Consider the following 72,089-nt stretch of genomic DNA (forward strand, 5'->3'; position numbering starts at 1 on the left):
TCTTCCTTTCTTCTTCCACAGCGTTGGCTGCAGGGCTTGGGTACTGGGCACATTTGCTTCCGCTGAGCGGCACCTCCAGCCTTGCCCTGGAGTTTCCAGTTGCCATCTTTGTCTTTTTTCCCTTGTTTTCATCTTTATAAATTCCCATTTTTATCACCTTTGCCCAGTCTATGTATTCAGCTACCAATGTAAAGTCTTTGGACTTTTCTCTGTTGCTTCATTGGACCAATCTTGCTGTCTCTTTGATTCTCTGTGTTCCTCTTTATCCTCTCTACCTCTAGGCCCTCCTCAAATAACACCCTGATACAGTGCGTGTGGGCAGGGGGACAGCCATTGGGGTCTTTCCATGAACTGTTTTCCTCCCATGCTTTCCACTCTGGTCTTGCACCCATGTCCTCAAGCACTCCTTTGTCTCAGCCTCTGAGTACCCAGAATGACGGAAAAGGTCCCCATACCTGGCTTAGGCCTTCCATTCTGAAGAAGTCTGTATTTTACCCACTTCTTTTGGTTGAATGGTGGGAATAGGATTCTGAGTTGAAAGCCTGGTTGTCTTAGGGGGTCTCTGGCCTCGCTGGTCCTGAGGAGAGGGCTGTTTTACATGATTCTGTCTTCCTCTCCACAAAGGCAGATTCCTCTTCAACTGTGACATTATAGGGGTCACTGTAGTGTACTCAAGACTGGTGCAAGTGTGCATTGGTCTCTGCTCACAGTAGTCATGTGGGAGCACTTTGTATCTGGAGAGAATCTCTGGAATTTTTTTCTTGCATGAATTATTCCAGTTTCTTCTCTTCTGCTTCCTGTCTGCCTTGAAATAGCCAAATGAACAGTCTCCTGGACTGATTCTCCATGCCCACTGTCTGTTACTTCAGCCTTATACTGTCTTTTAGATCTCAGATATAGGTGGAGTCCTAATTGGCCTTTCTCTGTTGTTTTCATAAAACACTGACTAAAAGCAACTTGGGAGAGGAAAGGGTTTATTTGGCTTACAGGCGAAGTCCATCATTGGGGAAAGCCAAAGCAGGAGCCTGGAGATGGGAACTGAGGCAGGGTTCACAAAGGAACAGTGCTTACTGGCTTGCTTGGTCCTTGAAGCTGGGTGCCTCCTCAGTCAGAACAGTCCCACCCCCTCTCTCACTCTGGAGAGGCAACAGCCATTAGTTTTCCAGTCCACAAGGCTGGGAACCCACGCATTCCCAGTTTGAGGCTGAAAACCTGGTAGGTTCCTGGAGAGCCACTGGTTCTAAGTCAACCATTCAAGTCTGAAGATGCTGATTCCGATGTCAGCAAAGGCATCATTATCAGCAGCAACAGGGGTGAATTGGATCTTGGCAGCAGAGGGAAGAGGGAAGGCCAAGGGAGCAAAAGGCAAGGCATCTTCCCTTTGCCACGTGTACCCCTTTAATGTGCTCTGCTCTCTGAAGGGGCAGCCCACGTATGGGGTGGGTCTTCCCACATCCATCAAGACAACCACAATTCCCCCGTGAGGCTCCATACACAGATGATTCTGATTTTGGGCAAGTTGACATTAAAACCGAGCACCACAGGTAGTTTGCCTAGTTAGTCTCCCAAACCTTGTATTAATTTGTCGTGCTTTTTAACCTCTAAAATTTCCTCCTCGTCTTGGGTTTCTTTTCATCCATAGCATCCTGTTCTGACATTATGGACGCAGTTATCACTCCAGTGAGTATATCATTTGGGATCTTTAAATTATGTCTGGGGTTGCAGGTCAGTGGAGGCACATTTGCCGTGCTGGCTAGTGTTATGTCAACTTGACCCAGGCGAGGGTCGCTGGGAAGGAGGAAGCACCAACTGAGAAAACGCCTCCATAAGATTGGGCTGTAGGCAAGTCTATAGGGCATTTTCTTAATTAGTTATTGATGTGGGAGTGGCCAGCCCATTGTGGGAGGGGCCACTCCTGGGCAAGTGGTCCTGGGTTCTATAAGAAAGCCGACTGAACAAGCCACAGAGGAGCAAGCCAGTAAGCAGCAGCTCTCTGTGGCCTCGGCATCAACTCCTGCCTCCAGGTTCCTACCTTGCTTGAGTTCCTGTCCTCACTTTCTTCACCAATGAACGGTGATATGGAAGTGTAAGCCAAATAAACTCTTTCTTCCCCAGCTTGCTTTGGTCATGGTGTTTCATCACAGCAATAGTAAACCTGACAGAGACACTTGCCTAGCATGCAGGGGGCCCTGTGTTCAGTACTCAGGACTGACAAAAAATTTAGTTTTGAATCCCCATTACTTGTTTCCATTTATTTGCCCTGGTTCTCTGCCCCCCCCCCCATTAATGGAGGCTTATTTGCTGGTAATTCTTGAGAAGGCAAGGCACTAGAGCCTTTGTGGTCAGCTCTTTGTATCTGAATGTATTTAGGAGCTGAAGGCATTTGTCTTAGGGTAAGACAGAACTGTTTTACCAGGGGCTCCTAACTGCTAGATCAAGTGTTCGTTCTTCTGCAGGGCCCAGGTGTACAGAGGTGAAGTTGTGGATTATTGATTTGTTTAGGAAGATTTTTCTGGTTCGGTATTGAAGTATGAGCGACTAACTGAAGCTGAAAAGTCCAGGAGTCTCGTCTGCTGCTTGTACCATCAGCCCCGCCTGCTCTACTCACAAGAGAGATTACAGCTATGCACAGAACTTGCAGGAAAAGCCTTTATGGCCCCTAATGCCTCCATGAAAAGCAAAGCACTTTGCTGTGCCTCTAGCTCTCTCTCCCTCCTCCAATTGCCCTGCAGAGGGTGATGATACTTCCCAGCAATTGCAGAGGATTTAATGTATGGATTGGGATAGTAGTTCACTAGCCTCATAGCGGGCCTAGGACAGAAATGGCTGTAAGATTTGGAAATGTGTGAACTGTGACTACATTTGTGGTGCTCCATTTATGGAAAAAGGAGACTACATGGGTCCATTGAATACTGTAGAAAAAGAAATGAAGTTAGAGGAATTTATTGGTGAATTGAGAAACTGTCCAGCAGCTAGCAGCAAGGCATGTATATATAATTTTTAACTTTTTAAACAACAAACACTTGTTGGGAACCAACTTATTGTCAGGTAGTCTACAAAACCTTCACTGACATCACCATTTGACATGGCTGCCCTTATCTCCCCATCACAAAGAAGGAAACTGAAGCAGAAAGTAGCCACAGCAGGAGGCAGAGCCAGTATTTGATTCTGTTTGATGTGAGAGCCCAGGCTTTCCCCCACCCACCTTGGTGGCCTCTTTCTCTGTCTCTGAATGCAAGCTTTTGGTTTGCTCCTTTTTATTTATTGAAATTCAGTCTTAGAGTAAGGTCTGCTATTAGTATCACCCAGCAGTGCCCTGGCTGAGAGGATGTCAGTCAGTGTTAGTTTTCAGGTTTTCCATGAAAACTTACCTGGCTCCCATCTCCCGAGTTCCTATTTTATGCTATTTCTAATTCACCATTGTTCCCAAGCAAGTTGGTCTCTTGTTTTAGAAAATAAGCTTGATGAGGTCAGTGTTGTGGAATATTATTTTAAAGTGTGTTACTTTTGTTTATGTTGCATTTGTTTAACTCTGTGAAGCTGTGTTATTTTGCCTGTCTAAAACATCTGATGGTCTAATAAAGAGCCGAATGGCCAATAGTGAGGCAGGAGAGAGAAATGACAGGGCTGGCAGGCAGAGAGGATAAATAGAAGGAGAAATCTTGGAGAAAGACAAAGAAGTAGCCAGAGAAGGAGGAGGACTCCAGGGGCCAGCCACCCAGCTACACAGCAAGCCATGGAGTAAGAGTAAGATTTACAGAAGTAAGAGAATGGGGGAAAGCCCAGAGGCAAAAGGTAGATGGGATAATTTAAGATAAGGAAAGCTGGCAAGAAACAAGCCAAGCTAAGGCCAGGCATTTATACAGAAGAATAAGGCTCCATGAATGATTTATTTGGGAGCTGGGTGGTGCACCCCCCCAAAAGAGCAAAAACAAACAACAGGTCAGTTTGATGACTGAGCTTCCTTGTAGCTCATCCCTCAGGCTGTCACAGTATCTTCTCAGATACGTGACCCTACGGTTTTGAAGTGGATTGAAATGGCTCTGGTGAAGTGGGATTGGTTTTATGATGCTGTAGGTGCTGTTTCTTTTCTGCGGTAATTTCTGGGCAGGATGGAAGACTCCATAATAAGCACCAAACAGCCCAGAGAACAAATAGACACATGATTGTTTTCTATGTTCGAGGATATTTGAGAGTGGAAACTATTTGCCATTCCTTTTAATGACCCACTCAGGAGCTCTTCTTTGCTTTGCGTACACAGACAAGTTTGGGCCGTTTAAAGTATGTTCACTGAAGGACCACCAACAAAGACAGCTTCTAAATGAAGGTATGATGTTCAGCATTTTCTAAAACAAATCACATTCTATCAATACCACACTATGCTGGCCTTCAGCTTGTGTGCAATTCCTAAGAGATCTCCTCATCCCCTTTTATTGAACATAGCTTTTTTTCTCACACAATATATTCTGACTTTGGTTTCCCCTCCCTCTACTCCTCCTGGTTCCTTCCTACCTCCCCTCCCACCTGGGTCCACCTTCATTCTGTCTCATTAAAAAACAGACAGGCTGCTAAGGGATAACAATATAATATAAAAGGTAAAAACTAATATATCAGAATAGGACAAACAAACAGAAGGAAAAGAGCCCAAGAAAAGGCACATGAGACAAACATAGATGCAGAGACCCACTTTTTTACACACTCAGGAATCACATTAAAGCACTGAAGTGGAAGCCATGATATATAAGCAAAGGACACTCTTTCCACCTCCTCTTCTGCAGGGTTCCCTGAGCTCTGAGAAGAGGGATCTGATAGAGACATCTCATTTAGGGTTGAGTATTCCAGACTCTCACTGTCTGTGTAATATTTGGCTGTGGGTCTGTGCATTTGTTCCCATCTGCTGCAGGAGGAAGCTTCTCTGATGACGGCTGAGCAAGGCTCTGATCTACGAATAGAGCAGAATGTCATTAGGAGTTATTTTATTGCTACATTTGTTCATTTGATTTTTTTTTTCCTCTAGGACAGTGGTATTTGGTTTTCCCCTAGGTCCCTGGTCTGTCTAGTCTCAGGTTCTTGGCCATTCAGTATCAGGTATAGATTCCATCTCCTGGAGTGGGCCTTAAGTCAAATCAGATATTAGTTGGTTACTCCCACAAAATTGTGCCACCAATACTTTAGCATATCTTGCAGGCAGGATACCATTGTTGATCCAAGGTTTTGAGGCTGGCTTGGTGTTTACGTTTTTCCTTTAATAGCATTCAGAGTGCCTTCCTGTACCGAAGATACTAGCACATAGGGATGACGTCTCTATGTAGGTACCAGCTAGACTTCTCCATGTTCAATGAGTTGTGTAGGTGTTGTCTCCAGCACTGGGGCTCTTGCCATCAGTTCATGGAGAGCAACCTGTATAGTCTTGGCAACAGCCTGGGTTGTTTGGGGATTCCCATGGCACCCCCTCTGGCCAACAACTTAATTAGATGTAATCCAATCTTGGTCCTGGAAGCTTTATTTGATGACAAGAGATGGCCAGTCGGGATTCTGTCTCCCCCATTATTTGGCAGTTTTATTTAGATCCCCTTCATACATGTATGTATTTTACAAAGCTTCTGCTGTATTATGTTTTCATACTACCTCTCAAATGACCCTTAACTTTAGCTTTCTCTCTCTGCATTCCCTCCCTCATCCCTGTATTCCTTCCCCTCCCCATTTGATCCTCTAGTTGCAATTCCCCCAATTCTATTTCCCTTTCCTAGAGAGATCCATCTGTTCCTCATGCCTTTCCCAGTCCCTGCAGATTATAACTTGGCTATCATTAGCTTAACTGCTGATATCTACATGTAAGTGACTATATATTATATCTGTCTTTCTAAGTCTGGGTTACCTCACTGATGATGATATTTTTCTGGTTCTATTCATTTACCTGCAAATTTCATTTTCTTAAAAAAGCTGAGTAATACTCCATCGTGTACCACAGTTTCTTATCCACTCATCTGTTGTGGGACATCTAGGTTGTTTCCAATATCTGGCTATTATTAACATAGCAGCAATGAACAAAGTCGAACAGTGTCTCTGTGGCAGGATGAAGTACCCTTTGGGTATATGCCTAAGAGTAGTATAGCTGGATCTTGGGAAAGATCGAGTCATATCTTCCTGAGGAACTGCCATACTGATTGCCATAGTGGCTGTATGAGTTTGCACTTCCACCAGCAATGGGAGAGTGTTCTCCTTACTCCATATCCTCACCAGCATGTTTTATTAATCTTAGCCATTTTGACACGTGTAAGATGAAATCTCAAAGTAGTTTTGATTTGCATTTCCCTGATGACTAAGGATGGTGAACACTTCCTTAAATGTTTCTAAGTCATTTGAGTTTCTTCTTTTGAGAATTTTCTGTTTAGATCTGTGTTGGGGAACATTATTTTAAGGTGTGTTACTTTTGTTTATGTTGCATTTGTTTAACTCTGTGAAGCTGTGTTACTTTGCCTGTCTAAAACACCTGATGGTCTAATAAAGAGCTGAATGGCCAATGGTGAGGCAGGAGAAAGGATCGGTGGGGCTGGCGGGCAGAGAGAATATATAGAAGGAGAAATCTGGGAGGGAAAGAAGGAAGAAGGAGCTAGAGAAGGAGATGTCAGGACCCAACTACCCAGCTACACAGCAAGCCTTGGAGTAAGAAACATGAAAAGTATACAGAAATGAAGAATGGTAAAAGCACAGAGGCAAAAGGTAGATGGGATAATTTTGTTTTGTTTTGTTTTTTTGTTTTTCGAGACAGGGTTTCTCTGTGTAGCTTTGCGCCTTTCCTGGAGCTCACTTGGTAGCCCAGGCTGGCCTCGAACTCACAGAGATCCGCCTGGCTCTGCCTCCCGAGTGCTGGGATTAAAGGCGTGCGCCACCACCGCCCGGCGGTAGATGGGATAATTTAAGTTAAGTAAAGCTGACTAGCAATAAGCCAAGCTAAGGCTGGACATTTATAATTAAGAATAAGCCTTTGTGTGTGATTTATTTGGGAGCTGGGTGGCAGGCCCCCCAAAAGAGCAGAAACAAACAACAACAGATTTGTACCTCATTTTTAAATTGGGCTATTTGTTTTCATGATATCTAGTTTTTGAATTGTTTATATATTTTGGATATTAGCCCTCTATTGGAGATGTAATTGGTAAAAATGTTTTCCTATTCTGTAGGCTGCTACTTTGTCTGAATGATGGTGTCCTTTGCCATACAGAAGCTTTTCCATTTCATGAGGTCCTCTTTATTAATTGTCATTCTTAGTGCCTGTGTTAACAGGGCTCTGTTCAGAAAGTCTTTTCCTGTGCCAGTGAATTCAAGGTTATTCACTGTTTTCTCTTCTATCATATTCAGTGTACCTGATTTTCTATGAAGGTCTTTTGATCCATTTGGGGTTGAGTTTTGTGCAGAGTGATTAGTATGAATCTATTTGCATTCTTCTACATGCAGCCACCCAAGTTGACCAGCACCACTTGTTGAGAATGATATCTTGTTTTCTAGTTTGTATTTTGGGTTTCTTTATTAAAAATTAGGTGTTCATTGATGATGGGTTTATGTCTGGGTCTTCAATTCTGATTCCACTGATTGATGTGTCTGTTTTTGTGCCAATACCATGCTGTTTTAATTCCTATAGCACTGTAGTACAGTTTAAGGTGAGGGATGGTGATAGCAGTTCTCTTATCAATCAGGGTTGTTTTATCTATTTTTTTTTTTTGAGTTTTTGTATGAAGCTGAAAATTGTCCTTTCAAGATCCGTGAAAAATTAAGTTGAAATTTTTATGGGGATTACATTGGATTGGTTGATTGCTTTTGGTAGAATAGCCATTTTTTATTATCTCAATCCTACTGATCCATGAGCATGGGAGATTTTTCTGTATTCCAATATCTTCTTTGATTTCTTTCTTCAATGTCTTAAAGTTTTTATTATACAAATCTGTCACTTGCTTGGTTAGAGTTACCCCAAGATATTTTATATTATTTGAGGCTATTGTGAAAGGTGTTGTCTCCCTGATTTCTTTCTCAGTCCAGTTGTTGTGTGTATACTGATTTTTTGAGTTAATTTTGTATTCAGCTTCTTTGCTGAAAGCATCTATCAGCTATAGGAGTTTCCCAGTGGAATTTTCCAGGTCACTTAGGTATACTATCATATCATCTGCAAATAAAGATACTTTGACTTCTTCTCTTCCTATTTGCATCCCCTTGAGCTCCTTCAGTTGATGTTTTGCTCTAGCTAAGGCTTCAAGTACTATATTGAATAGGTATGGAGAGAGTGGACAACCTTGTCTTTTTCCTGATTTTACTAGAATTGCTTTGAGTTTCTCTCCATTTAAGTTGATGTTGGTTATGGGCTTGCTGCAAATTGCCTTAATTATGTTGAGGTGTGTCTCAACAAAATCTCTCCAGGACTTTTACTGTAAAGGGGTGTTGGATTTTGTCAAAAGCCTTTTCTGCATCTAGTGAGATTATCATGTGGTTTTTGTCTTTCAGTTTGTTTATATGCTGAATTACATGATGCATGTTGAACCATCCCTGCATGCCTGGGATAAAGCCTGCTTGATGATGGTGCATCATCTTTTTGATGTCTTCTTGGATTTGGTTCATAAGTATTTTATTGAGAATTTCTGCATCTATGTTCATAAGGGAAATTGGTCTGTAATTCCCTTTCTTTTTTGGGTCTTCATGTGGTTTGGGTACCAGGGTAACTGTGGTCTTATAAAATGAGTTGAGTAATGTTCCTTCTGTTTCCATTTTGTGGAATATTTGGGGAATATTGATATTAACTCTTCTTTGAAAGTGTAGTAGAATTCTGGGCTAGAATCACTACTTCTATTTCACTAGGAGTTATAGGTCTATTTAAGTTGCTTATTTGATCTTTAACTTTGCTAAATGGTATATATATTGAGAAACTTATTTTTTTTCAGATTTTCAAATTTAGTGGAGTACAGGTTTTTAAATTATGTCCTTATGATTCTCTGGATTTCCTTGGTGTCTGTTGTTTATGTCCCCCTTTTCATTTCTAATTTTGTCACTTTGGATATTCTTTCTCTGCCTTTTAGTTAATTTGGGAAAAAGGTTTGTCAATCTTACTGATTTTCTCAAAGAACCAACTCTTAGTTTTATTGATTATATTTTTTGTTTCTATTTTATTGATTTCAGGCCTGAGTTTGATTATTTCTTGCTGTCTCTACTCATTTTGAGAGTAATTTCTTCCTTTTATTTTGGAGCCCTCAGTTGTGGTGTTAAGTTACTAGAATGAGATCTCTCCAATTTTTTTTTTAATGTAGGCACTTAGTGCTATGAATTTGCCTCTTAAAACAGCCTTCATTGTGTCCTATAAGTTTGGACATGCTATGTATTCATTTTCATTTAATTCTAGAAAGTCTTTCATTTCTTAATTTCTGTTTTCATTCAGTAGAGTTGGGGAATTTCCATGTGTTTGTAAGCTTTCTGTTGTTGTTAACATCCAGCTTTAATCTATGGTGGTCATATGGGATGCAGGATATTATTTCAATTTTCGGTATATGCTGAAATTTGCTTTGTGCTTGAGTATGTGGTCAGTTTTGGAGAAAGTTCCATGAAGTGCTGAGAAAGAAGGTATATTCTCTTGTGTTTGGGTGAAGTGTTCCAGAAATATCTGTTAGGTCCATTTGGTTTATAATGTCAGTTAGCTCCAGCATTTTTTTTTTTGTTTAGTTTTTGTTTGGATGACCTGTCTATTGGGAGAGTGGGGTATTAAGGTCTTCCACTATCAGTGTGTGAGGGTCAATGTGTGATTTAATTTGTAGTAGTATTTCTTTTATGAACTTGGGTGCCCTTGTGTTTGGTGCAATTTTAGTGGATTTTTCTTTTGATGAGTATGTAGTATCCTTCTCTAGCTCTTCTGATTAGGTTTGATTTGAAGTCTATTTTGTCAGATATTAAAATGGCTATACTTGCTTGTTTCTTAGGTCCATTTGCTTGGGATATCTTTTTCTATCAATTTGTCATGAGGGGATATCTATCCTTGATGTTAAGGTGTGTTTCTTGGATGCAACAAAAAGACATCCTTTTATTGCATCCATTCTCCTAGTCTATGTCTTTTTATTGGGGAATTGAGACCATTGATGCTGAGAGATGTCAATAAATAGTGTTTGTTGATTCTTGTTACTTTGCTATTGTGGTGTGTGTGTGTGTGTGTGTGTGTGTGTGTGTGTGTGTGTGTGTGTTTCCCCTTTTTTGATGTGCTGGTTTGGGATTATTTAGTCCTTGTTTATTCTTGAGTGTGATTAATTTCTTTAGCTTGGAGTTTTTCTTCTAGTGCCTTCTGTAAGGCTATATTTGTTGATAAGTTTTGCTTAAATTTGGTTTTATAATGCAATATCTTTTGTTTTCTCTATCTATTGTGATTGAAAGTTTTGTTGGTCATAGTAGTTTTGGCTAGCATCTATGGTCTCTTAGAATCCATAGAACATCTGTCCAGGCCCTTCTGGCATTTAGAGTCTCCATTGGGAAGTCTAATAGGCCTGCCTTTATATATACTTGGTCTTTTTCCATTGCAGCTTTTAATATTCTTTCTTTTTTCTGTATGTTTAGTGTTTTGGTTGTTGTGTACTGAAGGATTTTGTTTTCTGGCTTAGTCTATTTGGTGGTCTGTAAGATTCTTGTACCATTATAGGCATCTCCTCCTTTAGGTTAGAAAAGTTTTCTTCTATGATTTTGTTGAAAAATATTCTTTTGCCTTTGACCTGATTTCCTCCTCCTTCTTCTATTCCTAGTATTCTTAGATTGAGTCTTTTATAGTGTCCCAGATTTCCTATATGTGTTGTGCCAGGATTTTTTTTTTTAAAGATTTAACATGTTCTTTGACAGAGTATTCATTTCTTCTGTTGTGTCTTCAATGCTTGAGATTCTGTCTTCCATTTTTCATACTGTGTTGGTGAAGCATGCCTCTGAGGTTTCTAAATTTTCCATTTTTAGATTTCCCTCAGTTTGGGTTTTTCTATTTCCACATTCTGGTTGTGAACTATTTTATTCATTTCCTTCCATTGTTTGTGCTTTTGTAGATTTCTTTAAGGACTTCATTCATTTCCTCTTTAAGGACCTCCATCATATCCCTAAAGGCTGTTTTAAGGTCTTTATCTTATGCTTCAGCCATGTTGCAATACTCTGGGCCTGCTGTGGTAGGGTTGCTGGGCCCTCGTGGAGATGTATTGCCCTGGCTATTATTGATTGTGTTTTTATGCCGGCATCTAGGCATCTGTTTGGGAAGATTGTACTTCTAGGTGCTGGTATCTGGTCTTGTCTTTATTGTGTGGGTGTATCCTTCCTTGATTTCTGTGCTCTCTCTGGTTCTTTGGAGGGTGTGGTGGTGGTGTATTGCATGATAAGGAATTCTTCTGGGATCTGGCTAGGTGTGGCCTCTGGGGTTCTCAGTAAAATGATTTTCTAGGTACTTGGTACTTAAACTGAGGAATGGGGATGGGGTTGGAGGGGGCCGAGGAGGTCCATAGGTGGGAGGAAAGCAGGGTGTTCCACAGGATCTGCTCACAGTGTCCTGGGAATGGGGGGGGGGAGTGAGTAAGGCTAGACCCCAGCAGGTGGTCTGGATGGAGCCAGGGACTGGATCTGGAGGAGAGGAGGGAGTGGGAAGCCTCCATCCCCGCTTCACTGGCCTGTTTGCTTCTCTGGCAATTCTCAGGGACTGCTTGCTTGAACTGGGGCCTGGGGTAGCAGGATGAGTGGAGAAAGAAGGTTGGAGAAGATCTGCATTGGGGCGGTCACAGCAGGTGGAGCTAGAGGAGAGAAGGGAGGGAGAGAAGAAGATCTGCAGTCAGTCTACCTGCTTCCCTGCCTGGAGTGGCCTGTGTGTTCCCAGGAAATGTCTGCTGGAGCTGGGGGCTGGGATGAGCTGGGGGCTGGGATGAGCTGGGAGCTGGGAGCTGGGATGAGCTGGGGGCTGGGATGTGTTGGAGGGAAGGAAGTTTGGAGGGGAAGATCTCTGGGGGCAGAGAGGAAGAGAAGGCCACAGCATGTGGTCTGCTACAGAGCTGGAGATGAGGCTGGGATTGGCTTTGGAGGCAAGGAGGGAGAGAGGAAGATTTGCAGTTAGGCTACCTGCTTCCCTGGCCAGAGTGTCTCCCAAGAGACCTAGCTTAACTAGCATTCTTTTTAGAACATTTTTAAATGTTTGTATGAATTTTCTCCAGCCCTTCACCTTCCTCCCAGCAGTACAGTTCCATCTTTTTCCCGTGTGGTAATTGCCAGGTATTGAAAGGCTTCGTGAACGTGTTATGAAACAAGACTGTATTGTATGACTATTCTTATCTCGGATTTTCTTTTCTGCAGTGCTTTGAGAAATCTCTTTTTTACCTCCTGTCAAGTCTCTGAAGGGATTTTCGCAGCTAATTTGGGATAATAAGGCATTCTCGCTGTACTGCAGCTATTCTTTTTAGGAATAATATACATATATTTCAGTAGCTTCTATTTAAGTTTGCCTAAACTGAATGAAAATGTTCACACATTTTTTTAAAAGAATAAATGCATCTGAATGTTTCCACCGTTCTGTGCACCACCCACCCGTTCCTTCAGTGTTGGTAGTGCTCAGCCCAGACTTCTGCACAAAACAGCTCTTCACGGGCCCTTGGCTTTGATGCCTGTGATGAAAATTAAGGGGACTGAGAAGTTGGAGGTCAAAATACTGTCAAGGAAAATGTAAAGGCCATGATGTAATTGCTTGGTCAGAAGGTCAACTTTTTGAATAAAGTGAAAGAGGCGGCACTGTGCTTGGACAATACTTTTCATGGTCATTTGAAATGAATATCTGTTAAATGCCAAGAAAATGCCTTGGTCACCCTGAGACCGAAGAAAGCAATTTACAGCATCAAATTCCTAATCCCTCCCTTTGCCCTTTCTTTTTTTTCTTTCTCTCTCTCTGTCTCTTTCTTTCTCTTTTCTCCCTCCCCCTTCCCTCCCTCCTTCCCTCTCTTCTTTCCTTCCTTCTTTTCTTCCCCCTCTCTTCCTCCCTCCCTCCCTCCCTCCCTCCCTCCCTCCCTCCCTCTCTTTTTTTCTTTCTTTTTTATTTGATCAAGTCTTGCTGTATGGCCTAGGCTAATCTCGAACTTCAGACCCTCCTGTCTCAGCCTCCTGCATGCTGGGATTACAGGCATGTGCCACCATGCCCAGCCTAAGCTTTCTTTCTGACAGAAGCCCACACACCATCACATCTCTTCCCCCCACCCCCCATTCCTCACTTGCCTTGTCCAAGGTAGAGTCCCCAGTGTGGGAATCGTCCCATGTCACCCTATTCTTTTTAAAGAAGGTTTTTGCCACATGTGATAGTTAAACTTATATGTCATGTTGACTAGATTGTGGTGCCAAGGTACTTGATCAAATGCTAGTATAGATCTTGCTGTGAAAGTACTTTGTACATGGGATTAACAGCTGTTATCAGTGGATTTTAAAGAATGTGACCTTGATCATGTGAGTAGCCTCATCTAATCAGTTGCAAGTGTTAAGAACAAAACCCAAGCATAAGGATGCCAGATGAAGATGGAATTGGGTCTCAAGCCTATGGCATCAGCCCTTGCCTGGGATTCCAGCCTTGTAGTCGCCCTGTGGATTTCAGACTAGCTGCACCTGAGACCTGATAATAATGTGAGCTGATTTTAAATTAAATCCGTGCCCCTGGCCTTTGCCTCATTTTTTTTTGGGAGGGGGGCGAATAGGGAGGGAGAGAGAAAGAACCTTGCTGGTAGCTCAGGTTGGCCTCAAATTCTATGTCATACTGCCTTACCTCCTGAACACAAAGATGACAGGTGTGCCACCAGACCTGACATACCTTATCTGCCTGTTTATCTATCCATCCGTCCATCTATCCATCCGTCCATCTGTCCATCCGTCCATCCGTCCATCCATCCATCCATCCATCCATCCATCCATCCATCCATCCATCCATTATTTTAATCACTGAGGTGATTCCGTAACTAAACCTTTTCCTGTTTCTATCATTTAATCCTGTGAGTTTTAAAACTAAACCTCCATCTATATATTGGGTGACAGATAATCTGGTCTATCTTGATCGATCCATGATCCACGTCTCTTTCTACCTATTTATCTAGCTACCACTTGCCTGTTTCTCTGGAAAATCCAGATACATCACATTTCAAATGTTCAGACACCCAACCATATGCACTTCAATGGTATTGCAGACAAGTTCTGTGCATTAGTGTTCATTATGTGGACCACTGCAAGTCACCTTTAAATCTGTTCACCGAAGTAGGTGCTGTCTAAGTGACCCACCCAGAGGGCTCCGCCCACTGGCTGCCTCCCTGTTACTTGGCTCTGCTCTTCTTGTTCATTCTCAGTGACCCTCATTAGAGATCCTACCACAGGCAGAGAGCAGGATTTCAAGTTCCTGCTTAGATTTTCTTTACCCTGTGCAGGCGACTGCAAAATAGGTGATCTTACATTTTGGGACATGAAGAAGAGGACTTCCCATCCAGATAGACAGTTGGCTAGGTTAAGGTTCTGCTGTGTGAGTGTGTGTGGGGAGGTTCATATAAGGTCTTACTTTATAGCTCAGGTTGGAAACTCAAAGAAATCCTTCTGCCTCAGCCTCTTAAGGACTGGGATTATAGGCATGGACTACCATGGCTGGCATCGTTGCTATTCTACTTGTATGTACTTATAGCCTGAGGTGGTTCATTTAATGGAATAGCTTTTTCAGAGTGACAGTTTGAAAAACGCCCTCCAGATGTCTTTCTTATCAAATGCAGATATTTTAACAAAACTCAAGCCTTAAAGACTTTGTAAGAAAGTGAACATGATAGCCTAGGAGACTGGCAGTCTTAGGAGATGACTCTTCTGTGTTCTTAAGGGATGTGACTCAGAGTGACTCAGGGAGGACCTTTTTGCACTAGCAATTGAAGAGTTTGAAGGTTCTTTTGTACCTGTTGGTGTGGCACCAGGGTTCATAGTTGAGGCAAAGGATGGTGAGATGGAAGAGTGTGGATGGGGAGGGGCTTCCTGGATAGCACTTGCTTCCGAGGCTCTGACTAGCTCTTCTGGGACGTGCAGAAGCAGGTCCTGAGTGCCCTGAGAACCTCAGCCAAGCCAACCCCCTGTCTGGATGAGAACACTGAGACTCATTGCCAGCTCCTCTGAATAGTAAAGGGAACTGATTGCATAACAGTTTTGTTTAAAAAGATAGTTAATGAAAGTTAGGGTTTTTATTTCAAGAAACTTCTTTTGGCTTCGGTGGTATATGCACTCTTCAGTAGATTGGGAGCAGCTCTCAGGAACGCCCAGGGATGCTAAATGTTCAATGCTTATATTTTACTGTCTTCACCCCCTAGGTACCTTGCTGTGGAACAACCCTTTTCTACACCATGAAAATGTATTATTCTTATTGGTTAATAAAAAGCTGACAGGCCAGGAGCTGGGCAGGAAGTTAGATGGGAAGGCCAAACTGAGAATGCTGGGAAGGAGGGTGGAGTCAGGAGAAATGCCAGCAAGCTGCCAAGGGAGCAAGAGATGCTAGAGGACAGGTAAAGCCATGAGCCATGTGGCAATACATAGGTTAATAGGAATGGGTTAATTAAAATGTAAGAGTTAGCTAGTAACTAGCCTGAGCTATTGGCTGAGCATTTGTAATTAATATAAGCCTCTGTGTGGTAATTTGGGAAGTGGCTGCCAGGTATTTGGGAACAGGCAGTCAGGAGAGGAAATGTCCATTTACAGTACCTTCTGGCCCACTGGACACACTTTCCTGTCAAGTTCTCAGCGTATTGAACCATCTCCCTACCACTCCAAATGTTCTTTCCTTTGTGTGCATTTCCTTTGTAAATGTGTGGCTAGTTGAGCCTTTGCTAATCCCTGACCAGAAAGTGGGAGGTACTGAGACCAACAGGCACCCTCATATCTTCCTTCATTTCTTTCTGGTGTTCTCCCAGTTTCTAGGAAGCAGAATGAGCCTCAACTTGGCTCAAGTCCTCAACAAATGGACTAGGTCCTGGGAGTTGGTGGGAGATTGGGAGTAGTCTTTTCTAAGTCCCAGCCCCACCTCCACCTGTGACCTTGAAGAAATGAATTAAAGACCTAGTTCCTTAGTGTTCCTATCTATAAAATGTGACAAAGTCTGGTATAATGTTTGCACCTCCTTCAAGGTGATCTCTTGGAATGGTGATAGCCCCTGTAGACTCAAGGAGAGTTGTGTTAGGTTGTGTTGATGGAGGTAGGCCAGGACAAGGTAGCTATGGAAACCAGATGGGGAAGGCCAGGGACACTAAGACAGTGAGCTCTTTTGTGTACCTCTGAGGAGCATGTCTCATCTTTAGATGATCTCTAGAAGATGTTTCAATCAGCAACACACTGCATACATGGTAGTGATGATGTAAGGGCGCTGATACTCCTCATTGACACACTGTATACATGGTGGTGATGATGTAAGGGCACTGATACTCCTCATTGACACACTGCATATATGGTGGTGATGATGTAAGGACACTGATACTCTTCATTGACACACTGCATACATGATGGTGATGATGTAAGGGCACTGATACTCCTCATTGACACACTGTATACATGGTGGTGATGATGTAAGGGAGCTGATACTCCTCATTGTTTAGTGAATGCAGCTGCTGTGACATCACAGAACGGTACATTACTGAACTGTGTGTGGCAATGCTGGTGTAAACACACCTACTGTGCTGTTGGCTGTAGAAAAGTACAGCACATGTAATCACATGCAGTGCACGCTGCCTGATAATGGTAATGAGTCACTATGGAACACATGTATATATTCCTTTGTTTTGCTTCTATCACTGTTTTAGAGTGAATTCCCACTCAGGAAAAGTTTACTGTGTACTGTGTGACACCAGCCACTTCTGAAGGCATGTTTACTGCTTCTCTTGACTGCATTGAGAGCCATGTGGAGTCACTGGCCTGGACCCTTAGGTGTGGGTGAGTTCTGTGTTATTCTCACAATCACAGCAGTACCACCCAACATACCAATTTCAAGAGCATACCCCATCATCAAGTTACTTATGACTGCACCCATTTTTTTTTTTGAGTTGGATAGGAACTCAGAACATTCTAACTAAAAAGAAAAAGATTAATCCTATGTAACTGAAACTTTGTATCTTTGATGCAAATCTTTCAAGGGTGTTCCTAAGTCAAAATATTCTGTGACTTTAAATTTAAAAGCTGAACCAGCATGTCTTCAAGTATATCTTCCTATACATTGTCTGGATGCTCCAAGGATGCTGTGTTTGGATAGAGAATGAGCTGTTGATAACTTGCTTTCTAGGAATGATTTTCCCCACATCCAGTACCCATGCCCTACCTGGGAATAAGCTTAAGCTCTTTGAAGCCCACCCTGAAGGTGATGACAGACCTCCACAGAAGATACCTGGAGAAAAGTTCTGGAATGTCTTTGGAGAAAGTGAAGTTGACTTTGCTGACCTGAATGCCCTGAAAACCAGGGGCTTAAGCTCTTAGCTAAACCTGGCTTTTAGCTTAGGGGGTTTGTTTTTCTCATGCAAAATGTTGACCTCTATCCCAAGGAACAAAGTCTTTGAAAGACTCCTTGGACATTAAAATAGCTTTACAAAATAACATTTTGGTGCTTTAAAGTATAAACTAACGAGAAACACATGATTTCACTTTCCCATAAATCACAGAGGGTTTTGCCTAAGAGAAAAATGCATGGCAAAACACATCATGAATAAACAGTTTAGGGTGGTGATCTGGTTGCACAAGCAGGCCAAGGGTTGGGGAAGGTGATGAATTTGCATTCTGGGGGAGCAGGAACCTAGGACAGTCAGCCCACATCTGGTGCAAGTCAGGCCACCACCGGCCCTTGCTTTCCCTGTCCTTCACCTGAGTCATCTCAATGTGATCTTTAGCTTGGACTACTTTAGAGGACAGAAGATCAAGTTATATAGATTCCCAAATACAGAATTGATTAAGAAAATGTATTTAACTAATCTTCAGATAGCCTAGCTTCCCTCTTAACACCAATTGCTCCTTGTCATCTGTCCTAGTGGGTTTATAAGGAATATTGCTAATCAGTACAAGTGGGCAGACTTCCACAATGGAATGTGTTGGGAAACACTGAAGGATTTAAGAGTCTTCTCGACGAGATATTCTTGGCATTGTAATTTGCATTGTACATGAGGTACTTTCTGTTTTTTTTTCTCGAGATGTTTATTAATGAAATGTTGAAAGAACATGAATTAGTTGAGGCCAGTTAAGCTTGGCTTTATGCTCTGAATACATTTTCTATTACGTTTATTTATTTCTATGTGTATGCATATTTGTGGGCATGTGTGTGCCGTAGTGCACACGGGAGGTTAGTGGACAACTTCTGGGCACCAGTTCTCTCCTTTCACCATGTGGGTCCTGGGGCTCGAACCTGGGTTGTCAGGCTTGGTGGCAAGTGTCTTTGCCCACTGAGCCCTCTTGCTGGCCCTTGTGCTATATATACAGACTTGCTAGACTTTAAGTTCTGAGGTTTGTTGGGACTTTCATAGCCGCTGATTCCTGGACAAAAATTTCTTCCCAAAGGCTGAGAGAAAGGAGTGAGGGGTGGATGCGATTGCCTCTTTTGCGTGGTAGCAGCAGAGGAAGGCAAATGCTGGCCCTGGTAGCATGGAAGTGTGTTAGTGAACATTGCATTACTGTGAACGAATATTACACACATGTAGCTGGAAGGTTTCTCTGGTCTCACCCAGCCCTGTGGTCCCTCTCCCACTTATAAAACAACCGTTTAGAGGCTTAATATTATTTACAAACTCTATGGCCTATTGCCGGTCTCTTGCTAGCTAGCTCGTAAGGTTTAACTCCACTCATAACTATTAATCTATGGACCGTCACCTGTTCTGTGGCTTTACCTGCATCCCATTGCATGTTGCTCCTAGGATGGCAGTCTGGTGTCTCTCTCCCTCCACTTTTCTCTTTTCTGTCTCTTTCCTTGAATTTCCTGCCTGCCTCTAAGCTGCCTTGCCATAGGCCAAAGCAGCTTATTTATCAACCAATGGGAACAACATATATTCACAGTGTACAGAAAGCCATCCTCCAGCACACACAGGCTATTTAGGAAGCAGAGGTTTATTTGGCCTACAGCTCTGGAAGAATGAGCATAGTGGTCCTAGCGGCGTGGGCCTCTGGTAAAGAAAGGCAGAACGAAATGGTAGTGGCATGTGCCAGGGACAGGGCTAGCATCTTGAGCCAAGAGACAGAAAGATACTAAAAGAACAGTGTCCTAATTGAAGACACGATCCTAATGACTGACAGACCTCCCACAAGGCCCGGCTGCATCCTGGTCCATAGTATCTACCTAGGTGTCATCTTGGAGCCCAAGCCTGGACACTGGAACTTGGGAACTCATAGCTGTCACTCAAACCACAGCAATAAGAAACAACAGAAAGGGTGAAAAAGTAGGTGTCAGATGAGAATTTGGGCAAAGGACTCAGCTGTCTGTCAGTTTTGATGCAGGGATTGAGTGTTCACGAAGGTTTCTGATTCTGATGTGGTAGCTTTCTGGTAGTCCACTGACGGTTCTGGAGTCCAGAGAACTTTCCAGAAATTCCAACTCCTCAAGGAAGCTATACCAGTGGTTGTGTCCAGTGTACATTCACATCTGGCAGGTGTAACAGTGTGCTCGGAGTCGAGACAGCTCCATGCATGTCTGAATGGAGGATTCTCCCATTGAGGATGTGTCGGCTGGGACAGCGGGTGACTGCCTTCCTGGAGATGACACAGCAGGGCACTGCTGGTTCTCGTTGGTGATGGTCTCACCCAAAGGGCAATTGATAGACAGGGTTGAGAAGTTCGTTGACAGTATCCACTCCCTATCACTGTCCTCATCCACGTGAAGACTCTGCTTAATGGCTTGGGTGACGGAATTAAAACTGGGAGGCATGGGGTTGGAGGAGCAGCTTCCTGCCCATGTCTGCTGCCTCCTAGGCAGGAAGGCTGCTTGAAAGGGACCATCTTTTATTAACCTTGAAAAAATGTGAATTTTCATCTATTTTTTTTTTTCTTTTTAAGATGCATGCACTGGGTTCTGGAGGCTAACTTTTTCCATTTGAAGAATAGGGTTGAACTGAATCAGGAACACAATGATTTGGAAGGAACACTTGTCACTCCTCAGATGGGTTTTCAAAGTCTGCATGGACACCTGGGCCTTGTGCTCTGGTTCCAATAAGCCGTGCAGGAGGTAGCATGCATGCAGAATGAACGGCCGTGGCCAGCACGCCATCTTTTGTTTATTTTCTTGTGTTGATTTCATAGTCTCGTAGACTGTGACCAATCTTTTTGACCTCATATTTTAGAGTCTCTCAGTGCCCTGAAGGGGAACAACATTGTGGAGAGGACAATACCTTCGTCTGCCAACCTATTTTCCATGAAGGAGTCCTGTCAGAGTGCCCGAGCTGCCAGGGCATTTATGTATTTACTTGACTCTACCAGTGGAGAGGACTTTGAGTGTCTCCTTTCTCGGGAAGATGCCGTCAGAGCTATTCTCTGGTTGCAAGGGTTCAGAGAGTCCCTTCCTAAGTCCTTCCAGCTGAGTCATGTTCCTTACTTCCATGGTAAAGGTGGCCCACTCGTACCGAGGACATCTGCCGTGAGGAGTTATGGATGATGTCATTCAACAAGTATAAATCCGAACAGTGTGCTGAGAGCAAGCCATGGCACATTGGATTGTAGGATCGGAGACTGAACAGAGCAGTGGGGAGGTGGAGGCTGGGCTCCTGATGAAAGCTGTGGGCGTGGGGGAAAGGGTAGGGCATGAAAAGAGGCTGCCACAGGAACCAGTGTTTTAAGGATGTTGTAATTGCTTATCTGAGGTCAAAGCCTGGGAGAGGGGAAGAGTGAGCGTGCCGAGGACTAGGGGCTCTGTGGATGGAGGGAGCAGAATGAACTGTTGGGCTGTCAGAAGCAGGGATTAACCAGTGTCCATCGAGGGGACCAACAGACGGGGACATCATGGTGTACTCTGTTAGTCAGACTTTGACCCCGTGACTAATACCTCAGAAAAACAATGTAAAGGAGGGAGGAGGTTCGTTTTAGTTCATGGTTGCAAAGGTTATAGTCCATGGTCATGGGGGTCACACGAAGGCAGGACATCATGGGGGAAGGGGGTGGGTGGGGCAGAGCTGCTCACATCATGGCAGCTAGGAAGCAGGTCGTGGGTCTGGCTTCCTGGTTTTCCTCCCTCCCTCGTTTTTATTCCAGCTGGTGCCGAAGCCCATTAGATGGTTCTGCCCACATTCAAGGTGGTGTTCTTCCATTGCTTGTCATCTCCAGAAACTCCCCACAAGGCGGGCTTTGGTGTCTCTCAATCTGTTCAAGTTGGTAATTGTGTAGGAGCAGACGTTGTATATGTGAACACAATAAAGTATTATTTAGCCATTGAAACTATTAAATTCAATAACTTGTGCCCGTATGGATGGAAGTGGAGGACATGATGCCAGTGAGCCTGGCACAGGAAGACAGACAGCATGATCTTACTCCTGAGTGGGATCTAAAATGTTGATCTCCTAATGTTGAGAGTAGGCAAATGGGGGGGTTGAGATCCTCAGTACTTCAGTAATACTGTATGATGGAAAGAGTAAGTTCTGATGTGCTGTGGCATACCAGGGTGAATCTAATTAATGATAACCCACTGAATATCTCAAGATGAAAGTGAAGACTTTGAATATATTAACCAAAACGCAAGGATAAAATGAGAAGGCGGTAGACATGTCTCTTTCCCTAAGGCTATCTCACAAGTCAATATAAACTTCTCCCTGGACTAAGAGTGAGGCGGGGGCGGGCAGAGGGAGAGAGTGGGGAGAGGGGTAGAAGAACGAGAGAGGGAGGGAGAAATGGGTACGAGTGGGAAGTAGGAGAAGGAATGTGTCTGTACCTGACCCAGCAGGGCCTGTGTGCTGAGTGTCTTTGTCTGTGTTAGACCAGTGGCTCACAACCTTCCTAATGCTGTGGCCCTTTAATACTGGTCCTCATGTTGTGCTGACCCCCAACCATAAAATTATTTGTTGTTACTTCATAACTGTAATTTTGGTACTGTTATGAATCGCAATGAAAATATCCCTGTTTTCTGATGGTCTTAGGCAGCCCCTGTGAAAGCGTTGTTCAAATCTAAAGGGGTCACTAACACTGGTCAAGGACCACTGTGTTAGAGGCCCAGTTCTTGCAAGCCGCACTGTTCAGGGTAGGCCTGTGATCATGGGCTGTTCAGGAAGTTTAAATCCATAGTTCATGGAAGAATTAGCCTCTGAAGACAATTCCGTTCAGGAAATCAGAAGGTCCCAGGGGTTTGAAAAGAGAACCTCATTTTAGTTCCCCTTTACTTTACATTAGCATCCCAGTGTGGCACTTTCAAGGGAAGAAGTCATCACTTTAGGTGAACTGAGGGACAACCGCCAACCAGGTGGAAAGTTATGGATTCTGGATCTCCTTTTCTCTCCTGTTGCTTTCGTATCCCAAACCTCCCACCAAACACCAAAACCTTATAAATTTCTGTGATAGGAAATTACACGTCAGACAAAAAGAAGTCCATGAAATATATAATTATTACTCTATCTCTATCTATCTATCTATCTATCTATCTATCTATCTATCTATCTATCTAATCTATTTATCATCTATCAACCTATGATCTATCTCTCTTCCTATTTATCTATATATCTGTCATCTAGTACCTATCTATCTCTTCTAGCTCCATATTTTCTACCTATCGGCTGTCTGTCTATCTATCTATCATCTATCTATCTATCTATCTATCTATCTATCTATCTATCTGTCTGTCTGTCTGTCTGTCTGTCTATCTATCTACCTACCTATCTAATCTATTTATCATCTATCAACCTATGATCTATCTCTCTTCCTATTTATCTATATATCTGTCATCTAGTACCTATCTCTCTCTTCTAGCTCCACATTTTCTACCTATCGGCTGTCTGTCTACCTATTTTCTATCTATGCACTAGTTATCTCTCTTTATTGCTATGACTAAAACCTGATGAAAAGCAGCCACATAAGGGATGAAGGATTCATTTTGGGCTTATGTTTTGAGGGTGTAGCCCACCATGGAGGGAAGTCATGGTGGAGGGTCAGCTGGATGAAGCCGTCGTGGCAGGAGCTTGAGGTGTCTTACTTGAGTGTCCATGGTCTAGAAAGTTAAGAACGATGAACATTTGTGTTGAGCTGGCTTCCTTTTTTCCTCCTTTTTATTCCGTCTAGAACCATAGATCATGGGTAATACCATCCACATTCAGGGCAGGTTTTCCCTTCTTCGTTTATCTTCTTTGTAAACCCCCTGACAGACACACACGAGAGTTTGCTTCGCTAATGCCCAGTCAGAATTAACCACCACTGCCTATATGTATCTTCTCTCTTTCTCTCTCCTTTTGACTTACTACGATTTCATCTTGTGTTTTATCCACTTACCTGTCATCTGTTATGAAACAGGAACCAAAGAGTGATCTGGGGCAGCAAACTCAGGCACAGCTACTAAGAAACTGGCAAAACTGTCTTCTGAAAAGGCAAATGCCTGTAAGGCTCATGTCCCGTGTCCTCCCAGCTAAGCTGCAACAGTGCCTAAGGCTTCTCTTCACATTTAGTCTCTACTGGGCCATGATGGGAAGTGAGTGAAGAGGAATGGACTCGGAGGCTAGACCTCCCCGCAACCACTCCCATCTTGTTTCGATTCTGCGAGGCACACTGGGTTTTTAATGTATATACAAGTGGAATCAATAAGAACAATGAGAATTTCATTTTCCAATTAAATTTGGTTATAAGATATTTAAAGCATATAGCATGGAGGAATAAATAAAACATGTGTCATATCATTTATTAAGAGAAATATAAATTAGAGGGACACTCAAAATCCCCACCACAGTCCCGATGCACCCCAGCAGCCATCTCGCCCATTTTATACAGGGGGTCATTGTCCTCAAGTAGGTGTGTGTTCTTGGCATCTTGTTTAATTGACATTGTTTTCAATACATGCTGTGCTCCTCTTTGCACTTCTACCACATACATATGTACTCAATGAATATAATATGTGGTATTGTTCTGAGTTTTGAAATACTTACAAAAATAGGAACCTACTCCACTTTTCATATGTTTCCCCCTTATTCTTCTCTCATCATGTGTTTGAGAGCTAGCCACGCACATACACATAGACACGGGCAATTCATTTTGATGTTCTTTATTATTGCCACAATATGCACACGTCGGGATTCATCTACTTCCAATTGTTTTCCGGTGTTTGAAGAAATCTTTGCCCTCAGTGTGTGCCCTATTACAGTGCTGCCCGGAGACATCTTATCCATGCCTGTCTGTCACGTGTGATGCTGCCACACTGACCACAGTATAAATGTACTAGCTGGTGTTCTTGCTAACCCCACCTGCAGTGTGCCGCCCCTGCTTCACATTTGGGGATTGATTTGGTATTTCCAGGTCTAACTATTTGTTATGAGTATGTTACTAGTACCCCCCGCCCCAATTTAGTTATACCATCTGTGTCTTGTCTATTGCTAACCTATGAGAACTTTAAACCTTTATTTATTTTATGATATATATGGGGTGTTTTGCTGGCATGTCTGTCTATGAACCGCGTGCAAGCCTGGTGTCCTCGGAGGCCAGAAGGAGGCATCAGATCTGATGATGTATTCTGGATACAAAGGCTTTCTTGGCATTTGTTTTGCGTTGTATTTTCTCTCTGCGTAGTTTTTCCAGTGCAGTTCATAGGAGGAAGGTTCCTGGCCTGTCTGGACAGTTGAGGCTTTGCTCCTATTTGCTCCTGATTTGTTATTTGACCTTGGACAGGTCATTGGCCATTCTTAGGAGTTAGCTTCTCTAATGGTCAAGTAAGACAACTTGATCCAAATGGTAGTCTCTTCTAGATGGACAGTCCTACTGTGACACATTTGATAGAGAGAGAGACAGAGACAGAGACAGAGAGAGACAGAGAGACAGAGAGATATACAAATTAGGGAAAGCTCTTGTATTGTTTACCATCTTGTTGCTATAACCAAATACCCAACAAAAGCAACTTAAGAAAGGCAGGGCTTATATTGGCTCATGGTTTTCAGGGACTAGGAATTAAATAGGCTCCCTGATAGGCAGACAGATAGGGGGAGGGGCCAAGGCCAAGTAACAAAGATGGCGGACTTTGAGACAGGCTTCTTTATTGCCCTCCTGACCTGAGACAAAAGCCTGGCTGGCAGCTTAGAACAAAGGCTTTCTGACTCCCGACCCCCCACCAGCAGGCCCCCTGCTGATGGACGGGCTCAACAAGTTCAAGGCTGGATCAGGACACAGTTGCACAACAGTTGTGGGCCATCAGTCATTCTGTCTTTCTTCAAACTGACCAACTCAAATCAGGGGAGGAAGACCCTTCGAGACCTTAAAAAGCCCAGCCCCTGAGAAGAAACTGGGATTTTCAGTTCTCCTAGGAGTCCCCCCTGACCTTTGCGATGGTCTTGCTCTCTGTGTCTCTTATGTGTGACTCCTCACTCCCTTGAGTGGCCTTTCTCAGCTGCTGATGCTGTCTGCGCCTGTTTGTGTTATTCAAGATGTCTCTGCGGTTACCTGTCATGCTTGAGATTTTTTCCTGCCTCTTAATCCTTTGACCAGCAGAGAAAATGACCCTGATTAAGACCTTTAGATGGTAATAGCTTGAGAGAGGACGCAGCCCTCCACAGCAGGGAAGATGGCGGCAACAGTGAGAGGCACTGGTCACATGGTGTCTGCAGGAAGCAGAGAGGTGAGCACCAGTGTTCAGCTTGCTTTCTCTTTTTTTATTCATTTCAGGACCCCAGACCCTGGGATGGTTCCTCTCACACTGTGGGTGGAGGTTCCCTCTGTGGAGACACCGTCACAGACATACTCATGGGTGTATCTCTTGGCGATTCCAAATCCAGTCAGGTTGATAGTGGAGATTAATTATCAAGTGTAAATCCTAGAATATTTGAACTTTTGGTGCTTGAGGAATATGGCTATCTGGGATTACATGAATAACATTGGCGAACACTTGAATAACATGGTCTGGAAAAATACCTCCATGTACATGATTTATTTTATGTTTGACCGTTATGATCTAAATCTAAAATATACTTGTTTTAGTATATCTTCAAGGGCAGGTGCTGTGTCTGTTCCTTAGGGAATGTCCTGTGCCTCTGATCCTTGATGTTCATGGAAAACTCTCAAGATGAATGGCTTGTTGAGTGACTGAAAGATTGGGTGAGAACCCATTATTCCATAACTTGGTGTTTGTCTATCTGAGGTTGTACTTAAAAGTGTCTCACATTCTTAATAATGTCCTTTCTTCTTTCTTAGATACTTAAGCACTCTCAAATATGTTTATTGTATTAATAAAAGAATCGCTTTGGTTTCTTTTGAATGGTCTTGAACTTTGGCGTTCAACTTTGGAACCAGTGGAGTGTGAATAGGTGGATTTTTTGTTGTGCTTTCAAGCCAGAGTTGTGTTTCCTTCCACATTTCCTAGAAAGCATGAATGTGAGCACGATTAACAGAAACCACAACTGCTTTTCTTCCCATGGCTTCCCTGTAAGCAGCCAGAGACACATTCCACTGTCTTTTTTTCTCTCTCTCTTTTTCTTTTTGTTTTTTTTTTTTTTGAGACAGTTTTTTTTCTGAGTAGCCTTAGCTGTCCTGGAACTCACTCTGTAGACCAGGCTGGACTCGAACTCAGAGATCTGCCTGCATCTGCCTCCTGAGTGCTGGGATTCCAGTGTCATAATGGGATTATCCTTCCTGTCAAATGCTGTGCCAGTTGGCTCCATTAGGGAAATGAGCTTACTTCTTGCTCTATGGTCCCTGCTTTCTGTATTGGAATGGAAGTTACCCATCACCTCCATTTATGTGGCTGCCCAGATAAGGCTGTTTAGCATCTTTTCAGGACCCAGCTCAGCTACACCATGCTAGTTTCCCATTCCATTGTACTGGAACAAGGGCTGGCTCTTCATAAGGGCGACTCTCTGTGGAATCTGTTGCTCCTTCACTAAGCACTGGGGATGACATCCATTCCTAAGTTACCCTTTGCTGGTGCATCTGCTTCCTGCCACCCTGTCCTGACCTGCTCTGTCTGTGAAAGCTCTGCCTGAGCTGGGAAGCAGCAACCTATTCAGATGCCCACTGTCATCCTGTGCATGGCACACTGGGCTCAGCACTCCTGGAAGGTACTTTTCCATTGCCATGGGGAGGGAGTGCTTACATTTCCCCAGAAAGGAGGGAAAGATACTATTTTCTCTTTCCTCCTTTCAGATTCTTTCTGTTGGTGTGTTTCCATGAGAGAAGGTTACTAGTGTCATGGAGGAAGGATGTTGGTACCAGGAGAGGAGCCACGTGGGCTTGCTGCTTCTCTGGTGCTCTGATTGAGTTCACTTGCATCAAGTTTTGGTCTGAAGGCTGACATGAAGTAGCAAACTGAAGGAGCATACTCAACTCAGATGCCCACTTAAGATGCAGAGATGTTGACTTCATTCAGAGATGAAGTCATGGGAGCGGTTAGGAAACAGGGTTCGGATGGTGAATCAGAGTGGGTGGTGGAGGGACTCTTTTGTTTAGTCTCCTAAGCTAGGACAGGGCAGGATGGGTGAAGGGCCACTTGGAAAGGAGTTCTGGGACCTTTAGCTGCTTTCTGTACCTTCTAGGGCTCACAGAGAACTTGACGGGGTTAACCCATTTCATTCTTTAGGGAGTGCTGACCCATGTTGGATCAGACATGGTGCCCACTTCTTTTGCAAGAATGAGAGCTTGTTTTTTTTAAACATATATATATATATTATTTTATTTTACAATACCATTCAGTTCTACATATCAGCCACGGGTTCCCCTATTCTCCCCCTCCCACACCTTCCCCTTACCCCCAGCCTACCCCCCATTCCCACCTCCTCCAGAATGAGAGCTTTTTTTTTTTTTTTGAGTAAAACTGAAATTTATTATAAGCCACAGTTGTCCTAGGGACCTCCATGCTATATATATAGCCTCTATGGTTCTATGGGTTGTGGTCTGATTGTTCTTTATTTTATATGTAGAATCCACCTATGAGTGAGTACATACCATGACTGTCTTTCTGGGTTTGGGTTACCTCACTCAGGATGATTTTTTCTAGTTCCATCCATTTGCCTGCAAATTTCATGCTTTCATTGTTTTTCTCTGCTGAGTAGTACTCCATTGTATATATATACCACATTTTTTTCATCCATTCTTCCGTTGATGGGCATCTAGGTTGTTTCCAGGTTCTGGCTATTACAAATAGTGCTGCTATGAACATAGCTGAGCATGTATCTTTATGGTATGAATCAGCATTCCTTGGGTATATGCCCAAGAGTGGGATGGCTGGGTCTTGAGGTAGTTCGATTCCTAATTTTCTGAGAAACCACCATACTGATTTCCACAGTGGTTGTACAAGTTTATATTCCCACCAACAGTGGAGGAGTGTTCCCTTTGCTCCACATCCTCTCCAACATTGGTTGTCATTGGTGTTTTTGATCGTAGCCATTCTAACAGGTGTAAGGTGGTATCTCAGAGTCATTTTGATTTGCATTTCTCTGATGATTAAGGATGTTGAGCATTTCTTTAAATGTCTTTCAGCCATTTGTAGTTCTTGTTTTGTGAATTCAGAATGAGAGCTTTTAAGGATCAACATTTCTTTTCTCCCCTCTCCTTTCTGCACTGTTCTGTGGCCATTCCACCTCGGCAAGGAAGAAATAGAGGTCTACAGTCTAGGAAAGAAAAGGGGTTACTTTGGGTTAAAATGCATTTCGAAAGCCCAGTCATGGTATTATATATACCTGTACCAGGAAATGTATTTCAGAAAGCCATTTACTTAGAAAATGGGACTTTCTATGAAGATGTAATTGTAATGGAATACTTTATATAGGTTAGAAATAACAACTCTAGCTTGAAAGGGTCATGGCTAGGATTCTTCATGCTTGCAATACACTGACTAAGACATCTCCCCAGCCCCCGAGACTTCAATAACTGAGTAGTAACATAAGATTTAGGAAAATCCTGTCTTTTTCAACAATATGGATACATTTGGAGACATTACATTAAATAAAACAAACAGGGCACAGAAAGAAAATGGACTTGTGTTCTGAATTATGCACAGATTCTAAAGCAGCCAGTCATAGAACACAAAGAGTAGCAGCTGCCAGCGGTTGAGGGGGTGATTTTGGGGAGATGGTCAAAGAGCACACGTTTGAGATGGGCTGAAGCTGTTCAACAGACCTGCCGTATAATCGAGTGATTGTAATTAATAATAATGTATTATGCACATGAAAATTGCTAATGTAGCTTTTAAATGCTTCCATCTAAAAACAAATATATAAGGTACTTTATGTGTTAATTAGTCCGATTCAGCCACCCCATAAAGGATTATGTTGTGTAGCAGAAATACATTTTGAGATTTGTTAAATTAAAAGTAAAAAAGAGAAGTTGGTTTTTCAGACGAGTTTTCAGGTGAGGCCAGACGAGGAGGACATCAGATACTCCAGGTGATCCGGTGGTGTGAGCAAGAGGTGGACACTGGTGAAGGAGAGGAGGGTGGGGAGATGTGGATGACAGGGAGATGGAAAGTGAGGAAGAGGAGGGAGGAAGAACCAGCTTTTCCAGAGACGCAAACAAAGGTGGGAACAAGGACACGAGTGTCAGAAGACATGATTGGGGATGGCTGGCTGTCCTGTGTTCTTGCTCAGGGAAGCTGGGAGGAAAAGTTGACCTATCCCTTCTGGCCTCAGTCCACCTCTCTGTAAACAGGCAGCACGAATAGCATCTAACCCAAGGCTGTTCTGAGGATTAGATGGGATGATGCATCCTAAGTACATAGAACAAGGCATGAATGACAGTGACAAACAGTCAGTAAAGGGGGGCCTGATATGCTGGGAAGGCTGCTTTGGAGGTACTGTGGGTTGGATGTAGCATGTACCCCAAAAAGTTCATGAGTTTAATTGAAAAGATCCAATCATGAGGGTTCTTGCATGATAGATGGATTATCCCAGTGATGGATTCGTATATGAATGGACTACTGGATAGTGGGGCCTATTTTGAGAAAGTGGGTTGCTGGGGACCCACTCTTGAAAGATGGATCTTATCCTCAATCTTTCCCTCTCTGTGTCCTGGATTCCAAAAGGTGAGCAGCCTTCTCTGCCACACATTTCCACTGTCATGATGCCGCCTTACCACAGGTCCAGAAACATGGAGCTAGCTGACCCTGGACTGAAACCTCTGACATTTCTTCCTTAAACGGATTTTCTTAGATATGTGTTACAAGGATGAAAAACTGACCGAGGTGGGCAAGGAAGCAAGAGTGCCAGTTGTACAAGAGTTTAGAATCTGCAGAAAGCAGCCCTTGGCCTAGAGATGTTTCCTAGGCTCTGCTTAAATGTCCACAATATAAATCTCCATCCTCTCTTCTATTTGCCAGCTTTAAAGGCAGTTCAGCTCTTTGTAACTTATGGTGCAGGGGCTGGCAAGATGGCTCAGTGGACTAAGGTGCCTGATGCTAAGTCTGACAGCTTGAGTTTGATCCTTGGGAACCCATCTAATGGAAGGAGAGAATCTACTCCTTCAAGCAGTCCTCTGATCTCTGCGGTGTATGTGCCCTCCCTGTGTGCTGGCTGGTTTTTGTCAACTTGACATAAGCTAGGGTTATCTAGGAAGAGTGAATCTCAACTGAGAAAATGCTTCCCTAAGACTAGCCTGTAGGCAAGTCTGTGGGGGCATTTTATTGGTTAATGGTTGATGTGGGTGGTGCCATCCCTGAGCAGGTGGTCCTAAGGTATAAGGAAGTAAACTGAGCGAGCCAAAGGGAGCAAATCAATAAATAAGTGTTCCTCCATGGCTCTGCTTCAGTTCCTGCTCTGATTTCCCTCAGTGAGGAACTCAAGGCAGAAACCTGGAGGCAGGAACTGAAGCAGAGGTCATAGAGAAACATCGCTTACTGGCTTACTCAGTTTACTTTCTTATATAACTCAGAACCACCTGCTTAGGGGTAGAACCACCCCAGTGGGGTGTGCCCTTCCACATCAGTCATTAATCAAGAAAATAATCTGCAGACATGATATGGAAAATCTGATGGAGGCATTTTCTTAATTGAGTTTTCTCTTTTCGGATAACTCTAGCTTGTGTCAAGTTGACAAAAACAAACCAGAACAACTGGCCACTTGTCAACCTGACATATTAATACCTCACTATTCAACCATAACCTTCTTTTCTTGTTTATTCCCAAGATCATATATTAATATCACAATCTAAAACATAAATAACTTTATCAATCCCACAATCTTTAAAAACTAAAGTGCTTTAGAAGTTCAGTCTCTTAGAAACATCCAAAGTCTCCAAGTTCAGTCTCTCAACTGTGGGCTTCTATAAAATCAAAAATAAGATACCTCTATTCTTATTCCAAGAGGGAAGAATTAGGGCATGGTCACAATCAGATCAAAGCAAAATAAAAAGTTAACAGTATAAAAAGTTCAGTGCCTGATAGCCGGTACCTACCTTCACCAGTGGCCTCTTCCAGGTTCTCTTCAGGCCACGTTGTGTTGGGCCTCAACTCTCCATGACCCCTCTGGGGCTTTTAGTGACTGAGGCGATTGAGGCTGCAACTTCATCAATAGCCTCTCTTCAGAGACCCCAGCCCTGACACAGAATGCCAAGTCTCAGCTGCTCTCCATGACCCCTTTGTGCCTTTAAAGCCAGTACTATCTGGGAGACTCTTACACACTACCAAGTCTGACTGCCATCATGAGATGCAGCCTTGGCCACCTCCTGACTACAGCTTCTGTATTCTGACCCTGAGGAAACACTTCTCTGAAGACTTGGTAGCCATGATGCTGGCCTCTTGTTAGTCACAGCTGATTTTTCAGTCCCAGCTGACCAACACTGATGGCCTCAGCAAAGCACTTTTGTGGTTCTGGTCTTTTGTTAATTACGGTCGATTTGATTCTTCATCCCCAGTTAACCAGAACCACAGATTCTAAATTAAAAATATAGGAGGGCCCTGAAAGAGCCTTTCAGGGACCCTAAAACATCCCCTCTGAAACTTCACAGCCAGGCCTCCATCTTTTGCACTGCTCTCAACGTTCTTAACCTCCCAAGGACAGCCCTGAGCTCTGAGCACCCAGTGGCTTTTCTAACGCAAAGTTCAAATGCCATCACAATCCACGAAACACACAGTCAAGTCTGTCTAGCCACACATCCAATCAAGTCTGTGTAGCCACATGCCACTACCTGGGACTAATTTCTGTCTGAGAGTTTTATGTCCACAAACCATTCTCTCAAAGGAGGTTCCTCTTTCCAGATAACCTTAGTTTGTATCATGTGGACAATAGAAACCAACCAGGACAGACATACCACCCTCCCCACAAATAAATACATGTAAAATGTTAAATAAACTCTGGGACAAATTATCCAGACAGGATTTTCATGGGAACATCTTGTTTGGAGCAATGGCTCCACTCCTGCCAGTGTCATTATTATTATTATTATTATTATTATTATTATTATTATTATTATTATTATTTATTGCCAGCCACTCTGTTACCATGCCTTCTTACAGCCAACCCTGTTTCCCAGTTTTATTTTCTGCTTGGTAGTAGACACAAAGAAGTATAATGTATGGCTCTTGCTTGCAGGGAACTTTCCAGATGCTTGTACTAAAATGTGGCTTTTCCAAGTCCATGTTTAGAAGCTTTTGTTAGAGTGGAATGAGAAAAGGTAAAAATAGCCTGAGCAGGCATTTCAGAGGGGCCTCGGATTGTTCTCTGCTCATTTTTCTTCTTAGGTTGTGAATATCTTTTGCTTCCATAAAGAGACAAAGCAAAGTAAATTCCTCACAGTGGCGAATTCTCTTTATGCCTGGATGTACATTATTGCTTCTATAGAATTAGCTCGGGGAAGTGGGAGAGCCTGTTTTCATAGAAATCCTACTCTTTCTTTCTTTTTTTTCTTGTGGTTATTGACTCTCTTGCTGTACATTCCAATGTCATTGAGGTGAATGAGCATGTAGGAAGGAGCACACACTCTCATGGTGGCTTCTCTCAGGGCCATGCTTGGCCCCAACATTGAATACCAGTCACAAATCCTGCCAACCTGGCTTTGCCTTGTCAATTTTCTCAGAAAGTGACAGGGGTTAGGCTCTTTATAGAGATGTGCCTGTGACTTCCAGCAAGCCTGTGGACACAGCTTCTGAGTATTTGTGGATGTGGCTTTGGCGAATGACATGTTCTCTGTAACCCCGAGTAGTGGGAGTCCACCATGATAAACTGGAGTGCTGGGCTCCCAGCTCCGAACAGCACCACCTGCCATTGGCCATGTCAGCTTGATGGGGTTTAAAAAGATTCTCACTTTGTTTATTCTGTGACCATGCTCCAGGATGACAAATTGTAAAGCATCAACTCACCCTGAACGGATAAAATGGTGGAGAGGATGTCTCCTGAAAATGCTGGGAGTTGATGCTGAGTGGAGGAGGAGAGGCAGGGATGCTGGACCAGTCTGTAATTGCGTGGGTCTCACTTTGAGGGAATCACGAAATGCAAGCTGTGCAGATGGAAGCTCCACCTGGCTGGTCCTCCTGTGGGCAGTTGATGTGTCCTGCCCATGTTAGTCCCCATGGAGCTATGTATTTGTTAGGGCACATGCAGAGAAGCATGGGCAGTTTAATTCCAGGGTCTTTGAGGGTAGATGTAACTGCTCTTGGCTTAGGACCATTCTTGGGTTCTTACAACTATTATTTTAGGGGAGTTTCTGCCATTTTGATAGACTAGGAGGCAGTGTGCCATTGAGGCTAGTGGGCTCTAGTCATCCTGATATTGTGTTTTTGTATTTATAACTATCGAGTCCTTGTTAGCGCTACACTTACTCAGTGCCTGCCACTTGCCAGGGCCTTCGCCTTTTTCAGTTACTTCCCATCCAAGTCCTAAGAGACGAACAGAAGCCAACCACAGTGATGACTACATGCAGTGAGAACTTCAGATTATCTCATTTGACGGTTGAAATAACTGTAAGAAGTGACTGTTATGCCATTATTAGACCATATTACTATATTTAAATTAAAAATTAAAGTTATCTGATTGTATTAGTGCCATTTGAGTTTATCTGTACCATATGTGTGCAGGTACCCAGAAAGGCCAGAAGAGGGCATCAGATTCCCTGACTCTCTCAGCCTTAGACCATTTTAGACAAACTGAGGCTCAAGAAAGACTAAGTCACTTGATCAAAGCTGCACTGCCAGTCAACTGGGATTTGAACTCACATTTGAGGGGCCCCAAGGTGAAGCCATATGTAAGTTCTTCTCTGGCCCATCTTCAGTTTCCTATTGGAGAGAAGACAGGCTGTATCAGTGTTTACAGCCGAGTCCTAGACGAAGAAAAGAAACAAATCTTAGCACTTTAAACACATTTTCATTTACTTTGCTCAATGTAAGTCTATTAACAGTTTTATGCCGATTGATTGATTCTTCATTCTAACTTTATAACAAAAATGATTATTTTTGTACACACAACTTATAATAAAAGATAATTATCTCAACTAGGCCAAGAAATATGTATGATTAAAGGAGATGACATATTATCAAAGATATAGTTTAGATTATAAAATCCATCAATTATGTTTATTGTAGTACTGGGTCTTGAATCTAGTACCTCATACATGTTCAATTATTATCAACAAAGATACTGAGGCAGGGCTGGGGTGGAACTCAGTGGTAGAATACTTGCTCAGTGTGTACAAGACCCTGGGTCAGTCCCTAGGATCACACACACACACACACACACACACACACACACACACACACACACACACACTCACTCAAGGCAGTGTTAGGTTTAGTCATATGCAACATATGAAACCAACCTAAACATATTCATTGGGCATTTCCTTTTCTTTGCCTTTTGATGGTAGTGATTTTAGCTAAGTATATTACTTGGTAGGTATTTCTCTACATGGTTAGAGCCCTCTGTTCCCAGTGACTGCAATGGAGTACTCATAGACTGGGCACACTGTAAGCAAAAAAAGTTTATTTGGCTCATGACTCTGGAGATTAGTTGTCTAGGATGGAAGGTCTGGATCTGCTTGAGGACCTTCTTGCTGCAAGATCCCTGGCTGTGTGTGTTATATGGAAGAAAGCAAGCAGGAGAATGAGAGAGCCAGCTGCTCCTAGCAGAGGACCTATGAGCAACACCCCGCCCACTTCAAGGTAACTCCAAGAGTGGAACCCTCGGGGACCCAGTTACATCTGAGTTCTTACCTCTTACAAGGCAATTCCATATCAACATGAGCTTTGGAGCCTCAGCATCCAGGAGACAATCCTGTATGTGTGATGGTACCAGGTAGTTGAGGAAAGGGGTGCAAAAATATTTTACCTTCACACTCCCCACTTACTCCCAAAAGGGATGGTTATCCCTGTCAGAGGCCTGTCCATGATCTCAGTTCTCTTTCTTCTCTCTTCCTTATGTTTTTCTTCTGTCCCATCCTCCACCCTTCCACATTAGGGAGCCAGGGAAGGGCGGAATGGAGGGTTTGGGCCTTAGACCCTTCTAGTGAGAGCTAAGCCCCACCCCAGTGACAGCATGCTCCTTTCTCATTTCTCTGAAAGGCCCTGGTGGGTGAACTAAAGTTTGGTGAGTTTAGACACAGGAAGAGGACCTGGTAAGGTTTACAAGGAAGGAAGCCAACACACCATGCCCTCCTCAGTACCTCAGCTCGAGACTTGTGAATAAGCAGGGGTTGGCCCCTGCAGGGTAGCTGTGGGTTTGTGGCTCCCTTGGGCAGTCCTGCCTCTCTGTAGGATGCTGCTCCCTCACCAGTGACGAAGGCCTCCTTCCTCTGTGTCCTAGTGCTAGAACGTTGTTCACGCCATGTCTCGTCTCCCAGAACTCTGCTTGGCTCGGTTCTTCCCTGGCTATTTAAAGCATCCATTCATTCTGCTCTTTTTTTTTTTTTTTCATTCCCAGTAGCTGTTCCATTCACCCTATTCTCTGCTCAGTTTCCATTCTCTGCTCAGTTTCCTTTCGTTTTGGAGATTCTGCTTTTTGTCCCAACCTGCCTGCGCTCCTCTGCACCAGGACAATCTCAGTACTGTTCTGTGAACCTTGAATTAATCTCCCCCTCCTCCTTCCCTTCCTCCCTCCCTCCCTCCTCCCCCCTTCCTCTGTGTCTTTCTGAGAGATACACGCTGGGACTGAATGGTGTCCTCCTGCCTCACTTCTAGGGTGATGAGATTCTTGTAGGAAGGACAAGGACATGGAATAACAGAAGCGGGATGTCGGATCCTAGGCTGGAAGTCTCAGTCGCTTTGCTGTGACTTCTGTGGTTGAGGGGTGTGTTGGTCTCTTTTCTGTGGCCGTGGTAAAGCCTCTGGACAAAAGCAACCTAGGAGAGAGAGCTGATTCTAGCCTGCAGTTCCAGGTTCCAATCTAGCGTTTGGGGAAAGCGAAGGTGGTGGGAACTTGAAGCAGCCGGTCCATCACGTTCACAGTCGAGAAAGGAGAGAAAGGGAAGCTTGTCCGCCCGCCGGGGCTCAGCTCTTCTTTTCCTTTTTTATACGATCTAGGACCCAAACCCAGAGAATGGTGACCTTTAGCACAGGGTCTTCTGTCACCAGTGAACATAATCATGACAATGCCCCACAGACATGGTCACAGGCTAACCCAATCCAGACAGTTCCTCACAGTCCCTCCTGCCCAGGAAGTGCCGGACTGTGTGGAGTTGAAAACAAACACCAACCGTTACAACTGGTGAGGAAAAAGGCACTTGCAGGTTGTGGGACTGCCAGGCTGGAAAAATACCAAGAGCCAGAGGACAGCAAGTTCATTTTTTCAATATAAGGCCAGAGAGTGAACATCTCTGTGGCTGTTCACCTCTGCTACGGGGGCAGAAAGGCAGCCGCGATAACATATAAGCAGGAGGGACAGTTCTGTCTCAGGAAGATCCTGGTAAGATCCAGATCTATTTGCCCAGAGGCTGTCCTTTCACTTGGCTTTCCAGCTGAGGCCTAGAACCAAACAGCTGTACCCTAGCAGAGGCCTATAGCATAGGCATCTGTTTCAGCCAATCACAGGCGGCCACCTCATCATACTGTGCCCCGAGGAGGCAGATGCCAAGCTGTAGCCAGCTGGGTGGTTGCCCGCTTTTCTTGTAGCGGCTCTGTGCTTACATTGTTGGGCCGAGTACTGGGAACCTGTCTTGGCGCAGGTTGTAGCCGGTTGGTTCACGGATCGTTCTTTGCTAGGATAAAGTCTCTTCCATTTGATACTCCCTGAATATCTCTCTTAATTCTTTACTTATGAAAACAGGAGATGGGCTGGGCTGGGCCAGTTTCCACGCTCCTTATGTAGATCAAAGTCTTGTTCCTACGAAACAGGCACTGAGGTCTGGAGGTGGAAATGGTTAAGATTCAGTTTATTTTTAGAAGAGAGAAAACCTAGTCTTCCAGAGGCCGAGTGACACCTGCTGAGGAGTGTGGAGGATTCTCTTCCCTGGGGCCAGAGGAACTGGATATATAGCTAAGAGCTGCCGCCACGGTAGAGATAGGGCCTCCTCCAGCTTGTGGGGTCGGAGAGCCCCCATGAAGAGCAAAACAGCAGCTGTTTGGTGTCAGGGAGTCTACAGTGGATTAGGAACAACAGAGGTGTTTTGAACCCGGAGTTGCTCTTTTCGGTAGGCTGTGATTATGCAGCTTGAGTTAGGACCTGGCTTCAGCCCTTCCAGCTGTCAGTGAGCTCTGTAGAACAGCATACAATGAGGAAAAGAGGGAGATGTGTTCCTTTTGTTGACTCGTTTGTGGGTCCAAAATTAATAAGAAGGTTAGGATGGGGGGTCACACACGTCACAGAAATGGGCCAAAAGGAAATGAATCGATGCCTCTAGGAAGTACTTCCTTTCTAATGAAACCCTAGTGTTATTCAGGCAGTGTTTGCGAAGTTGGCTGGGGAATGACCCTGACTGAGGTCCCAGAGACCCAGCACCAGCTAGACACATAGCTTTCCCTGAGTTATCCTCTGGCGCACACTGAACACACAAGGGCAGCCCCAAGAACATGCTCATTCTCAGATCGGGACTGAATGTGTGCATGTTCCACACAGGAACTCACTTTCCCCAACTTTGAGTCAGAGCAGGGTCAGGAGACCTGCTGTCCACCAGGTGTCTGAGTCTACAGGGGTTTCCAGACGAAGGAATGCAAAGTACAGGAAACATTGGCAGGGTATTTCAATTTCAGGGTAGACCAGATTTTGTGAGTTTGTTTTCTTACAACACCCCCCCCCCCCCCCCCCCCGCAGAGTGAAAGATTAAGTAACTGAATTAAAACATTTTTTTTCTCACGGAAACTGGAGGCTCACTGTAGTGACCTGGAGCTTGATTTGCTTGAAGAGGTGGCATTAGGCAGGCGTTTGAAGCTTAAAGTACTGTACTTACGACAGTGGAGGACTTGGTTGAGATAGATGAGTGTATTGAGGCAGACCCTCTTCAGTTATTCATTTAAACAACTTAGAGCCGAAAACATGTGGCACAGTGGCAGTGGTTGGGTACAGAACAAAAGATTTACGTGGGCTGTGAGTGGTTAGTGCACCAAGAAAGAGAATCATAGTAAAGGTGGTTAGAGTCTAGAAGGGGCCAATGGGTTCTACCCCTAATTCCTGCTTGGTTACAAACTGGAAAAGCAATTTAAGTGAAAACCTGCAGTCACACAACATTCTGCTACAGATGTAAAGTGCTACGTCATTAGTTATAACAGCCCCAATGTAGAAACAATAAACATGTCTATACACTGATGGAAACTGTATGGGTAAACAAAGTGTGATATATCCTCATGATGGACTATCATTTAGCCATAGAGGAAAGAAATCTGGGTATATGTCACAACTGGATGAACCCTAAGAACATTTTGCAGAGTGAAAGAAGTGAGATTCAAAGGTTCTGTGGTACATGATTGTGTTTATATGAAATGTCCGCAATAGACAAAGCCATAGACATAGGACATTTATAAGTGGTTGCAGGAAGGCTGAGTGCCATGGAAAGGACTGGTTGGTAATAGAGATGTGGCTTCTTTGTTCTGGAATTCGATAGTCAAACTGGTTGTCCAACCTCAAGAATATGCTAAAAATATAAATTTAGAGTTATGCTTTTAAAGATTTTATCTAATAAAATGATATCTACTTAATGAAAAATTGGAAATTAATAACTTGTATATCAAGTAACTCCTGTTTTTTGACAACCTTTGTGTAGAAAGAAATGCAGCTATACACACTGGAAGGACCCCAGGGCTTTATCAGCAGCTCCTAGACAGGGAGGCAGCTTGTATCCTGTGTCATTTGAATTGTGTTTTCTGTATATTAAGACTTGTGACCCTAACTGATAGAAGATGAATATGCTAAGCATTTTCTTGCTGTCAGTTAGGTTATCCAGTAGGAACGGAGCTTCAGCAAGTTGATTTAACCTATTTTCAGAATGGTTGCAGCCACATAGGTCAAGCTGAGCAAATCCTGCTTCTCATCCTATCTCTGTCTGTCTGTCTGTCTGTCTGTCTGTCTCTTCCATCCATCCATCCATCCATCCATCCATCCATCCATCCATCCATCCATCCATCCATCCATCCATCCACCTACGCACCCACCCACCCACCCACCCACCCATCTATCCGTCTATCTATCTATCTATCTATCTATCTATCTATCTATCTATCTATCTATCTATCTATCTATCTATCTATCTATCTATCCATCTATCTAATCATCTAGAATACTTGTATGTGTGTGCACATGTGAGTGCCACAGGATACTTATAGAAGTTAGAAGACAATAAGTGGCGGTGGCGCATGCCTTTAATCCCAGCACTCGGGAGGCAGAGGCAGGTGGATCTCTGTGAGTTCAAGGCCAGCCTAGTCTACAGAGTGAGTTCCAGAACAGCCAAAGCTGGTATAGGAAGTTAGGAAACTTGAGGGAGTCGGCTTCTCCTTCCACTGTGTGGGTCCTAGTGACCTAACTCAGGCCATCAGGCTGGGGTAACAAGTGTTTTACCAGTTCAACCATTTTGCCAGCTCCCAAATCATACTTTTAATAATCCTTTATAATGCAGCTTGTAGGTTTATTGGTGGAACATTTTTTATTAAATTTTTTTCATACAGAATATTTTTATTATATTTCCCCCAATTCCTCCCAGATCTTCCCCACCCCCTTGCCCACCCAATTTTATGTACTCTCTCTTTCAAAATAAAACAAAAGCAAAAGCCAAAAAATTTCTTACATACACACAAAAAAAAACCCCCACAAAAATGAAAATCAAAACAAACAAGAAAAAGACCAATAAGACAAAAAGTACCAAAACAAAACAAAAGAAAACAAATGTCCATAAAAAATGGTGGGGTTTGTTTTGTGCTTCCGGACATGGGGCCTGTGCCAGAGTGTGGTTAGTATACCCATGAACCTCTGTTGGAGAAAACGGATCTTCCCTTTGCCCGTGACTGTCAACTTCAGATAGCTTCTTAGTTAGGGGTGAGACGCCATGTTCAGTTTCCTCTCTCAGTACTGAGACCCCGTCTGGTTTGAACCTGTGCAGATCTTCGGCGTGTGCCATAGTCTCTCCCCTCTGTGAGTTCCCATGTGCATCGGTTTTGTTGTCTGGAAGACACTGCTTCCCTGGAGTCACCGTCTCCTCTGGCTCCTGTACTCCTTCTGTCTCCTCTTCCTCACAGGACCCTAAGCTTTGAGGGGGGCGCTTTGATGAAGGTATCCAAGGAAGAACTAGGCGGTCCAAAGTTTCTTATACTCTTCACATTGTCCAGTTGTGAGTCTCTGGATTAGTTTCCATCTCCCGCAAGAAGGAGGTTTTCTGATGTGGCTGGAGCGAGGCACTGATCTACAGCTAGAGCGGAATGTTGTTAGGAGTCACAAAAGGCGACTTTAGTAGAGTAATAGTTAGGTTTTCCCTAGGCCCGTGACCTACCTATCTGGTGCTGGGTTCTTGGCGACTTCTGCAGTGTCAGAGTTCCATCCAGAGTACTGGCCTGAAATCCAGTACAAACGTGGTTGGTTATTCCCACAACATGCCTCACTATTGCACCGGTATGCATTTCAGGCAGGAGTTATAGTTGGGTGTTATTGATGATTACCTTTCTGCTCTGGTAGCGTGTAGAATACCTTCCATCTCCATGAGCACTAGTCAGTAGGGGTGAAGCTTCTAGTTGGGCACCAGCTGGACGTCTCACTGTTCAATGACATGAGTAAGTGTCTTCATTAATACAGCCTTACCATCAGGCTGTAGAGAGAAACCAAATAGCCTTGACAATAGCCTGTGATGTTGGGGGGTTTCTATGGGACCCATTTAGTCAATGACTCGACAAGATGTAAGCTATTCCTGACACTGGAAGTTTACTTGGAACAAAATATCTAGTCGGAGCATTGTCTCCCTACTGTTTGGTGACTGCAATTCCCTCGGTGAATCTATTTTAAGAGGCTTCTACAGTTGGAGGTTTCCACATGGTTTCTCCAAATGCCCTTTAGTGTTAGTTGTCCATCCTAATAGTCCCTCCTCGACCCTTCTCTCCCCCCTCCCTACTTAGTCCTCCTAGTTTCCACTTATTTCTTCCTAACACTGCATTCTATCTCCTCTTTCTTGGGGGAGCCTCCCTTTTACTTCTATGGTCATCTGGATTGCAGCACACACACTGAAAGCTTAAACATTAACATTCATGTATAAGAGAAAACATACAATATTCAGGTTATTTTACTTGAGATGATTTTTTTAAAATCTGGATTGGAACATTTTTACAAGAGCATTATCTGGCCTAGGCAAGTGACAGTGACCATGATCAGGTTGTCAGAGGTAGTGGACACACACATACATACATGGTTACTGTGATCCATTCTGGGGATCAGGGGGTGAGGTGAGCTCTAATGATACAGTAGAGCATTTCAAAGGGCTTTGTTTGTTTTTGAGACAGGGATTCACTGTAGTCCAGACTGATTTCAAGCTGTCAATCCTCCTGCCTCAGCTTTCCAAATGCTAGGAGTATGGGCCTGTGTTGTGAAGCCTGACTTCGAGATATTTCTTTTTATTTTTTGAATGATACTGCCTTTTGCATAGCACCATATAGTTAGGGCTAGAGAGATGGCTTAGCAGTTCAGAGCACTTGTCACTTTTTTAGAAGATCCAGTTTGGTCCTCAGCAGCCATATGGTGGATCAGAATCCTCTGTAAATCCACTATGTGTAAGTCCACTAGGGGATCTGATGCCTTCTTCTGACTGCTGTGGGCACCAGGCATGCACATGATGTACATACATACAGGCATTCAGGCAAATCCTTTATACATGTAAAATAAATACATCTCTAAAAAAATGAAAAAAGTACCATGCAAGTCATATTTGAGACCTTTTAAGGAATTAGAACGAGCCAGAAACAAATAGAAGAGAAGGGAAAACCATGCAGAGCTCACTCTGTGCCCTTCCCTTGGATGTGCATTCTGATGATTACTCTCTATCTTCTCCCAGATATTTTAAAAATACATTTGGAAAGTGATTATGCGAAGGAGGAATGAAGTTCAGAAGAAAATTCTTTTGGCCCTGTCATCGCCAGATGTGAACATCTGCTCTCTTGTTTGTGCCTCTGACCACATTAAATATTGGATGCCCCATCGAAGTGACGGTTCTGTGGGTTTGTTGAGCACTTTAATGACAAATGCATTTGACCTTTAGCCTGGAAGCAAATGTCGTGTTGTCCCTTCCTTGCAGATGTCAAGTGCTCTGCATTGCGGCTCAAGGAAGCCAGAGTCAACAGCAAGAGGCCGAAATGTCTGTGTGTGCCCAAAGTGGATGGAGAATAAATGTGCACATTTGTTGTCTGGAAAACATTTGCAAAGAGAGATGAAGAGTGCCCAACGAGAATCTTCATTTCATTCGGCTCATCGCTGCTCTCTATTCCAGCACTTGGCTGAAGGAAAAGCATGCCTAGCTTGAACAAAGACTATTTTATATTTTTAGCCATAATTGCCTTTGACAAGTTTATTTGGAGAGATTTTGTTGAATTCTTGTTCTGCATGTATCGAGAGAATCAAGTTGTCATGTGGTTTTTCTGTTTCATTCTGTTAACGTGGTGTGTCATGTTGATACGTGAATACTGAGCCTACCTTGGATGTAGTCCCCTTGGTCACAGTGCATGGCCTTTGATGTGTGCTGTTGAACTTTTTGCTGGTATCTTTGTGGGGATTTTTGTATCTGTGTTAATCATAGATAATGTGTAGTGTCTTAGTCTGGTTTTGGTATCACAGAGATTATGGCCTCATAAAATGAATTTAAAACTAGTCTTCTATTTTTTGGAAGAGTGTAAGTAACATTGGTATTCATTCTTTGAATGTTTGGTAGAATTCACCCACAGAGCTTCCTGGTCCTGAGCTTTTATTGTAGGGAGGCTTTTGGCTGCTTATTCAAACTTATTTATTCTCGGTCTATTCAGACTTTCTGTTTAGTCTTGGGTGAATAGATGCTTCTAGGAGTTTATCTCTATGTGATGGTTAATTTTAATTTTCAACTTGATCCAATCTAGGGTCACCTGAAAGAGTCTCAAAGAGGAACTGTCTACATTTGGTTGACCTGTGGGCTTGTCTGTGGAGGATTGCCTTGTGATATGGGAAGACTCAACCGACCGTGGGCATCACCATTACCTAGACAGGGGTTCTGAACCATAGAAGAGTGGAGAGATAGAGCTGAGTGTGTGCAAGAAGGTAGGTATCCTGTCAGACAGACAGACAGGCAGACAGGCAGACAGGCAGGCAGTCAGGCAGGCAGGCAGGTAGACAGGCAGACAGGCAGACAGGCAGGCAAGCAGACAGACAGGCAGGCAGGCAAGCAGTCAGGCAGACAAGCAGACAGACAGGCAGGCATGCATGAAGGCAAACAGGCAAACAAGCAGACAGACAGGCAGGCAGGCATGAAGGCAAACAGGCAAACAAGCAGGCAGGCAGGCAAACAGGCAGGCAGGCAGGAAGGCAGGAAGGCAGGCAGGCAGGCAGGCAGGCAGGTAGACAGGCAGACAGGCAGGCAGGCAGGCAGACAGGCAGGCAGACAGGCAGGCAGGCAGGCAGGCAAACAGGCAGGCAGACAAGCAGACAGGCAGGCAGGCATGAAGGCAAACAGGCAAACAGGCAGGAAGGCAGGCAAGCAGGCAGGCAGGCAAGCAGCAAGCAGTGTTTATTTCTCCTTCTTCTTGATTGTGGATGTGATGTGACTAGTTGCTTCAAGCTGCCACCACCACAGCTTCCCCTCAATGACACCATAACTTGAAACTGTGAACTAAAATAAACCTTTTCTTGCCTAAGCTGCTTTTGTCAGAATATTTTATCACAGTGACAGAAATGAAATTAGAATACTGTAATAAGATTCTCAATGAAATAAAAGGAGCTTACCTTAATGCAGTAAAGATATTTATTGAAATCCCACAGTTAACATAATGGTCAGAACCCTCAGAGAAAACCCCAAAGCTTGTTCTCTGAGGTCCAGTACAAGGCAAAGTGGTCCACTCCCACTGTTTCTATTCAATATGTGCTAGCTGTCCCAGCCAGAGTGCTTGGATAGAAAATGAAACAAAAGGTATTACAATTAAAACGGACAAAGTGAACTCACCTCTCTTTGTGAATGATGCAATCCTGTATGTAGAGAATTCTACAAACCCCATGAAGCACTTTAACAAATGAATTCAGTAAAGTTAATGTTATAGGATCAACATACATCATCAGTCATGTTCCCTTAATGCTTATAATGAACTATCTGAAAAGAAAATTTAAAAAAATCCCAATTGCAACAGCATCAAAACAGAGAAATAAGTTTATCCAAGGAGGTGAAATACCTCTGCACAGAGAATTATAAAATACCAATAGAAAAATTGATAAAGGGTAATAAGAAGATGACTCCTGTCCATGGATTAGAATAGTTAATATTATTATATCCATACTTCACAAATATATTCACATAATTAATACAAGCAAAATTCTAGGATCATTTTATTTTTATCAGAAGCAAAAAAAAAAAATTCTAAAATTCCTATGACACCACACTGGGTCCTAAATAAGAAAAGTAGTCTTGAGAAAGAAGAGCAAAATTGAATATATCATACTTTCTGATTTTAAATTTTGTTCCAAAGTGGTGGTAATGAAAGCAGGCTGGCAGTCACATGAGAACACTGAATAATGGAACAAAATAAATAAGCCTATGCATATATATTCAGCTAATGTTGGATGAGGGCACCAAGAATACATGGAGGGTAAGGTCTCTCTAATGGTGCTTGACAAACTGGGTACCCACCTGCAAAGAGGATGAAATTGCATCCTTATTTTACAACAGATTCCCAAATCAACCAAAGATACTCAAGACATAAACCCGGGACTCAAAACTGGCAAAATGGCAGGCTAGAGGCAGCTTCTTCCTGCAAGGAAGACCCAGAATCAGATAAACAGCCTCTGCTTACCTGGAGCATATGGAGAAGAATATTGGAGCACCTGATGGATGCACTGGATAAGCTTGGGCAGAGGCTTTGGATGGTTTTATAAAGAAATGAATGAAGATTTTGCACCTGCCGCCCCATTGCTTCAGTTGGAACTAGTCTGAACTCAGGAAAATGCTCTATGATAAGAAGGCTGCTGCCAAGGGGCGCTATTTCAAGACAAGCCCACTATGCTCCTCTGCTGCTGTGTGCTTTACATTCTCACTGGATGCTGGACCTCCGGAGTGACCCTATTCCTGCAAGACTCCCAGAAGCTGATGGGTACCTCTATGCCATACACAACCAGGCTTGCTGGAGTGAGCACACCCATGCACAGCCTATGGAGTCTGGCAGGCTACATTGCCTGGGCTCTCTAGAGAGGCTGTGCAGGGGCTAACTTTTCTCTGTGGAAACCCAAGCAAACCAGGAAGCTATGTGGAGATGATATTGCTGTACCCAGATGGAGCCAGAGCCCGGGTAGCATACCAAACAGCACATAAGATGTGACTTCAGGAGAAAACATTTACTCTGAAAATCACTATATAAAATTGGTAGCAACAACAAATCCATAGATGTGCAAGTATCAATAGAAGGACACCAGAAGTCTGACCAATTTAGATAACATGACACTTGTGAAAGAACACAATAACTCTACCAACAGATCTCAAAGAAAAGGAAATTGGTGGGCTGCCTACAAAAGAACTCAAAACAATGACTCTAAGGAGACTTCACACGATACACAAGAATGCAGAAGGACAATTCAATTAAGTTAGGGAAACAATTCATGGTCTGAATGAGAAATCTGGCAAAGAGACAGAAGCCATGGAAAGAGTCAAACAGGAATCTTTACCTGAAAAAACTCAATAAATAAAAAATGAAAAATTCAGTAGAAATCTTGAGCAACAGACTAAACCAAGCAGAAGAAAGAATTTCTGAATGCAAAGGTATGTCTCATGAGAGAACTCATCCAGACCTCTTTCCCCAAATAAAAGGAATGAAGCATGATGTCCCAAGACATCTGGGTGAATCATTTTCACTTTCAGAAAGTGAATACATTTTCAAATTACAGATATTCCTGAAGAAGAGGGAAAGGGGGAAAGGCTTGGAAAATGAGTTCAATGAAATAACAGCTTCGAATGTTACTGAATTTGGGGAGAAATGTAGACAATCAAGTCCAGGAGGCTCAATGGACCCCGGAGTGTTTTGACTATGAAAGGGTGATCTCTATGCCATATTGCAGACAAACTATCGAAAGTCCAAGATAAAGAGAGAACTTTGAAAACAGGAAATGTGCCAAGCCACATTTAGGAACCCTCCATTAGCAGAAACCATATTCAACCCTGGAAATGAAACAGAGTGTCAACCAAGGGTGTTGAACCCAGCAAAGCTGTCCTGTGGACAAGACAAGAAAGCTGAGCATCACCAGGGTGCCTCCAGAAATGGGAGGATAATTAGCATCATAATGATGTACAGAACTACACAGTCTACACAAAATTTTGGTACACAAAAGCAAAAGAAGATCAATCCCTTCCACTACAGAAAGCCATCAACTCATAATGATAAACAGAGGAAGAAGGAAACAAAGGATAATATTAATATAAAACCACCAGAAAGAAATCATCATGAAGACAGGAACAAGTCTTCACAAATCACCAAGCACATGGAAAGTAAATAAATTGATCATATGATCCAATGAAAAGATGTGTGTCTTAGCTAGAGTTACTATTGCTATGGTGAAACACCATGACCAAAAGCAAGCTGGAGAGGAAAAGGGTTAATTGGCTTCCACTTCCACATTAATAGTTCACTGAAGGAAGTCAGGGCAGGAACTCAAGTAGTTCAGGAACCTGGAGGCAGGAGCTGATACAGAGGCCATGGAGGGGTGCTGCTTACTGGCTTACTACTCATGGTTTGCTCGGCCTGCTTTTATAGAACCCAGGGCCACATCCATTGGATCACTAATTAAGAAAATACCCTACAGGCTGGCCTACAGCCCAATCTTATGGAGACTTTTTTTTTTCTAGCTGAGGCTTCCTCCATTCTAGTGACTAGCTATGGCAATTTGACATAAAACCAGCCAGTGCAGTGTATGCTGGGAGAAAAGCAGGACAAACCCAGAAGCAAATCTAGTGATGTGTTGCCTGTAAGAAATTCACTTCATCAGTAAAGACAGTCTGAAAATGAGTGGTTGGAAAGATATTCTGCACAAGCCAGAAGCAAAACCCACTAGGAGACGATACATTTACATCATTGAAAATGGACTAAGCCAAAAAGGAGACAGAGGTGGTTAGTATACAGTGGTCAAAGGGTCAATGAAACAAATAATAAAATAATAAGCATTTCCCTGGCCAGTGCTGAAGTATAGAAGTTCTGTTTGCTGTTATGACTTTCATCATTATTTTTACGTTAGTGTACACATGTCCTCAACACACAGGTGAGTATTTTAATTAGTCATGGGCACCCTTTCACAACATATATATATATATATATATATATATAAATTGTATTTCATAAACTTGTTTAAAAACAGAAAATGATACTTTACATTGATTATTTTCAATGCACATGATTGAAAAATATAATTTGGAAAACATTAAATACAATCACTTAGCCATATCTTAATGAAATGTTAAAGAACCCTTAAAAGGAGACATTTTTTATGTGAAGCTAGTTGTCATTCTAATTCTAGCCTGTCATGGATCTTTCATTTTTAGTGGAGGATAGATTCTTAAAAATATATTCAGTAGTGAAAGTCTAAGTGTCAGGGTGAAGCACCACCATTTCAGTTCACATGGCTACTCTGTGTAGACGTTCACTGGGACGTATAGACTTTGAGTTTGGTTAATTTTGGTATGTGGGTTTTTTATTATTTGCAAGTTTTTTTTTTTATAATGAAGCTTATTAAAAAAGGACATTTTCTGTTCTTTAAATTTTTTCCTTATTTTTGAGGATTTCATATATGTATATGATGAAATGTGATCATATCTACCCTCCACTCTTCCCCATATATCTGTTCTGTATCCCCCTAAACGTATCTCTGTCTCACCTTCATGTGTCTTGCTGTGTTTGTGCATGGTGTGGAGCCATTCATTGGAGTGTGGGAGATCCTGTAGTGGCCACATCCTCAGTGAAGAATGATTTTCCTTTCCCTGGAAGCTTTCCAAGGACAGTAGCTCCTCAGTTGGGAGAGGCCTGGAGTTTGCCTACCCAGGTAAATAATAATAATTATTACTCATAATAATAGAGAAAAAGAGGTCATGAATTTGAGAGGGAATCAGGCGTGGGCAGAGGTGAAACAGGAGGAGGGGTGGAAGTGATAGAAATAGAGTACTAATGTATACAATTCTAAAAAAAAAAACATTTTAAATGAAAACGAACAAGTAATCCCCCATAAAGGGTGGCCTACCTTTGTTCTTCTCACATAGCCTCAGCACCTACCTGCCCCCAGAAGAGAAGGCATCAGTCACCCATTGAACTGTCTTTAGGATAATCTGAATTCTGGTGAGTGTTTGGGTCTAGGAGACTTCCCAGATTTTCTTTATCTTCCAGTTGTGCCCATCCATCATAGCTCTACGACACAGGGCTGGATGATGGCGTTTATCCAGGGTGACTTGCACTTCATATTTATTTTACATTTAAATTAGCATATTTTATTATAATATAATATAAATTATTTTTTAGTTGTAAAATTCTCATACACACATTAACACATCATATTCACAGCCCATTGCCCACTCTTATCCCTAGGGCATCTCTGGCCTCTCCCGTGCCTCTCTTAGTCCTCTCTACCTCCATGTCTCTTGCTTCCTGATTTTGTATTTGAGAGAAAACATTGTCTTTCTGGTCTAGTTTGTATTGCTTAACAGGATGATCTCCATTTCATCCACTTTTCCCTGCAAATAGCATGGTTTAGTTGTATACTCTATGGGGCATATAGCCCCCACTTCCTTTATCTGTCCATCCATTGATAAGCACAAAGGCTGATTCCACGCACTGGCAACTGGGAACAGGGCTAAGATAAACATGGCTATGGAGGTATCTTGATTGTGTGCTGAACTAATTCTCTAGAGTATTCATTAATTAATTCCTTTGGCACCGTGAGTAGTAGAGCTGGATCATAAGGTAGGTCTATTTTTAGTTCTTTGAGGAACCTCCATACTGATTTCCACAGTGGCTGGACTAATTAACATTTGAATCAACAGGGTGTGAGGGTGCCTCTTCCTCTGCATCTTCACAGTGTTTTTTTTTTTTTTTTTCTTGATGATGGTAGTCATTCTTGTTGGAGATGAAATCTCATTTACTTTTGAGACAAAGTCTCACTATGTAGCCAATCTTGCCTCAAGTTCACTATACTTTTTCCTGCCTCAGTCTCCCAGGTACTGTGACTTCCAGTATGCCCAGTAGCTTTGATTTTTGTTTCAGTATTGACTAAAGATGTTGAATATTTTTTTCATTTTTTTTTTTTGGCTGTCTGAACTTAAAAAAAAAATGACTGTTTAGTTCATTTGTTGGCTAGATTACTTTTTTTGTGTTTCATGTTTTTAATTCATTTTATATTCTGGATATTAATCCTCAATTGGATGAATAGCTGTCAGAGATTTTTCTTCCATCTTGCAGGCAGTCTTTTCATTCTGTTGATGGTTTCCTTTGTTATGAAGGACTTTTCACTTGATATAATTCCATTCCTAGCTCTTGCTAATATTTCCTTAGTGAACAGAGTTCTATTCAGGATGTTATTGTCTTCCTGTCTCTCTTGAAGTATTTCCTCTGTATTGTTCTTTCATTTCTTGCATTAGATTCTGTCATTCATTTTTGGTTGGTTTTTGTACAAGGTAAGAGATAGGGATCTAGTACCACTTCCCTGTCCCAGGACAGGGTTTCTGTGTAATAACCCTAGCTGTCCTGGAACTCTCTTTATAAACCAGGCTAGCCTCAAACTCATAGAGACCCACCTGCCTCTGCTAGGAATGGATTTACATGTAAAATCCAGTAGGGTAAAGTTCAAATTCTATAGCTCTATGTCCAATGCCCAAGGGCTTAGATGATTCCTTCTTTCCAGCTTTGCTAACTGCAATATCTTCCCTCTCCCTTTCTTTCCCTCTCCCCCCAGCCCATCTGAGTGCATGGTGCACTCAGGGCAAGATCCCATCCAGCTAAGCTTCCAACTTATGAAAAACAGTGAAAGGAAATCTTAAGCAGCAAAGGAAGCCATCAACAATGAAAAACTATGTAAATGCAAATGTAATTTGAGGAGGGCACCAGGTTCCAGCCCCAGCAAGCCAAAGAACTTGGCAGCTTATGCCACATGGTTCTGGATTGAGAGTCGAGAAGGATACAGGAGAGGGGTTATGGAATCTTCCTTTGAGGTTAAAGAAAGCCACCGAGGCCGGGTGTTGTGGCAGAGGAGTACCTGTATGGAGTCTCAGACAGGCCATTATGTGAAACTGTGAAAGTAAATCTTGGATTGTGTTGGAGATCCCAAGATGTTGGAGATACCAGAGCTGTTGGAGACCTGCAAAGGAGAGCTGCTAACTGTGTAACCAGTCAGAGAGAGGGGTGGGCGAGAGAGGGAGAGAAAGGGAGAGGGAAGGTATTGCAGTTAGCAAAGCTGGAAAGGAGGAATCAACTAAGCCCTTGGGTATTGGACACAGAGCTGTAGAATTTAGACTTCACCCTACTGGATTTTGTTCTTACTTAGGCCTAGCATTTCCCACTATGCCCCCATTCCTCCCTTTTGAAATGATGGTGATGATCATTCGGTGACATTGTAGGATGGACTATGTTAGTTGCTTTTTGCATTTGATTTTACAGGGACTTATATTGTCTTGAGTCTCAGAAGAGACATGGAGTTTGGACTTGGAAACAGTGATGAGACTCTGAAAGACCATGCAGCTTTTGAAGTTGAACTGAGTACATTTTGCATTATGTTATGGATGCAAGCCTATGGGGGCCTGAGAGTAGAATATGGAGGCTTGAATTAGAATGGCCTCCATAGGATCATATGTTTGAGTACGTGGTCTCCAATTAGTGGAACTGTTTGGGAGGGCTTAGGAGATGTGGCCTTTTTGGAGGAGGTGTGGCTTTGTTGGAGGAAGTGTGTCACGGGGCGTGGGCTTTGAAGTTTCAAAAGACCAGGTCAGGCCTAATGTCTCTCTCTCTCCCTGCCTGCTGCTTGTGGACCGATATAGCTCTCAGCTACTGCCTGTCTGCTTCCCACCATGATGATAATGGACTGACCCTCTAAAACTGTAAGCCAGTCCTCAATGAAATGCTTTCTTTTATAGGAGTTGCCTTGGCCATGGTGTTTCATCACAGCAATAGAACAGTAATTAAGACAATAATTTAAAAGTACTTCTATTACCTCTTTGAGAATTTCATACAATGTGTTTCGATCATATTCATTCTCATTCCCCCAGATTCTCTTCCACCTCCTTACCTATCTATTTGTCCCCCCAATTTTTAAAATGTCACACCTAAAGCCATAAACTCGACTCTTAGAATTGCCTTGCTGTATCCACAGATCCTAGGATATTGCGTTTCTGTTCTCACTTCAGTTTCTTTCTGATTTCTTCAGTGTCCCATTGTTTATTCAGAAGCAGGTTCGTCAGTCCCTGTGTCTTTGTGTGGTTTCTCTCCTTGTTGGTCCAAGACACCACATGTCTTTTGTACCCGGATGTTCTTATCTTTCCCAACACAGGACATTTGCTGCTGTTACTTCACTGGATAGGTTGTCTGTGTCTTTAGTCTGTGTCTTGTTGCCTTCTTATACAAAGATACATAAGCTTGGTCTTTTAATCACGTTCCAGAGGCTTTCCATGTTCTGTTCACAGTGATTGATTCCTCCTCCTCCTCCTTGGTGACAGTGCTCTCATGTATCAACCTTGGCTTCAAATTCTGCAACTCTCTTTTGTCCATGAGGTTTTCTACTATGCTTTAAAATTTTGATTTATCAAGATTTTCATTTCCAATGTTTGCTTGATTCTCTTTCCAGAATTCTCTTTTTATTGAACTTATAATTCACATCTTATACTGTCTTCCTTAATCCACTCAATTGTTTTTCTGCATTTTCTTAAAGTTTAGTGATATTGCAATAAATCATTCTTTTGAATTCTTTAGCCAATATGTCAATTAGTTCAATGTCCTGGGAGTCAGTTGTTAGAGAGTTATGAACATTTGGAGGAGTCATGTTGCTTTGTTTTTTCTTTTTTCTTTTTGTTTCTATGTTGAAATCTGTGCACACACATACACAGATATATACAATGTGTGTGTGTGTGTATGTGTGTGTGTGACACAAAGGAAGACAAAAGGAAGAAAGTGTTTCCTATGCTGGCCAGTAGTGTGGGCGAAAATGAGTGTTTGGTATCCTCTGCCCATTGGCACTTCTTCCCATGACGCAGTGGCTATATGCATCCTTTGGAAAGAGCAAACACCACTTTTTCTTTGGAATGTGTTTATCAGTGGAAGTTATCAGTGGAAGTAACTGGAATAGTTTTGTTCCCTGCTCACTAGTAAAAGGTAACATGGAACCAGCTTCCTGGATTAGAGTTTACTTCTGACAAATCAGGTCTATATAGCCATAGGACTGGGCTGATGCCAGTTGTAAGCCAGCATTCCTAATCTATCACCACCCACAAGGCTCCATAGAGGGTCGTGTAATCCCTACCCAGGCCTTTTTGAGGGTCAGTCCAGCTGGCAGTCTCATGGCTCCCCAGCCTGGGCATGACCTTCTCAAGATGGCTCCCTTGTCCAGCACAGACTTCATGTTGAGAGCTGGAGTTGAGTGTCTCTGCAGCTCCTAGATCAGCTAAGGTCAGATAGCCTTTCTGTTGTCCATATGTTTCTGTGCCAGCATCAGCTGTTCAATCTCTGTTTTCCCAGCCTTGTGACTTCCTGCCAAGTCACTAGAGGCTCTGAGCTTGTGGGCCCTCTCTTCCCATGCATTCTAACATGCAGTCTCTGTCTCGATTCAAACCTTGTGTGTTCCCTCCAGTGTCCACCTTGCTGAGAAGCTGTTTTCTGTCTGTTCCAAAACTCAGAGACTGTTTCTCCAGTTTCTGAGAACTAGAGAAGCTGGGACGTGCTCTCAGCCCCTAATCCACCTCCAGATTCCTCTGTCTACCTTACATTTTGTTCTTGCATCATCTGGGGCTGGGGAGGGGAAAGGAGAGGCATGAGGCTCTGTCCACACCAGCCCGTGCTCTGGGGGTGAGGGTGTGTGGAATACTTTGGGGTTTTTTTTTTGTTTTTTTTTTTTTGTTTTTTACCATCAAGAGTCCCTTGTTTCTACTTGACAATCTCCTAATCCTTGTCCTTCTAATAGCTAAATGAGTCCTTCCTGAAATAGGGATGTGGAACCAGGAAGTATACCACCTGTTCCTCTACTATCAAATATTAGTAGGGCCATGCAGTTCTTTATTTCCTTATTTTTGATGCAGGACATACTGACAGATAGTGTAAAATAATGGAAAAAAAAGAGAAAGAAATCTTCAGTGTCAAGTAGGATAAATAGCCGTGATAAAGGGGAAGCTTTGTCACTGTCAGAAGAGGAGTCTAGCAAAGGTCTGTAGGGGCTCAGAAGATGGGAGGAGTTGCCTGGAAGAGCAGAAGGAGAAGATATGCCTTACGTGAGTCTTACTGAGTGATAGAGACAAAGGGAAAGAAAGAAGTGAGCGAAACGTGGAGATGGGAAAAGATGGCTGTGTTCAGGGAGCCGACGGTACTGCAAGGAGACTTTATTTCTATGTTTTTGCAGGGAGAGTATGGATTATGATATTTAAGTTACAGAATGAGTACTGATGTCTGAGAATGTTAGTGCTCCCTCTGAACACACACCCGGTGAGGCTGTTCTTCAGGGTCCCATTTCCTCCGTCCTCTGCAAAAGTCACGAGACTTATGGGGCACTTTCGGAGCCCAGTTCTGCTTCAAAGCTACAGGGATCTGTCAGGGGTGTGTCCAGTAGCCTAGGTAAGAAGCAGGGGGATGTGTTGGGAGCAGCACAGTGTGAAGAGGAAGGCAAGAGGGGTGTGAGAGGAAGAAGACACAGGACACGGAACACAGTGGGGAACTGGGAGGGCTGGGGCTGCTGGGTTTCCATCGACCTGGGGACATACTAATACCATGAGGAGAAAGAAGGACTGTGGGAGCCTGATTTGTGGTGAGGGTCCACTAGCTTAGCGTCAGACATTAAGCCGAGGGTATTAGCTTGAAGTCCTAGTGGCCACATGTCCAAGTCTTTTTCAGGATGCTGTTGGAAGGATGTGCAGTCTGGAGATGTGGAGTAGGGAGACACGTTGGAATGTTGTGCTACAGGATGGATGAGGGCTGAGGAAGAGGAAGCAGGATGGGCCTTTTCCTGTTAGAACTTGACTCACTCAGCATCAAGGAGAGCCCAGAGAAGGGCACTACTGTTCCGACACAGAGCAGCAAATGCATCTGAGGAGCCTTCAGGAGAATCTCCTGTTGTCATTTTAGACTTTTCTTAATGCTTATACCTTTTCCTCCCTTATATGGAAAGCAGACCTCGGTGCTCTCCACACATCTCTAGGAGTGAAGTTACTGTTAGGTATGGGGATCCATGCTACATTAGAAGAGGTTTGATAGGAATTTGCTTCTCCTCAGTGACCTGCTACTGTTAGCTGGAATTCCCAGGGACCAGATCTTCGGAACATCTATCAAGGGAAGAAACAAAGCTCCACACCTGACAGACCCAAGCGCAAACGTTGGGTTCCGTTAAAGGGTCCTTGGAGGCAGGAACACACACAGCCTGCTCCTGATCACCAGTGCCCTTCAAGATGCTGTGGTCTTGCCTGCGCTTTAGTCTCCATGGCTCTGCTGGCATCTCTACCCCGTGGAGTTCTCTCCCCTTGCCTCGCTGTGCCAGTGTGTGACGGGGCAGGGCTCCTGGGCTGCAGGTACCAGACTTGGATTTCAGGGCTGGGAGCTTTCAGGCCACAGTGTTGGCAGGCTGCCCAGGTTTCTGGAATGCTTATACCCTGCAGGGTGGGCTGGCAGTTTGGCCAATCAGATTCCTGCTGTGAATGCGACAGAAGTGCCTCTCAGACTAATTAGCTGTGTGGCTCTTGGGCTATGTTCTCCCCTCTGCCCCCACCTCTCTGTCACTGCCTCGGGGGTCCTGCTAGGACACTTGCTGGTTGGGGGAATCCCATAAGCAAAAGAAGTCAGCAGGGAGTTGGAGTCAGGGGACAGAGATCAGGCTTGTGACTTGCATCATGTGGGTGACCCCGTGGTGACATTAGGCCAGGAAATGGCCCTGTGTCAAGCCACCATGGTGTTTATTTTGGCACAGTTGCACACTTGCTTGTGAGTTGGCCTGGGTGATGGTGCTCACTTCCTGCCACAGCACCAGCCCTGCTTGACTGTGACTGCTTGGGGCACAGGGAATATTTCATTGTGTGACGGAGGAGAAGGCTCTGTCCACTCCCTTGGTCTTCAGTGGTGTCTAACTATTTCAGTGGGAGGAAGGCTGAAAGGAAAGGCAGGGTGTGGAAGATTTCAGGGCTCAGGGAACATCAGCCAAGATCTTGATGGGGAGGGGATGAAATGTCTGGAGTTAGTGGAATCTGAAAGATTTTGAATATTTGACAGAAAAACAACAAAAATCTAGAGAGAGGGATTTTTAAAAGCCTAGAACATCTAACCCAGATTTGCATCAAGGTAAATTAAGAGTGTAATGTAGTTGATTATTTCCTGAAATATTTACAATAGGACTCTTCTTTAGCAGGATTGCCCATGAGCTCTGCCGTGCAATTAGAAGTTGAACTGTTAGGTAGTCATTTAATTAAAAAAAAAGGGGGGGGGCATTTTTGTTCTCTTCTTCAAAACATTTTCAGACCAGTGGAGCACAGTGGAGACACCTGAGAAGTTGTGAATGGAAAGGAAAGTGTTTCTAGGTTTTGTTGGAACACGAAGCCTGGTTTCTGTCTTCCCCAAATTAGTTTACCATCTTCTCTTTCTTTGGCACAAAAGAGAGTTGATGGTTGAACCTTAAAGCTGGCAGTACCAATAATGGTATGGCTGTGAGAATATTATAGATGTTTGAGGGTTTTTTTTCCTACAAAGTTATTCAGAATTGAAGCTATTATTATTATTATTATTATTATTATTATTATTATTATTATTATTTTGAGTGAATCAGTGATTATTGACACATCCGGGCAGTTCTGCTTTTGTGGGACCACATGGTTTCATATGTGATCTGGTATCACTGGGAGTCTTTCAGAAACACAGAGCCTCAGGGCCTAACCCTGAGACAAGATCCCGAGGGGACTGGAGACTCGTGGAACTAAAGCCAGGCAGGGAGGAGGCACCACCAGACTTTAACCTGAACTCTCTCCTTCTTCTCTCATGAACTCCGTGCACTCCCCTTTCCCACCCTGTCCCCCACTCTGTCTCTCCCTCTCTCCCTCTGTGCCTTGTGGACAGTTTTCTTCCCGTCTGTTTAGCTGTTAATCCCCCCGAGATGTATTGGACCACCCTTGGAACACCTAGAGTTTTCTCTGTATGAAATGTGTGAAGTGATTTGACAGTCGGAGACCTTCCTGTTAACAACCATTATAATAAAACTTTGCCCCGAACCAAATTCAGCAATTATTAACATGTTTAAACAGAAAACCATGTTTACTGAGGCATTCTTCCTGAGGCTTAACATATCCTGTGAAAAGGGTGGGGCGGAGGTGGTGTGGGGAGAGGAAACCTTAACTCTACCCACAGTTCAAGATAATGTCAAAACTGGAGGCTTAAATAAGGGGGAGAAAGAGTCTTCCCTAGAAGATGAAAATGGAGAACCTTTTACAAGTGCAGTTGGCCAACCTTGTCACCAAAGTGACTCCATTTAAGTAATTACAGAATGTGCTTAGGAGCTGGCATTCTCTGTCCCCGGATTCTGCACGGTATACCTGTCCAGAGCAGTCTACCACCAAGAGTCACTTGAATGACAGGGCCTTAGGTGCATCTGAGTCCATGTCTGTGTGTGCTCTGTGGATGCCTGGGTAGGGCTGGGCCCCCAGGAATTCACTTGCCTTGTGTCCTCAGTGCCTAGGGTAAGGACAGCCTGGAGCTTTTCACTGTCACACTGCAGGGAGTTAACATTGCATGTGAAGCCACAAAGTTTTTCTCATATAAAGCAGGAATATAATGACCTGCAAGTGGATACAAGGCATCTAGAACTCAGAAACAGAGTCTTCTAGATTCCAGAGCATCCAGTTCAGTCTTAGACTCAGTGTGGGAATTCCCTCTGTGACCTGGATTCAGCTCTTCAGCAGGCCTCTGCTGTTTGTAAGGTGTTCCACCCCCCAGGGACCAGGCTTCTATGTTGAGGTAACAAGTTGCAGTTCTGTATCTTCATGAGCTCACAGTTTAATCACAGTCACTAATTTTGGCTCACAGTTTGAGGGGATACAGTCCATCATGGCAGGGAAGGCATGGTGGCCCAAATAAGAGGTGGCTGATCACATTGTATTAATAGTCAGGAAACAGAGGGCAGATGGGAAATAGGGTGGCCCTACAAATACGGACACCCATCCTCAGTAACTCATTTCTACCTCCTAAAGGTTCTAGCAGCTGGGGACCAAGGGTTCAAATGTGAGATCCTATGGAAAACATGTTATATTCAAACTACAACACATATTTAAACAAACAATGTTTTTTTTTTTTTTTTTTTTTTTTTTTTTTTTTTTTTTAAGAGAAACAAAAGCATATGGAGGTTACTACACAGAAAAAAGCATGTCCGGCTGGCAAGGATGGGGAAGACATAAATGGGACCATACACAGGGCACCACCCTAGGCTGATCTGAAGGATCAGACATCTCTTAGTGGTGACTGACAGTCAGCAGGTGTTAGGTGATTACTGTGTGCCAGATGCAATGCAAAGTGTTTTTGCTGTCTCCACGAAGGACCATGGGTTTGCCATCTTTACCCTGAACTAAGAGATTAGGTAACAGCTTATTCAAACTGCATGTGGCCCACCAGAAGCTAAAGTGAGCCAGGGCATCCCCAGCCCACACTGAACACTGAACACAGAATCAAGGCAAGAGATACCAACCTGACTCAGTGATAGAGTGGCCAGGAACAGTACATGTCTGGCCACAGCAGGTAGCTCAGCATGGCATGTGAACAGGGCTTAAAGGCACAGACAGGGGCCAGACCCTAATTTTTAGAAGGCATTTTAAGGCATCCAGTATTTATCTCTAAGAAAGAGCTGTCAAATTATTTTTAATTGTGTTAAAACACACACAACATAAAATTTATCATTTTGTCCACTCATAAGTGTCATTCCAGACAATAAGTACAGTCATATTACTTTGAAACCAAGTTGTGTGACAAGACTTTACCAGGGGAGATACAACACACTCCAGATAGGGAGCCCATAACATACTAAAGTATGGATACCACAAAAGTCCAACTTGGTGAACCAGTGAGTTTTATTGGGGTTAGTTATAGGAGTATGGATGAGGGGTTGCTTAAAGAAGCAGAAATGACTTATGGATAGCGGCATTGCCAAATCCCACCCCAGCATGGGTGACAGCTCACAAAGCCTGGGAATCTGGAGCACACTGCACAGCCTACAGGCAGCTCAACAGGTTGGAGAGTGTCTTTTCCAGGAGATTCAGTTGGTCTAAATCTTTTCCAGGCAGCTCTCAGATGGTTTCTGCTTCCTTCTGGCTCCTTAGCTGGTCTCAGTCTTTTTTGCAGCTTGGCTTGCATGAGAGTGACCCCCAGCAGTCTTTTCTATTTATTCTTGGGAGGGAGGAAGCCTAGTGAATCTGGTCAGTTTCAGGAACTTCCTGAAACTATTTTGAATTGTTTACTTACTGTCTTGAGCTTCCCTGCAGGATTCAATGTTTCAATTTGGGAGGAAATTGTTGCAAAACAAACCATTACCTCTGTTCACCTGTGGAACTTTACATCTTCTCAAATGAATCTCTGTAGCTACAAAATAATAATTCCTCATGCCCCCACCTTTTTTGCATCTTGTTTGCATCGCTTAACACAGTATCCTCAAAGTTTTTCTATGTTTAGAATTTCCTTCCTTTCAAAGGCTGAGTAATATTTCATTGTATGGATATACCACATTTGTATATTGTTTGACATTTTGATTCTGTGTACTTTTGGGCTGTTATAAATTGGAGGATTCTAGTCTGAACAATGCTAGAGTTAGAAGCATATTTTAAAGATTCAGAGGAGGAAAAACCCTCTTTAGTGCTACTTTGTAGGTTGAAGTGAATGTTGGGAAATAAATTTTAGCCCATTATGATAATTCAAGTGACAAAAGTTTTATCTTGATAGTGTTGTGGGTTCTGGGTGGGTGGAGGAGAGACAGATTTAAAACAGAGGATTTGCATATCAGCTAGAAAGGGAGTTTCCTAAGACAACTGATTGTAAAATTAGACCTACAAGGAGAGGAGGTTTGAGGAGAGGGACGTTTAAGGGAGTCTTCCACTTAGCTCCTGATAGTCTGGTCATGTCATAACACCCATTTCCCAGTAAAGGAGTCTATAGTTTTCTATAGGCCATTATAAAATCTATTTCCAGTAACTATGATGCTGCAAGACTGCCTGCATCTGTCTCGGGAAGGGCAAGTCTACAGCGTGGGCGGAGCTGACCTTGCACAGCGGGGGTGGGGGGGGTGGGGGGTGGAGGGTGGGGGTGGGTGGGGGGGGTGGGAGTGGGGGCGGGGGAGGAGTATCTTTCCTCTAAGGTCACAAGAGGTGTTGTGGCAGTCTATTTTATACTCTTATGACAGAACACCCATGGTGGGGTGTCTTATAAAGTAAAGGAGTTTATTTAACTGGCTCATGATCTGTTGTTTGGAGACTAAAATGTGTAGTACTGACATTCTGGATAGTGTTACAACATGCTAAGGAAATGGAAAAGGAACCAATTTTGTGCAGAAAACCCAAGCATGTGGGGTGGCCTCACTTTATAACAACCTAGTCTTGCTGGAACTGACCTGGTCCCATGAGAACTACATTAACTTCTTCCAAGGGTAATGACACCATTTACCTAATTACTTCTCACTAGGCTCTATATCTTAAAGGCCCTAACAGCTCTGTTCTGGGGGACCAAGCCTTCACCACATGGCCCTTTGAGGTCATTCCAGATTGAAACTGTAGTATCGAACTTCACTTTTTTTCTTTTTCAACATAAAACCTTTGTAAATCTAAACTGGAAGTTTCCAAATGGATGAGGCTAAAGGCCACCTCCCCACACCCCCAGCTTCCAGCAGGTAGTATAAAGATTTGGGAAATGAATTTGCAGAAATTGCTGCAAAAGATGGAAAGTAATCTTTCTAGCTTAGACTAGAAGAACAGGAGATTAAATGGAGATAAAATAAAATGATGTGTCTGAGAATATCGGTAAGCCGTAAAGCACTGTACACACGTTAGTTATTATCCCGTGACTTCCCCTAACCTGAGTGATTTGTTTCTGAATTGCAGGCACAGACTTCTTTAATGGTGTCTACATGGCCTCATCACAGAGCCGTCTCCCTTGATAATCCTGAAATCCAGGCATCCCTACAGCTACTGTTTTGACTGTTCAAGTGGCTTCATGTGAAATATCCCGAGTTCAGTTTGCTCAGAGGATGCCTTTTTCCTTCAACTTAAAATATCCATGGTCCCAGGTGGCTCTGTGCCCTACTTTGCTTCTGAGTATTTTGAGTATTTTACTTCTGTGCAGTGAAGTCTGAAACTTGGATTAGACGTTTCACTATGAAAAATTCCAAACGTATCAAAGTAGGGGAATATGCTGATTGTTTTTCTGTCAACTTGACACAACTTGGGGTCATCTGGGAAGAGGGAACCTAAACTCAGAAAATGCCTCCATGAGACTGGCCTGTAGGCAATTCTGTGGGGGCATTTTCTGATTGACGATTCACGTGGGAGGGCCCAGCTCACTGTTGGTGGTGCCACCCTTGGGGGTCTGGTCCTGGATTCTATGAGAAATCAGGCTGAGCAAACTCCATGGAGCACTCCTCTATGGTTTCTACATCAGCTCCTGTCTTCAGGCTCCTGTATGTGTTCCTGCCTCCACCTCCTTCAGTGATGGGCTGTACCCTGTAAGATGAAATAAACTCTTTCCTACACCCTTTTTTTCGTTGTTCTTTTTTTTTTTTTGTCTTGGTGTTTATCACAACAATATGAAGCAATCCAGGCCAGGGGCAAAGCCTATCATAGCCACTGATGCGTCCAGCACTCTGATCTAACAGTTGATATTTTATTTTCCATTAGCTACTTATTTGTGAAATCTTTGTGAGAAAGCCTTGAGGAAAGCTGCAACATTGACTCTCTTTCCACTTACTTCCAACTACATCTTTTCCAAAGCACTAACATTCAAAAGTAATCACGATGCCATTTGTACATCCAAAGACGAATCTTACGCACCCACGTCTCCATGTTGGTTTGGGGAATATATTGTCTTACTCTTGTCTGATGTGCTTGAGGCTCCTGTAACAAATGCCATAGACTGGGGGACTTGCTCATGGCTTGAGCCTCACTGCTAAGAGGCTGGGATGTGGAAGACTTACTGTCAGCTCTTCTTGTATGACTAAAAGACAGAGGAAGAACAAGCTCTGGCCATTCTCTCTCTAGGCTCTCAAGGCATGGTGGGACTCCATCTTCATGACCCCTTCTGATCACCTCTTAAAAGCCCAGTGTCTGAGTGCCCTTACTTATGCATGGGAATATTGGGAGGATGGAGACATTTAGAACACTCTGGAAACATGCTGCATTTGGTCATCATCACTCTGGTAATCCAGAGCAGCCGCTACCTCTTTCAGATCATTGTTGCTGCAACTGGCTCATTTGTCCTGTGACAGGCTTTGCATTCTGGACTTATGGCTTGGTTTCTTGTTTAACCACTGAGCACTCTGAAGATAGAGGCAAGGGGAATCTCTACAAGTTCAAGGTTAGATTAGTCTATGTGATGTGTTCTAGGCCAGCCAGTACTGTATATTCTGTCTCAAAACAAACAAATAACCTACCCAAACATCATTTTCCTTTCCAAGTAACATTTATTATAGAATATTTATAATCTAAAGATAAGCAAAAGAAGCAATAGCTTGTTAAGAACTCCATCCCTAGATAATAGCCACTAAAATTCCCATTAGACATCTCCAGTATTTCTTCATCATGTACACTGTGTTTCATTCTTGTTCAATTTTCAGTATCCTTTCTATCTTTAACTACTATGAGACACTTAGATGATATTATTGGCTGTCCAGTAGCTCTGCAAGAATTCAACCAAATAGACCAGCTACTTAGGTAAGTCTTGTGAAAAGTGCAAACCCACTCTCTGAAGTGCTCACTGCAATTTGACCCTATCAGCAAAGGATGATGAGGGCCATTCTGCTTCCTGGGTACATTGCTCTCCTCTTCCGGGGATCAGGAGCTGTGGAGCAGGAAGAAGATTGTGGACTAGTGCCCTCTCGGAGGTTTCCTGAAGGGTTGGGATGCATTTCTGTGTCCTATTAAAACAACCTCCTCTCTCCCATGCTTAGAAGGTCCTGCTCTTCTGTTGAAAAGTTGTGCCACATGCTCTCTGGTCCCCAGTGTCTGCAAATGCAGGCAGGCACCTGCAGCATCAGCATCATCTTTTCCGAAGTGTGAAAATCTCCTTATGTGTTCCAAAGATGGTAAGTTTGTTTTGTGTGTGTATGTGTATACATGTTTGTGTGTGTGTGTGTGTGTGTGTGTGTGTGTGTGTGTGTGCACATGCATGTATGTGCATGTGCATGTGAAGACCGAAGGTTGATATTGGGCATCCTATTCTGCTTTGTCTTTTGAGATAGGGTTTCTTGTTGCACCTGGGTCTCGCCTCAAGGGTCCTTCTGTCTCTGCCTCCTTGGTGCTAGGATTATAGGCACATAATGCCATCCGTGGCTTTTTAAGTGGATGCTGGGGATCTGAACTTGGTTTGTCATACTTTTGGGGCAAGCATGTTACACACTGAGCTGTCTCCCAGACTCTGAAGTGTTTTTATGAATCAGTGATATATGCAAAGGCTCTTTATGTGTCTTTATAAATATTTTGCTAATGGTGACTGCTAATATTTTGGGAATAATTTTAATGCCAATATTTAAAAAATTAATTCAGAATATGTTTCTCCTAACCTTCAGCTGCAAAAGAAGTCACCAGTCAGTTGGAGTTGCTAGATCCACGAAGTGACAAAGCTATTTGTGTTGAATACGTGAGCTGGTGCTTAGGGTATTCACTGCCCCATAACCCACAGAGAGCATGTTCTTTTTCTTGTGTGAGCAAAACCAAAACCTACAAACAGACTTTCAATAAGCTGAGTTCTCCAGCATTTTGAGAAGCAGAACTCCAAAGGATGGTGACTCAGTCTCCGGGATACATGTTATATGATGATGCATTTCTTAAGGAGGCCCCATTCTTAGCCTGAACTCAACCAGGCTGAGTAAAACACTTTTGGTAGTTATGTACTCTTCCACACGAGGGAAGTGCAGACTCCTGGAGGCATGGTCTGGTGAAGAGAATGAACACAGCAGGCCTCTGGAGAAGCAAGCTCACCTGGCCAGAACTGCCACTCAGCTGTCTGGATTCTCCAAAGCAGATGGAGTATTATCATCCCATGGGATTTTGACCCTAGAAAGCCCGAGGCCTACATCATACTCGTGGCAGTTCTGAGTTGCCTCCTGTGTGTCAGGGACGACGTGGCATTTTCATTGTGAAGGGAATCCCAGAACACGGGGGATTTGCTGGCATGACGTGAGGTGCTCCATGACACTCTTGACTTCTGTGATGCTCGGTCGGTCTGTAGCTTTCCCATGTTCGGGGAGTGAGCAAGGCAGGTGATTGTGACCATGTGGACGAATGTGTTGTGGAAACTTCTGGATTGATGACCCTGGCCCTGTAAGCTGCCTGTTGGGAATACGTGAAAGGCCGACCTGTGGCTTGTTTGTATGACATCCACTGCAGAAATGTCACAACCCCCGCCCCCCCCCCCTTTTTTTTTGCGGCTCTTAACAGCAAATAGCCACAATGGTGTCTACATTATTTGTACTTCCCTTTTGAGATGCTGTGAAGCTCACACCCACCCACAGTGCTTTTCATTCTCACCCACCATAGCCTCTGCATCCAGACTGCTTCACATCTTCATAGGTGTCTGTGCTTTTTGGCTCAGAACTCAGATGTCACCTGTGTACAACAGTGTTCCAGTCCCTTCAGATCCATGAGGGACCACCTCAGTATATATGCACACTCCCTTACACACCTTACACACTCACACGTCCTTATACACTCACACTTACTCACACATACCTCACACCCTCTCTCACATATACACTCACATTTACCCACACAGTGCACACTTACACACAAACTCTTGCCTCTTCATACACCCACGTCCACATATAGCTCACATCCACACACTCCCACCCTCCATAGACCTACACTCACTCATATACCTCACACTCACACACCTTACTTACATACTCACCTCTACACACACACACACACACACACACACACACACACACACACACACACACACACACCTCACATATTCCCCCACTCATAAGCCTCTCACATACACACTCACACACTTCACACTCACACTCTTTCACATACACCCACACTTTCATAGTCACTTGCATATGACAGCACACAGCCAATTGCTTTTCATTAGTGTTGTATGAATTCTTCCTATCTTGTAGAGCACGAGTCAGTATTTATTTCCCAGTGTAGACATCTTTTATTTCCTTTTCTTTCTCTCCTGTAAGAGTCTATATTTTCAAACTGACTCGTTAGCTTTATTGTCACAAGCTTAGAGAGATTTAGAAATAACTTTGTAAACTCACTCAAGCATCATGAGTACAGGAGCACTTGGCTGTGTCCTCTCAGGGTCCAGCACCTGAGATGTAGTGACGTATTGAGGAGTAGTGTCCACATCAAGGTCCTGAAGGACCTGAAAGGGTAAGTTTTGGGGTGAATATCACTCAGCCTCAATCTCATTTTCTTTTGCTTCGTTTTACTTTGGGCATAATGAAAGCCAGGAGCTGGAGAGTCACTGTTTGGGTTTTAGACTGCCTAGTTACAGGACAGAGCCACCGTGGGGGTGCAGAGGTTCCCTCACTTTGCTGGTAACAGTGTTTGGCAAACACACTTTGCCCACAGTTCCTGTGGCCCGACAGGCCCTCTGATTTGTTCCTTTATCGTGTTAAAGTATACAGAGCTTAGAAGTTGCCATTTTCACTCTTTGAAAATGTGGAGTCCAGTGACTTTAAGTATGTTCATGTTGTACAGTCATTAGTACCTGGGACCACAGTGTTGCTGTAATCTGAGACTCTGTGCCCCTTAACCAGTGAACTCCCCGTTTCTACCCTCTGGCTGCCCCTGGCAATCGCCACTCTGCATTACTATTAAGATTATCCTTTGCCTCTGTGACTTTCTCTAGCTTGGGTCCCTCCTCTGAGTGAATCACATGATACTTGCTCTTCTGTATCCTTTCCCTAAACACCGTGTCCTCAAGGCTCATCCCTGGGGGTTCGGGGAGTGCATGCCAGAGCATCCTCCCTTCCTGAGATGGAATGACATCCCCTTGTACTGTGGCTTACCTATTTATCTATCCACCCACACCTGGCTTGCTCCTGCTTTCTGGCTCCCGTGAACAAGGCTGCCTACATGGGTCTATGGATACCACTAGGATTGATATGCTAACTCTGGGTTCTGTGCACTGGGGCAATGTCCAGTCAGGGACACCCTCATCAGGACCAGTTTCCTTTCTTTTGCCTTTTTGGTAAGTAATAGACATCACACTGTAAAGTGGCATCCGTGCGTTTGATTTCCATTTTCCTGGTGACCAGTGATGCTGAACATGCACTTATTGGTCATTTGCATGTGCTTTGGGGGAGAAATGTTCTTTGCCCATTTTCTTTTTTCTAAAGCTAAAGCTGTTGGACTTTTTTGTTGTTGTTGCTGTTAGACTCTTTGCATTTGCATACCTAGTAGGGTGAAAACAACCCCATCAGGCAGCCAAGCAGCACCCCCCACTTTTATGAGTGAGGTGTCACCTGAAGCTGGAGCTTGGTCCTTTTCCAATGGCAACTAGGACCTCAGCCTCCAGGATCCAGGACCTGATCTGTTCATATAGATGGGTTATATGGAATTTACTAAGGAATTTTGAAGGGGCTGAAAAAGCAGATTGCAGGAAACAAAAGAGCAAAATTCCCCCATGTAAATTGGTGGGAAAACTCTTCCTTTGTGCTGATGGCTCCCTGAGTCCTAACTTCTGTCTTTAGACATGATCTAATGACTCGGAGGGGAGTAGCAACCTGGAACAAAACCCACTTTGGCACTTACAGCTTGTCTAGATGAAAGCTTGCATTTTTCTTTTCTTAAACATTTCTTTGAAACTGAGGACTTAATGTGATTTAGGCCCATGAAACATTATCGTTACCACTCACTCTTCTTCAGCTATGGCATGGGCCTTTACTCCACAAGCTCTCTAAACACAGATAATTACCATGGTAACTGCAGCGTTTCACGACTCTCACGCACCCTCTCGCACCTTTCTTAAAGAAACACAGAGCACAACAATGTAGAATTAAAACAGTAAATCACCAGGATGTTTTTTATTTGTTGTTACGAAGCTGTCAGAATTTAGAGATGTGCTGGACATTGTCACCCACTATCATTGCTCTGGGAAAATGTAGACATTTGTCCAGGCCCTTTGACATGTTGCCAGAAAGTAGGGACCTGTTTGAAACACTGTGTAAGGAATGAACGATGGGTTTCTAGATTGTTGGGGTCAGAAGACACCCACAGCAGAAAATGTCATTAGAATTTAATGAAGCGAGGAAAGGTTTTTAACCCGGCACCTTTACGGGCCAATTCTCCTCAGTGAAATTACGGTTATAATCACTCTAACATTGGTAAGAGCTTGGGCAAACATGGCTTTTTGGTACAGCTAATTTTATCCTTGGCTGTATTTGGAAACATGCACAATTTTGTTATGCCTTCAAAAGTCTCTCTTCCCCCCTGGCTATGTAAACAAGCCTTTGCTTGCTCCATGTATGCTGGCTGCTGAGTGGTCAACAGAATGAAACCCATATGATGCTTTACCAAGCAAGAGTCTCCGTGCAGCTCCTATGGCAGCATCCTGGCTGTGGGTGCTCCAGAGACCCATAGATCCAGGGAATGCCACTACATCTCCTCTATCTTGTTCACGTATGAAGACAGTAGTTGTCTGTAACCCTACAGCTAACGGGACTAGTCAAACGGAATGCTGCCCTGACTTCCCCATCATCAGCTGCTCTGTCTCCCGGATGCTAATGTTTTGGTGTGAGAGAAGAGAAGACCCTCTTCTGTTTGATTGTTTTCTTTGAAATTAAATGTAGTAATGAATCTCAGACAAAGGAACAGCTCGGCCTTTCACAGTAACACAGCAGCGGGGATGAGTTTGGGCAGTGAGGGGGTAAATGCTTCTTGGCGCCTAGTTTGGAATGCAGCCAAACGCTTAAACTCCCACACCAATTTGGGAAGGTCTACCTGAGGGTTTTATATCCTTCGCCTGAAGATTCATTATTCATTTATAAGATAGAGCCTCTGAATTTCAAGGACAACCTTTCTATACTTCTCTAGAAGGTACACATAGATAATGTTGGAATGAGAAACTATTTTTTTTTAGCCTAGTGAATATGTATTTTGCAGTCCTTATCTGCCATGTATGTGCCCTTCTGCACTTTTTATAATTTAATTAGAATTCCATAAACCTAAATTCATCAGCTCAGAGGCCAGTCAGCTGCCAGTATATACTTACCACCTAGGGAAGGGAGACTAGATATGGCCGACTCCTGGCCTTTCTACTGCAGAGTTGCCCCAAAGGAGGAGACATGAAATGTGAAGTAAGAGCTAACCCAAGTCTGCCTTCTTGTGTATCGGCCAGGGAGCCCAGGAGAGGCTCTGTGGAGAAGAGAGAAGAGCCCTGTGAAAAAGGGCCACAGTTTTGAGGATGAGCAACCATGTGAGGGTGTGATGAGAATTCATCATGTGTTGGATACAATTTTTACCATGCCATTGCTTGTGTTGGACAAGCTCTGGTTGGTGACTGATGCAGAGATCGTGCCCTTTCTTTACTGGGCCCTATGCAAAGGGTGCTGGACTCAGATTTCACATATATCATGGAACTCACTCCCTTGTGTCCTCCTGGGAACCCCTGCTGACTGCACCCTTCCTCTTCATCCTTCCGATCTCTGTTCAAATACTTCTTCCTGAGGACCTACCCTCCTACCCTCTTAACAGGTAGAAAACAAACCCTTCTGGAGGGGACCCAGGACTCCTATGTTACCTACATAGGTAGGTGTGGACTCCGTTTATCGTTCATATGATTACTTGATTGTCTACATCCCCTGTGAGTCAGCAAACACCAAGGGGCCACGTGTTGTCTGGCATTGGTTAGTCCTGCATCTCTAGTGCCTAGTATGTGGCATGTAGCATGAGCTTAACAAGTGTTTCATAATGGCATTATAGAAGCAATGCTCTGTGTCCTCAGTAGATGCTGGTAACAGGGTCTGCCTCTTACCACGTTCCATACTTGCTTTTTCCACAACCACAGGGAGATAACCCCTATGGGGCTCTCCTCATCTGGCACCAGCCTGTCTACTTTTGGCTTTTATTTCCACATAAACAACTGCTCTTATAATTTAGCCTCATTCTGTTCATTTTCACTGGACTTTGGGGCACCTGCTACCCTGCATAAGGTAGGACATTTCTTTTCCTTCTGTTTTCTCCAAATCCTTTTAGCTTCTGCCAGCCAGTCCCTAGTTCTCTGAGGTGTTTCACACTCACACTTGGTGCATGCTGGGTCTTGGGGGGGCTGGAGAATGGCTTTGTTTTCTCATTTTAGCTGGAAAAATGGCCACCTAAACCAAGATGTGTCTCCAGCTGACTCCTTTACCGTACCCGGCAGATGGGCCTTCTTCAAGTTCCTGCCACTTTGTGCTGTAATTATTTGCTGGAGTGCTGGTTTCACTTCCTAGATTAAGTTCCTGGGGAAGATGGATCACGTCTTTATCTCCATTTTTGTCTCTATCATTTAATGCAGCATCTATCACTTAATATTTTGAGTAAGTAAAAGACAAATCTCTCTCATAGTTTTCACACACACATATCTAGAACTTACTAATTTTTTTCAGGAGCGTTAGCACCTCTAAGTGAGAACCCAAGCCTTTGGAGGCACAGGTATAATCCTTATTCTCGCACTGTCACTGAGCCAATTTTCATATTAGAAGAACAAGCTGAACATTTGCTGACTGAGCCCTAGGAAGACAATTCACTTGACATATTTGTTGTTGTTGTTGCCTATAACAATGGTGTTTTGAGTTTTACTAATGTTAGGAAATTACCAAGAAATTGAAGTGTTGTTTTTAGTTACTTATTGCCAATTCTTCCTTAGAGAGGGTGCTTTTATTGTACCAATGCACAAAGCATTCTGCCTATAACTTCACTCTCTGGGCTACATTGGACTTTCCAGAGCTATGTTCAGTAAACACAATTTTTCTCATGGTACAGCCTGTAGTTACTATGTCCCTTCTTTGTCTACTCCCCACGGGAATGCTCCCAAGTCTATCTCTTATCTCCTACCTGTCAACTTCTCACCCTTATGACACTGAGTAAAGAGGGTCTTCTTTTGGTTCCTTGGGCCAAGCTCGGATGGCTGCTTACCCTTCTCCATCACCTGCCTGGGTTTGGAACCACCTAGGAGATATTTCTCCGGCATGCCCATGAGGCTGTTTCCAGAGAGGATTAATGGAGGAGAGAAGATCTGCTCTCGGTGTTGGCACCAGAATGCAGAGGGGAGGAGGAGAAGCCAGCGCAGCAGCTGCATGCTTCTCCTCTCCTTCCCGACTGTCGTGCTCCGGGACCACTGTGTCACACTCTGCTGCTGTGCGTCCCCTACCACAATGGACGGTAGCCCCTCAAGCCACGAGGCCCCATTCCTTAAGATGCTCTCATCGTGCACTTTGTCACAGTGATGAGCCAAGCATTGGCTTGGCCTTTCCCAGGGGTAGCTTATCACGGAAGGAGATGAGCTGGAGCAAAGCGTCACAAACCCAACCAGGAACCAGAGGAAGAGCCAACTGGTGTCCCATAACTCCCTTTGAGGAGCTGGGCCATAGCACTTCCTGCTTCTGGTACCTCTGGAGCCAAACCTTTTACACGTGGGTCTCTGGGGGATACTAAACGTCCAAACACGTAGGACCGTGCGCTGTCTTGTCTCTCCACACAAGCACCTGCTCCTGTTCTCTCCCTCCCCCGACAGGCGTTTGTTCATTGTTTGTCTCCTCGCATTCTCTGTTTGGCCTGACCAGGGCATGGTGTGATCTGCGTGTGGTCCCTCTATCTGTGTGCTGAGACACGCTATTTGAGTCGCATTGCTCTTTCAACAAACCCGAAGCAGAAATATACACAGGAAAACCATTCCGTGAGGTTTCCACATGAACTGTGGAACTGTGGCCCCTGCCGTGTGGGCTGCCTCTCTCTTTCTCTTGCTTTTAAAGCCCAGTGGAAACCCTTTGTGATAGGACCTTCATGTGTTTGACACTGGTGGTCTTTCAGCCTGTCGGGGGCTTCGAAGACCTGATCTTGTTAGGCAACTTGGTACCTGGGGTCACCCCTTTGGCTGGAACGTTGTCTTCTCTGCATTTTTGTTTCCAGTAGAAATGCCCTCCAAGTCACATGTCTTTGGGAACTTAAATGGACCTCACTTTCATTAAAAAGGTTTGGCCGATCAGTAGTATAAATCTGTATTCTAAGTTTTATATAGTGTTAGAAACTATGCGAAGATATTGAGAGAGAGAGAGAGAGAGAGCAAGAGAGAGAGAGAGAGAGAGAGAGAGAGAGAGAGAGAGAGAGAGAGAGAGAGAGAGAACACTAATGGATATTGAAGATACTCAGCATGCTCTCCATTACCCTGTCCTAACCAAGTAGTCAGGGGAATCTGAGTGAGAGAGTCCATTCAGTCGCAGCTCAGTGAACCATCCTGCCTCCCAGCTCTTACAGCATCTTTTTGAAAGTGTTTACAAGCTCACACCTGGTAATTCATTCCCCATTTTTCTCCCTGTTTATTGACATAAAGCTTTTTAATTTGCCTTTTTAATTTTTTAAATTTTTCTTTCTTTTCTTCATTATTTGTAGTTTTAAGTTATGACCCCGTCTCTTGGGTTTCCAATTGTTTGGCACCTCTCCTGTTCTTTCCAAAGTTAAAATACAGTGTTTCTGTGATCAGATCTGTAAACTCCTCTAGTGCTTTGAGGGTAATCCATTTGTATCTGGAGGCTGCACTCTATTAGAATCAGCAGGTGATATTGCTAATCAATGTTACTTAGTTTACTTGAGGCATTTTTAAACTAAAGTTATGTGCAAATTTCATTCATGTATATAATGTACTCTTGTTCCTCTCATTCCCTCAAAACTCCCTTCATTCTAGTCAACGCCCCCCCCATGTTTCTGCTGTACAAGTCTCTCATGTTTATATCTTTTTGTTTTGCTTCGTGGCTCACTGAATTTAACCAGGGCTTCTATGAGCATGGGCGTGGACTATCCCCTTGAGCACAAGATAC

The 72,089-nt window shown here is 43.6% G+C and overlaps 1 long non-coding RNA gene across 1 annotated transcript; it reads right to left on the minus strand.

Annotated features, from left to right (window-relative positions):
* Window positions 1-24,199: 24,199 nt before the first annotated feature.
* Window positions 24,200-35,410, minus strand: LOC121832305 (uncharacterized). The gene is made up of 3 exons (XR_006075926.2): window positions 35,273-35,410; window positions 34,280-34,383; window positions 24,200-24,912 (listed from the first exon to the last, which is right to left on the minus strand). It is a non-coding gene; the product is annotated as an uncharacterized LOC121832305 (long non-coding RNA).
* Window positions 35,411-72,089: the final 36,679 nt, after the last annotated feature.

Source organism: Peromyscus maniculatus, chromosome 9 (assembly GCF_049852395.1).
Source record: "Peromyscus maniculatus bairdii isolate BWxNUB_F1_BW_parent chromosome 9, HU_Pman_BW_mat_3.1, whole genome shotgun sequence".
NCBI classification, from domain to species: Eukaryota; Metazoa; Chordata; class Mammalia; order Rodentia; family Cricetidae; genus Peromyscus; species Peromyscus maniculatus.